Here is a 72,089-nt window from a genome sequence, read left to right as displayed (position 1 = left end):
ATTATGTAGGAAAGAATTTATTTTGAGTTCCAAAATCATATTTAGGTTAAATTTTTTGCATGCCATGTTTTTTTTACTTAAGACCTAGAGTTTTAAGAAAGAAAATTAAATAGTTAATTTTTTAAAAGGCTTTGTCTAGAAAGTGATTGTTGTTCCAATATCCAAGAAGGCATAGTATCTCGCCATAACTTGGAAGTCAATTATTGAAATAAGTATTTAATTGACTAGCTATTAAACATTTAGTTGTTATAAAAAATGCTTTTAAATAAATTATTTTGTATAAAATTTGTTAGAAATTAATTAAAATCATCACTTATCTGTAAGTTTTTTTGATGGCTAAATTAATTACAAGTTTTGAAAAAAAAAATTGTCTTAGTGTGGGAAAGATCTTATTTTTGGTAAAAAATAATTTCAACTTTATATGAAATATTTTTCTGTCTTATATACGTTAAATTTCTTTTCCAGATTTTTCGAAGCTTAAACTTTCATATTTTCTAGAGTTTTTCCCTTAGACTTCCAAGTAGCATTTTTAAAGTACCCCATTTTTAATGTGATCAAAAGAGGGAGTAGTGAAAATTAGGTCTTGGGAGAGGGTAGTTAGTACAATTTTTTTTAAAAAAATTTTACATGCAAAATTTTTTGTACTTGCAAAAATTATAACTATTATTTGTTTGTGGTTTATCCTAACTTAACTTGGTTTGTTCACATCAAAAAGGGTGAGATATCCCATGAAAATTTTGATGTGATAAACCAAGTCAAGTTAGGTCTTATTGGTATTTAACCCTTGTGTCTAAGTGTGCAAGAACTTAGGAGTATAGGAAGTCGAGCGAAAGACGCAGCTAGCAAGAAGAACGGCACAGGAGAGAGCCGATGAGCTCAGTGCGTCCAGGGGATGAGGTGCTGCAGAAGAGTATGCAGGTGGACGAGGAGGCGTATGACGTTTCTGAGGGACAAGAAGCCGGAGCGGAAGATTGCTCGAGAAGGCCAGAAAAGGGATTCGGGTGAGCCCTATTCTGGATGGTCAAAATCACTCAAACGAGTGGAGCCAGAGCAGAAGACCGGACCAATACGAGCGAAATCGAAGCAGAAGACCAGGATCAAAAGTCAACAAAATGTTGACTTTCTTAGTCCGGACACCCAGACCTAGTCAGAGGCACCCAGACTTGGTCTACGCGCCCATACCTGATATATGAAGAAAAAGAAGAAATACAAATCCAAGCCGGCTGGCTGGAAGCCATCACTCAGATAGCTGCTGAATTGGCTCCTTAGCTTAAAGCCAAGCTGATAGAATGCTTGAAGCGCAATAGTGATGTATTCTCCTCGACGCCCAAAGAAGTGATGGGTGTATCTCCCACAGTGATGGAGTATGCGCTGTTGGTGCGGAAAGCATCCGATGATCGAACCTATGTTTTGATTATGTCAAAGGGTTCAAAGTTAAGTTGTCTTGTTATCTGATGTGTTTGAATGAGCTTTGAAGGAAAGTCCTATGTGTACTTAGGCAAAAGTCTTAGCTGCGGTTAGGCAGGTGGAAAACCCTATGGGATGGTAACCATAGGTCCTAGGGGGTGGTAACCCTAGGCGGGAAGTCTTGGTGAGTCGAGGGCTTCGGACAAAAGTCCTAGAGTCGAGGACTCTAGGTGGAAACTCCTGGTGTCACGAACCAGGTGAAAGACTGGGCGGGTCGTGGAGCGAACGTCCAACAGAAAGTCCTGGAGCCTCGGGCGCTATGCAAAAGTTAGTTGGTCTGGAGGATCAACTGACAATAGGTAAACTCTCCTGAGTGGAGTAGGTGATGACGCATTTTCTGGTGAGGGAACAGTAGACGTCGGTTTGACCTAGGGCTTTCGGTCGAAAATCCGAAGTCAAAATCGGACAGTCGATGACTGTCAAATAATCATATTTATTGTGTTTAATTATGTTAACTCTATTTTGTAGGATATATTTTTGGATACTAGACTAACTTATTTTGCAGGAAGAAACCCTCTCGTAGTCAGGCGCGAGGGCACCCTCATGGAGCTTGAGGACGCCCTCGATGCTGAGCAGAGGGCGCCCTCATGGAGCTTGAGGGCGCCCTGGACACTTGCGCGAGGGCTCCCTCATAGAGCTTGAGGGCACCCTCATGGAGGTTGAGGGCGCCCTTAGGCGGATAAGCTGCGAAGTGATCAGACCTCATCCACGCTGCGGATTTGGTGCAGATGAGGGCGCCCTCCATGGTGTTGGAGGTGCCCTCCACGAGCTTTATATGCAGGATTCGACTAGCAGCTTAGTAGATCATCTGAAACGTGATCCATCTGTTGGTGCGGTTAGCACTAACGGTCTAACTCAGGTTTTGATGAATGACAAATCGGGTTAAGTTAGGTTTGTTGTGATCTAACACTCTGACCGAGTGTGCAGACGAAGTCCAGACAGGTCGACGGGCTGATCGGATGTCTGGCACGAAGTCCAAGTGGGTCGACGGGCTGACTGGACGCTTGGCGAGAAGTCCAGTTAGGTCGACGGGCTGACCGGATAGCTGGCGAGAAGTCCAAGCGGGTCGACGGGCTAACCGGACTCTTGGCGAGAAGTCCAGACGAGTCGAAGGGCTGACCGGACGTCTAGCAGGTAAGTAAGGTAAGTCACTGGAGGGGAGTGACTGTGAGGACGCGTTCCCGGGAAGGGAACATTAGGCGTCAATCCGGTTTAGATCCATTTCGGATATCTAAGTCGAGATCGTGACTAGATTCTGGTCTCGGAAAGATGGAATCTAAGTCATACTTTTTATATTAAACCTATAAACTGTGCTAACACTTTGTTTTGCAGGATATACCTTATCTATTTGCCTCGGACTAACCTTGTCTTGCAGGAAAGCTGTCTTCTGGAGAAAGGTGGTCCGGGCGCCCGGAAGGGATCCAGGCGCCCGGGAGGTGAATTTTATCTAGACCGCGCATCGCCACGTGGAGCTCGTTGGTTGGACCTGCCACGTCTCACCAGGGCGCCCGGAAGGGATCCAGGGCGCCCCGAGCCTCATAGAAAAGGAGGGTCAGAGGGGAGCTTCAAAACAACAACTGAAAGAAAGTCTTCTACTACTTGCTCTGCTGCTCTATGCTCCTGCGACGCTAACAAAGCTCCGACAACACGCTCCCTCCCTTTTTGGTTAAATTCTTGTCGGTATTTGCTTTATTTCCATTAGCATTTCTGTACTTTAATTTGTAACAATTTTTGAACTGCTAGTGATTGCCCACCGAAAGCACCCTTGTGTGCGGGCCTTGGAGTAGGAGTCGACACAGGCTCCGAACCAAGTAAAGCCAGTTTGTGTTAGCATTGTCCTTTTATTTCCGCTACGCGTAACTCTTTTCGAATGATTTTGTTTATCGATATTTCACCCCCCCCTCTATCGAATCTCATGGTCCAACAAGTGGTATCAGAGCAGGTACCGCTCTGATTTGGTGCAACCACCAATCAGACAAGAGGGGATTTGTCTTTAATTTTTTTTCCTTTCTTCGGATTTCAGTTTTTCGTAAAATTCCAAACTGGTATAATTACCTTTTTGGAAATTTCTTTCCGTCGTAAATACATCTAAATTGGTGCAACACCAATTTAGTTATTTTGTCCCGCACTACTAATCCAAGACCAAGTCTTGGAACCTCTCTACTTGTTTTTGTTGTGCAGATCAAAAAATGTCCCAATTGGAAGGCTTCAGCACAGTACGTCCTCCCCTATTCAACGGGGATGACTTCTTGTACTAGAAGAAAAGAATGGAAGTCTACCTAAAGACAGGCTACGATCAATGGTTCAGCGTCATTAAAGCCTATCGAGCACCAGTCGACAACTCCGGAAATCCACTAGACCCGGAATAGTGGACTTCGGACATGAGAAAGAAGGCATCAACAGAGAACAAGGCGATTAACACACTACACTATGGATTAACAAGGGAAGAGCTGAACCGGGTCGGACCACATCAGAATGCAAAAGAGCTGTGGGACAAATTGATCGAGCTGCACGAAGGAACCAGCGACGCCAAGGTAACGAAAAGGGATTTACTATTAAATAGAATATTTAATATAAAAATGTAGGAAGGAGAAACGACGAGTCAGCTACACGCGAGGATCAAGGGCATCCTCAACGGACTCCACGCGATAGGCCACCAGATGGAAAATAGGGATCTGATAAGGTACTCCCTAAACGCCTTTCCGCGTAATTCCTTGTGAGCATCCATCATGGATGCCTACAAAATTTCTAAAAATTTATCAAAATTAAAACTAGATGAACTCTTCTGTGAATTAGAATTGCATGAGCAAACTAACGCCGGGGTCGAGAAAGGTGTAGCCTTATTTGCAGGTTCCTCAAAAGAAAAGAAGAACAAGACTGAACCTGAAGAAGACTCTGATCAGAACTCTAATGACGAAGAACACCTGGTGAACCTGGTAAGGAAGATGTTCACCAGGAGAAAAAGGAGCTTCAGCTTTCAGAAGATCAACTCTCCAATCGATTCAAGAAGCGTGACGTGCTTCGGTTGCAACAAAAAGGGCCACTACAAGAACGAGTGCCCGAAATTGAAGAACGACAAACCAAAGCTAACCAAAAAGAAGGCGCTCAAAGCAACATGGGACGACACTTCCTCGGATGAATCGGAAGCTGAAGAACAAAAGAACCAGAGTTACCTCGCGCTGATGGCCCGCAAAGAAGAATCGGAGGATGAATCGGAAGACGGGTCTGAACCCGAATCGAGCCATGAGTCCGTACTCGTTTCCGAAGGTTCCGAAGAGGTATGCCGAAATCTAAACAGAAAATTTTTTAAAATTATTTCATGATTAAACAATAAATTAGTAAAAATAGAAAATAAAAATAAATCACTCCTTGAGGAAAATCAAGATCTCAAGGAACAAATCAAAAACTCAAGTCCAACTCAAAATCTAACACTTGAGGAGGAGAATTTAACACTAAAAATAGAAATTAATAATCTAAAGGAAATACTAGAAAAATTCACAACGAGGTCCAAAAACTTAGATTTAATTTTAAACAATCAAAAGGCAAGTTACAACAAAACTGGACTTGGTTACAAATCAAGTTCAACTAAAACCTTTAAATCATTAATAACCCAACACAAACCAACACGTAAAGCTTGGGTTCCGAAAGCGTGTCTCACCACGCAAGTAGGACTTAACCAATTCTACATACCTAAAGAAAAAATATATTATATAAATTCAAATAAACCAAAACCAAAATACAAACCTAAATCAAACAACTCAAAATCTAAAACCCACCAAAAATTAGACTATCACCAAGTTAATTATAATTATAAAAGAAATAGACATAAACCAAATAACAAAAATTAAATTAATGGTCATTAATTCAGGGGGAGGCTCCAGAATAGCTGACACCTCCAAAACTAACCTACCCGGCAGGGTAACTCCAACCAACCTACCCGACAGGGTAATTAGAACTAGTTAAAGAGGGTTCAAGTTTAACTTGAAAAATGGTACTGGTGAAGTTTTGGATGATATTACGTTAGGGAAGCTTAGTCTATGCATGTCTAGGAAGATATGGCTTTGACCTGGTGCATCTGGCTAAGTGGAACTGACCGAAGCTACCCTTAATGAATCCTAACCAGTTAGACCAAGGTTTTGTACTAAGTTCAGTGGATAGGACTATTTGGAAAATCTCGAAGGCATGGTTACTTTAATGATGTCCGAGTGACTCACCATAGCCCAGAAGTTTATCCAGAGAACGCCTATTTGTTGAACCCAAAGCTAAACCTGAATCTAACACAAGTTAAAAACAAACCCTAAAATTGAACTTAATTCATCTCACAAAATTATAGGTTTCCCTGATTGAAAACATAGATCGGGTGAGATAACTAAGAAATCAAATTAAAATTAAATTAAATTAAAATTAAATTAAATTAAATTAAATTAAATTAAATTAAATTAAACTAAATTAAATTAAATTAAATTAAATTAAATTAAATTAAAATTAAAATTAAATTAAATTAAATTAAAATTAAATTAAATTAAAATTAAAATTAAAATTAAATTAAAATCAAAATTAAAATTAAATTAAATTAAGTTAAATTAAATTAAGTTAAATTAAATTAAGTTAAATTAAATTAAAATTAAATTAAATTAAATTAAATTAAATTAAATTAAATTAAATTAAAATTAAATTAAATTAAATTAAAATTAAATTAAAATAAATTAAAATTAAATTAAAATAAATTAAAATTAAAATTAAATTAAATTAAATTAAATTAAAATAAATTAAATTACATTAATATTAAATTAAAATTAAAATTAAATTAAAATTAAAATTAAATTAAATTTAAATTTTTTTTATAACTTAAAATTTTATTTTAAAAATAAAACTTAAAAAATTTTTTACTTAAAAATTTATTTTAAAAATTAAACTTAAATTTTTTTTAACTTAAAAATTTATTTTAAAAATTAAACTTAAAATTTTTTTAATTTAAAAATATATTTTAAAAATTAAACTTAATTTTTTTTTTAAACTTAAAAATTTATTTTAAAAATTAAATTTAAATTTTTTTTAACTTAACAATTTATTTTAAAAATTAAACTTAAAATTTTTTTAACTTAAAAATTTATTTTAAAAAATAAACTTAAAATTTTTTTTACTTAAAAATTTCTTTTAAAAATTAAAAGTAAATTTTTTTAACTTAAATTTATTTTAAAAATTAAACTTAAATATTTTTTAACTTAAAATTTTATTTTAAAAATTAAAATTAATTTTTTTTTAACTTAAAAATTTATTTTAAAAAATAAATATAAATTGTTTTAACTTAAATATTTATTTTAAAAATTAAATTTAAATTTTTTTCTTAAAAAATTATTTTAAAAATTAAATTTAATTTTTTTTAAATTTCAAAATTTATTTTAAAAATTAAACTTAATTTTTTTTTAACTTAAAAATTTATTTTAAAAATTAAATTTAAATTTTTTTAACTTAACAATTTATTTTCAAAATTAAACTTAAATTTTTTTTAACTTAAAAATTTATTTTAAAAATTAAACTTAAGTTTTTTTTTAACTTAGAAATTTATTTTAAAAATTAAATTGAAATTTTTTTAACTTAAAAATTTATTTTAAAAATTAAACTTAAATTTTTTTTAACTTAAAATTTTATTTTAAAATTAAATTTAAATTTTTTTAACTTAAAAAATTATTTTATAAATTAAACTTAAATTTTTTAACATAAAAATTTATTTTAAAAATTAAACTTAATTTTTTTTAACTTAAAAATTTATTTTAAAAATTTATTTTAAAAATTAAACTTAATTTTTTTTTAACTTAAAAATTTATTTTAAAAATTAAACTTAAATTTTTTTTATTTAAAAATTTATTTTAAAAATTAAACTTAAATTTTTTTTTTAACTTAGAAATTTATTTTAAAAATTAAACTTAAATTTTTTTTAACTTAAAAATTTATTTTAAAAAATTAAACTTAAATTTTTTTAACTTAAAAATTTATTTTAAAAATTAAACTTAAATTTTTTTAACTTAAAAAATTATTTTAAAAATTAAATTTAAATTTTTTTTCTTAAAAATGTATTTTAAAAATTAAACTTAAATTTTTTTTAACTTAAAAATTTATTTTAAAAATTAAATTTAAATTTTTTTTCTTAAAAATTTATTTTAAAATTAAACTTACATTTTTTTAACTTAAAAATTTATTTTAAAAATTAAACTTAATTTTTTTAACTTGAAAATTTATTTTAAAATTAATTTTTTTTAACTTAAAAATTTATTTTAGAACCTAACCCAACCATAAAAAAACAATGCCTGTACCGGAGTCAGAAACCAGGGGCGGGCGCCCCTGGTATACGGACCCGGGGCACCCGGAGGGGACCCTGGCGCCCCGCCCCTCTTGACCCCGGGCACCGGGAACAAGTCTGGGCGCCCGGACTTCCTTATAAATAGGGGGGCAAGGGCGCCCCCTACCCTTGCACCTTCAAATTTTCGTTCAAGCTTTTTTCAAAGCTTCACTACGAAAGTATTCAAAGTTAAAATTTTCTACGGTTAATACGCAGTCGCGAATCAACCGAGGTCGTCAGTTCTAAAATTATTTTTACGATGGCTCCTCGGTAAAACTTCTGTCTTCTATTAAATTCATTTTAAGAAATATGTTGCTTGTTTATTCCTTTTAATTAGTATAATTTTCATTTAAAATTTAGGAAACGTTCTAAATCTGGTGCTGGGCCCTCCACTCCTAGCATTGACCCTAGGTTTCCCACTGATGAGCTTAGAATTAAATTTGTGTCAACCATCTACATGGCCATTAGGACTAAATGTGTAGATAGAGCGTTCTTCTTACGATCTTGCGCTCCAGCTATAGAGGCTATAACCCACTACAACCTGCGAAACCTTGTCGAATGTACTAGTCCAATAAATATAAGTTTGTGTGTCAAATTCTATAACAACCTAGTAAAAGTAGACGACTTCACCTATACCACTAGGGCAGTTGGCACTGATATTATGCTATCCCCTACTATCATCAGGGACTTTTTGGAGATACGACCATCTACCTGTCCCTTTTAGTGCTCTCCTCCCAGGGAGCTACCATTTGGGGATCCCTACTCGCATATCACTCTTGATACGATTTATTCGTATTTTTTGGGGGCGAGCGAGTACCCACTGTGACCCATTTTAGGTCAGTTACCCTTCGAGTCCAGGACTACACCCTCTATAGGGTCTTAGTCTTTTGCATTCTACCACTGAGCACTCGCGACATCGCGGTGATGCGTCCATTCCACTCTTTTCTCCTCTATGCCCTGTGTCATAGGCTAGATATAGACATCAGCCTGCATATCTTTTCCACCATTATCTACTCAGCCGGATACGTGACTAGTGGGCGAGTTCATATGCCCTACTATCACATTCTGACAATATATATGTCCACCTTGGACATTGATGTCACCAGAGGTGACATCCGCTATATGACCAAGTTTGACATTATAGGAGCTAGGAACTTTTCCCTAGCTAGTATTCATATAGATGATGAGGGGATTCTGTCCTGGCAGAGGGGGGCACAACACCAGCCTGACCCAGATGCACAGCAGGGGGAGGCAGAGCAGGATGAGTTTATGCTCGCACTATTTCCTGAGGAGGCCACTCCTGCCCCACCACCAGCTCGAGCACCACGTCCCGCTTCTCGAACTCTAGCCGATTGAGTATCCGGACTAGAGAGAGCTATGTCGAGCCTCCAGCACGAGACCTCCGAGTTTCACAGAGACATACGACGAGAGGTCTCCGATCTACGACGAGAGGTGCGACAGGAGGTCTCCGACTTACGACGAGATGTGTGGCAGGAGATCACCAATCTGCGCCGGGACCTACGAGAGGACGATCGGACTCGTCACACTGAGCTTTTGGCACTACTCCGGTCACTGGGTTCCGGACCACCTCCCTCATCATCTCAGTAGCTGTGACTGTAGCTCCATTATGACTCTAGTACAGTTTGTAGTTGCACATCTTTATATATTTTGACTATCACTTCAGACTTGACTGGTTCTGCCTTAACCGTATAGACTAGATTTTTCAAAATTCAAAACTACTTATCAAAAACAATTGCTTTAAATTCTAGGTTAAAATTGCTTTATTTAAAAAAAAAACTTCCCTATTTCTGGAATTTCAAAAACTGTTTGAGCCTTAGACTAGTTCAAAATCCTTAGAAATCATGTTCCCCTAGGACTAGCATTTGAACATCTCACCAACACCCTAGGATTACCTTGCTTGTGATTGACAAACTTAGAAAGGGGTGAGATGTATAGGCCAATTGCCTGGACTTAAGATGCTTATGTCAGTGCATCGATATAAGTCTGGGCGTTAAATACAAAACCTACATTAATCAAGTTAAGTTATTCAGCTTAGTCAACCACTAACTGATCACAATGAACTTAACTTGACTAATCAAGTGAAAATTGTCATCTTCTGATAGTCAGTAAGTAACTAATTGGTTAGACAGCTATTTTAGATGTCAGATTTAGGGGCAGAATTATTTAGTCTCATATTTGTGTTTGGTTTTGAAAATCTTACTTTTGCAAAATAATCTTTATAAAGCTTATGTTTAAAACGGTGTTTTAACTTTACAAGCTTATTTTCACAAATTACAATAATTGGATCTAGCTTTAAAGGTTGATTTGAAAATTAAACTTCACCTCATTTTGAAAATCTGGATTTTGCAAACTTAGACTTGAAAAATAAATTTTAATTAGTTCTGAAAAGTAAATTTCACAAACTTAGTGCTGAAAAATCTAAATCAGTTTTGAAAAATAAAATTAGATTTGAAATTTTTGATCTGGAAACTTATGTTTGAGATTTTTTAATCTACTTTTGAATACTAGTTTCTATAAAGTAAGTTTTTAAATTAGATTTTACAAACTAAGGTTTTGAAAACTGATTTTGAAAATTTTAAACCTTGAAAATTTGATTTTAAATAGAAACTTACTTTGAAAATTTAATCTTAAAATTATTCAAAATGTATTAAATACTAAGTTATGTTGCTAAATTAGCTATTTTCAAAACTTAGTTATTTTACAAAAGTTAAGAAACAAAAGCTAAGTTACTATTTAAACTCTCCCAAGTTAACCTAACATCATTTCCTACAGTTTTTTTATTCTGTATTGTTGAATGGTTAATTTGTCTTCCTTATTTGATGAATGCCAAAGGGGGAGGGATATGTGGTTAAGTTAGAAAAATAAAATAAAATTAAAAACTAATTAAACCTCATGCTAGAACAAAATGTTTAATCTTTTTCTCGCATATTTTTACTAACTTAACCAGGTTGTCCTTCCATCAAAAAGGGGGAGATTGTTGGTGCGGTTAGCACTAACGCTTAACTCAGGTTTTGATGAATGACAAATCGGGTTAAGTTAGGTTTGTTGTGATCTAACACTCTGACCAAGTGTGCAGACGAAGTCCAGACAGGTCGACGGGCTGACCGGATGTCTGGCATGAAGTCCAAGCAGGTCGACGGGCTGACCGGATGCTTGGCGAGAAGTCCAGCTAGGTCGACGGGCTGACCGGATAGCTGGCGAGAAGTCCAAGCGGGTCGACGGGCTGACCCGACGCTTGGCGAGAAGTCCAGACGGGTCGAAGGGCTAACCGGACGTCTGACAGGTAAGTAAGGTAAGTCACTAGAGGGGAGTGACTGTGAGGACGCGTTCCCGGGAAGGGAACATTAGGCATCGATCTGGCTTTGATCCATTTCGGATATCTAAGTCGAGATCGTGACTAGATTCCGATCTCGGAAAGACGGAATCTAAGTCATACTTTTTATATTAAACCTATAAACTGTGTTAACACTTTATTTTGCAGGATATACCTTATCTATTTGCCTCAGACTAATCTTGTCTTGCAGGAAAGCTGTCTTCTGGAGAAAGGTGGTCCGGGCACCCGGAAGGGATCCAGGCGCCCGGGAGGTGAATTTTATCCAAATCGCACGTCGCCACATGGAGCTCATTGGTTGGACCTGTCACGTCTCACCAGGGCGCCCGGAAGGGATCCAGGGCGCCCCGAGCCTCATATAAAAGGAGGGTCAGAGGAGAGCTTCAAAACAACAACTGAAAGAAAGTCTTCTACTGCTTGCTCTGTTGCTCTGCGCTCCTGCGACGCTAACAAAGCTCCGACAACACGCTCCTTCCCTTTTTGGTTAAATTATTGTCGGTATTTGCTTTATTTCCATTAGCATTCCTGTACTTTAATTTGTAACAATTTTTGAACTGCTAGTGATTGCCCACCGAAAGTACCCTTGTGTGCGGGCCTTGGAGTAGGAGTAGACACAGGCTCCGAACCAAATAAAACTAGCTTGTGTTAGCATTGTCCTTTTATTTCCACTGCGCGTAACTCTTTTCGAACGATTTTGTTTATTGATATTCATCCCCCCCCTCTATCGAATCTCACGGTCCAACACCATCTTCCGCGTGCTGCTTAAAGAATGTTCTGACAAAGCCGCAACTCGACTCCGCCGACCAGAAGCTTCAACTTCACTGTTTTTGTGTGTCGTTGGTATATTTTATTACTTTGAATTGTACTTCAAAAGTTGTAAAGATTTACGAATTGATAGTGTGCCTTGGAGTAGGAGTCACCCAATGCTCTAAACTAAGTAAATCTTGGTGTTTGCATTGTTTGTTCTTATATCCGCTGCGTTTACTCGTTAAGTTTTCCGAAATGAAAAGTGAAAGCCACGAGCACTATTCACCCCCTCCCCCTCTAGCGCTTTCGATCCAACATGTGCTTCATGTATATTCTGATGCTCATCCTGTCAAACAAAGGAAGTGAGATTTCATAGCTGACCAGAACAAAATTATCAAGGAAGAAGTAGACAAATTAATAGAGGTGGGCTATATCTGGGAGGTACAATTCCTGAGCTGGCTGGCCAATACGTTCCTGACCTCTAAACCTGGAAATAAGTGGTGGGTTTGCATCGACTTCAAAGATATCAACAAAGGCTACCTAAAAGATTATTATCCCCTGCCTCGCATTAATCAAGTGGTAGATTCTACGGTGGGCTGTGAATTTATTTGTATGCTGGATGCTTACCAAGGGTACCATCAAGTTCCAATCACTAAGGAGGATCAAGAAAATGTTAGCTTCATAACTACTGAAGGCACTTACTATTATAATGTTATGCCATTCAAATTAAAGAATGCAGGGGCTACCTACCAAAGGCTCATGAACAAGGTCTTCAAAAAGTAAATCAGCAAAATATGGAGGTTTATATGGATAATATCCTCATCAAATCTCTCAGAGACATGGACCTGTGTGCGGACATAGAAGAAACCTACAAAACCTTGAGATAGTATAGGCTTAAGCTTAACCCTTGCAAATGTTTGTTTGGGCCAAAAGTAGAAAATTTCTGGGATATGTCGTTACTGAACGGGGAATTGAAGTCAATCATAGCAACGTACAATCTCTATAGAATATGGCCCCTCCTCGCAATTTAAAGGAGATACAAAGACTGACCGATTGAATCACTGCTCTGTCTCATTTTATCTCTCGGTCAGCTGATCAAAGTCTGCCCTTCTTCAAAATACTTCGTCGAGCAACCAAATTTTAGTGGGATGTTGATTGCGACAAGGCATTCGAGGAACTAAAGAATTATTTGTCCTCTTTACTTGTATTAGCCAAACTAATAGTGGGGGAGACTTTGTGAGTTTATCTGTCAGCCAATGAGTGAGTTGTTGGTGTAGTACTAGTAAGGCAAGAGGAAAAAGTGTTGTTGCAGCGGAGACCGGCAAGAGGGGGGTAAATTGCTATAAACAAAAGTAAACTATACCCTCCTCGGATTTCAACTCAGAATTTAAATCAGCAATAAAATAACAACTAAATTAAGGAGACAGAAAAAGAAACAGAAACAGAATTTAACCTGGTTACAACCAAGGAGGTTGTTAATCCAAGGCGATGAAAAGCTCTACTAGCAGAATCTCCTTTACTGTAGGCGGAGAAGCCTTTTTACACTTAGAACGCTCACTTAGTTGCTAGGAATTGATTACAAGTTGTATGCTTGAGTTGTTGTTAAATTCCTAGCTCCAGGGGCCTTTTTATAGCTCCTGGAAATTCTATCCCGAGGGTCCAAGGTGCCTCCAACAAGGTTTAAGGCGCCTCTAGCTCGGTCAGTGGATAAAACTTTATCCGCAGCGCAAACGGTCAAAACAGACCTGTTGAAGGCGCCTTCAACAGGGTTGAAGGCGCCCTCATGATGGAGGCACCTCCAAGCCTGCTGGAGGCTCCAAGATGACAGCACAGTTTCCATCTTGGTTTTTCCAGCTTCCGACGCTCCGTTCTTTTGGGTGATTGCGGCCAACCGGAATAGGGCTCACCCGAACCCAATTCCCGGCCTTCTCCTCGAGCAGCCTTCCGTCCCGGCTTAACGTCCCTCGAACGCCGCACATGCTCTTCACGCCCACCAGAGTACTCTTCCGCAGCTCTCTCGTCCTTCGGACGCACCGAGCCCGTCAGCTCCCTTCCCGTGCCGTCCTTCTCGCTAGCTGCGTCTTCCGCTCGACTTCCTGTATTCCTAAGCTCCTGCACACTCAGACACAGGGATCAAACACAGCAGGACCTAACCAACTTGGTTGATCACATCAAAACTACCACGGGGTCCAATAATCTCCCCCTTTTTGATGTGCATCAACCCAAGTTCAAGTTAGGGTAAAAAATAGACATAAAGAGTAATTTTAAAGAAGAAATTACTAAACTAACAAGTTAATCATAATTTTTGTAATTAGTAAAATTGCAACACTTTTTTTAAAAAAATAACAGAAATTTTAAAATTTTAAATTTTTCTAACTCCCCCTAAACTTGTACTTTTCTCTCCCCCTTTGATCACAGCAAAAATGGGGACTAAAAAAATTTCAAGTAAGATTGAAGTTTTTGAAAATTTTCTAAGTTAAAAATGAATTTTTGAAAAAATTGCTATGTTAAAATGAATTTTCCAAAAAAAAATGTCTAAGTAAAAAAAAATCCTAAGTGTTCAAATGTTCCCAAAAAAAATTTTCTAAAAAAAATAATTTCAAAGTTAGAAAAAAATTTTTCAGGAATTTTCTAAGTCAAATATTTGATAAACTTTCAAAGCATTATTTAATTTTTTTTTAATGCTTTTTCAGAAAGTTAATTAAACATTTTCTTTCAATATTTTAGCTTCCAGGTCGTGGCGAGGCACTAGGCCTTCTTGGTTATTGGAGCAACAACCACTTCCTTAGACAAAGCTTCCATAAAGAATTTCAATGTTTAATTGTCTCACTGTAAGCTTTTAAATTTTTGAAAAATTAATTAAGCACAGATTTTGGAACCCAATAGAGGTTCCTTCCTACAGGATTATTTAGAAATCTAGGGAGTATATTGTTTCTTGGTATTTTCCTAAGTTGACCTTGATGCTTCCTTATATACCAATTTAATTTACCATAAATTCTTAATTTTGAATTTGGAAATTGATTTAAGCATGCAGTAGATTTCAGTTTTTCAATTTCTAATTTTAATTTATCATTTTCTGATTTTACACTATCATACATTTCAAGTAGACATGCTTTTGCTAATTTCATTTTTAATTCTTTATTTTCTTTTTCTACTTCGAATAAGTCTTTAGAAAGCGATTCAATAAATCGAAATGATTAAGACGGGGTTAGATTGCGTACCTTACTTACCTGATCTGGTGACGCTCCCCCTTCACTGCTGCTTTCTTCTTCTGATTTTCCTCCCCCTTCATCGATGCTCATCTCTGAGCTTGAGTCTTCTTCCGGTTGATGGTTCTCCAATAGCGCTAACCTTGAGAATTCTTCGATGTCCGACTCAGAGGTTGACAAATCTGACAAATTAGCCTTCAGATTCTTGTGCTTGGAGGTTTCTGGTTTCTTGTATTTTGGCTTTTTTTTTCTTTCTCCTTTCTCTTCAATTTTGGGCAGTCCTCCTTGATGTGCCCTTCTTCGTTGTAGTGGTAGCAACGAACCATCCTCTTCTTTCGATGATGCCTCTGCGATTTAAATTTATTAGAACTGAAAAACTTATTGAAGCGTCTTACCAGTAGTGCTGCTTCGGATTCATCAACGGAGGCTTCGGAGTCAGAACCGTTTACTTTTGCCTTTAGAGCTATGTTTTGACTGGTCTTCTTGACTCCATTTGGCTCTGAAACTTGAGATTCGTGAAGTTCAAATGTCGAAAATAACTGTTCTAACGTACTTACCTCGAGGTCCTTAGAGATGTAGTACGCATCTACTAAGGAGGCCCACTCTGGAGTTCTCGGGAAGGCATTGAGCGCGTATCGGATAGAATCCCGGTTGGTTACCTCTTCTCCAAGGTTCGTTAGTTGCGTTATCAGCTCCTTGATTCTCGCTTGGAGTTGCGCTACCTTCTCGCCTTGGTTCATCCGGAGGTTCGTTAACTGGTTCCGGAGGATGTCGCGCTTCGCTAGCTTCGCTTCGGAAGTACCTTCATGAAGCTCCAAGAATTTTTCCCAGAGATCTTTCGCTGAGTCGTAGCTTCTGATTCGATTTACCTCCTGCGACGGTAGAACGCTGAGTAGGTGGAACTCAACCTTTCCGTTGGCGACGAAATCTGCTTGCTCCTTTTTCGTCCAGGTATTTTCCTCCTTATCTTTTGGAATTGCATAGTATATTTCATTATTAACAGAATGTCAAATTCGGTTTTAAAAAATACCTCCATTTTGCGCTTCCATGTGGCGAAATCTCCGTCGAACTTCGGGGGATGGATGTTCGCTCCGGCCATCGTCTTGATCGTAGTGCTTCAGTTGGCGGTTAGTCCTTCTGAGGCGATCAGGCTCTGATACCACTTGTTGTTGCAGCGGAGACCGGCAAGAGGAGGGTGAATTGCTGTAAACAAAAGTAAACTATACCCTCCTCGGATTTCAACTCAGAATTTAAATCAGCAATAAAATAACAACTAAATTAAGGAGACAGAAAAAGAAAAAGAAACAGAATTTAACCTGGTTACAACCAAGGAGGTTGTTAATCCAGGGCGATGAAAAGCTCTACTAGGAAAATCTCCTTTACTGTAGGCGGAGAAGCCTTTTTACACTTAGAACGCTCACTTAGTTGCTAGGAATTGATTACAAGTTAGATGCTTGAGTTGTTGTTGAATTCCTAGCTCCAGGGGCCTTTTTATAGCTCCTGGAAATTCTATCCCGAAGGTCCAAGGCGCCTCCAACAAGATTTAAGGCGCCTCCAGCTCGGTCAGCGGATAAAACTTTATTCGCAGCGTAAACGGTCAAAACAGACCTGTTGAAGGCGCCTTCAACAGGGTTGAAGGCGCCCTTATGATGGAGGCGCCTCCAAGCCTGCTGGAGGCGCCTCCAAGATGACAGCACAGTTTCCAGCTTGGTTTTTCCAACTTCCGACGCTCCGTTCTTTTGGGTGATTGCGACCAACCGGAATAGGGCTCACCCGAACCCAATTCTCGGCCTTCTCCTCGAGCAGCTTTCCGTCCCGGCTTAACGTCCCTCGAACGCCACGCACGCTCTTCACGCTCACCGGAGTACTCTTCCGCAGCTCTCTCGTCCTTCGGACGCACCGAGCCCGTCGGCTCCCTTCCCGTGCCGTCCTTCTCGCTAGCTGCGTCTTTCGCTCGACTTCCTGTGTTCCTAAGCTCCTGCACACTCAGACACAGGGATCAAACACAGCAGGACCTAACCAACTTGGTTGATCACATCAAAACTACCACGGGGTCCAACAAAAAGAACAATAACCTATGTACTTTTTTAGTCATCTATTAAAAGGAGTCCAGTGTCATTACACCTTACTCAAAAAATTAGCTTACATATTAGTTTTAACTGCTCAAGGATTACATCCATAGTTTTTATCTCATCTGATCATCGTATTAACTAATAGTACTTTGGGTCGGTTACTTATCAACCTTGAAGCTTCTGAAACACTGATCAAGTGGACTAGAAGCTCAGTGAATATGATATACAATATCATCCTTGAGCGACCATCAAGGCTCAAGCCCTAGCAGATTTTATAACAAAAGTGCAAGGGCTTGAAATTGAGGAAACTTTAAAGATATATATTGATGGATCCTCTACTCAATAGGGTAGTGGGATAGACATTCTTGTTATATGGCTCAGGGAAGATCGCATGCTGTTATCTGTTCAGTTAAATTATTGGGATTATTGGGTCACTAATAATGACATGGAATATAAGGCCTTAATAGCGGGATTGCAAGCCGCATGACATGTAGGAGCTGCCCGGGTCTTAATCTACTCAGATTCTCAGTTGGAGGTATTAGAGTGTATACTAAAAGCCTAGCTTTTTATAAATATTTTATTTTGAAATAAAGAATCACATTGGTCAAATATCTACATTTATGCTAAGTGTAGTTGTTCAATTAATTTATATTATAGATAACATGGTATGTGGTGTCACACACAGAAGATCATGTTATCAGTTCTTTATAAATTATAAACAGTTGCTCACGACTAAGATGGATAGGAACAAACCATTGGAATAGTCGTAGTGTATTTTGGTATTAGTTTATCTTGACTATAAAATTATACTAGTACACTCAGAGTGTATTGAGCTAGACCATTTAAGGTAAGTTCTTTTTATACTAACTGAATAAAAGAACAAGACCTTTGTTATTATGGAAGTGTGTGCTTTTAATCATGATATAATAACAAACACATATACTTATTATTCATTTCTTTAATTTATCAAAGGGTGCGATTTAGTTCGATAAATCAATATGCCCGATAAGTTGGGAGATGGTATTATTTATATGGTATATTGTTGATTATAGAATGAAACTGTCCTAGTAATCTAGGTTGATAATGTCCCCAAGAGGAGCTCATAAGGATTGTCATGTAAACCCTGCAGGTGGACTTAGTCCGACATGACAATAAGATTGAGTGGTACTACTCTTGGACTTAGATAATAATTAACTGAGTTATCAGTAACTCATTTAATTAGCGGACATTCGATATCTTAAACACAGGGAGATTAATACACTCATGATAAGAAGGAACCTATATAGTAATATGGGATTGGTGCGGTAGTTAAATAATAGCTCTTTAGTGGTATGAGTTATTATTGATGAACTTGAGTTGGGTGTTCGAGGCGAACACGGGAAGCTCAAGTTCATCGGGAGACCAAAATCAATTCCTCCTCTCGGTCCCTATCGTATCCTCTTAATTATAAAGTGTTATACCCACCCATACCCACCTTCTTACCTATCCTAGGTGGCCGGCCAAGCCAAGCTTGGAGCCAAAGCAAGGGTCGGCCACATCAAGACTTGGATGGATCAAGTGGTGGTCGGCCCTAGCTTGGAGCCCAAGCTTAGGTGGTCGGCCATAATAAATTAAAAGGATTTTATTTTTTTAAAATATTTCCTTATGTGAAAGTCATGGTTTTAAAAGAGAGTTTAAAATTTAAATCTTTCCTTTTATAGTTTTCTACAAAAGATTAAGAGAAAGTTTTGAAATCTTTCCTTATTTGTAGTTAAAAGGAAGATTTTAATTTTGTATAAAACTTTCCTTTTATGTAACCATCCTCATGATTTTAAAAGAGAGTTTTAAAATTAAATCTTTCCTTTTATAGCTTTCTACAAAAGATTAAAAGAAAGATTTGATATCTTTCCTTATTTGTAGTTAAAAGGAATATTTTAATTTTAGAGAAAATTTTCCTTAATTTTAAATCATCCACATGTTTTAAAAAAGAGATTTTAATTTATAAAAATTTCCATTTATGACCAACCATGAAGGAAATTTTTTAAGAGAAATTTTTATTTTAAAAATTTTTGAAAACAAATTAGGAAGTTTTAATTTTGTGTTTAAAACTTTTCTTGTTTGGAGGGATTATGGTGGCCAACCATATATAGTTTAAAAGGGAAATTTTTATTAAATTTTCCTTTCATTGGCAAGGAGAATAAGGAAGTTTTTATTATAACTTTCCTTATTTACCAAGACCAAGGAATATAAAAGAGAGGGTAGAGGTGCCTCAGCTCATAACAATAGATCTTCTATTATTCCTCTCTTCTTTGGTTGGTGGTCGACCCCTCTCTTCCTCTCCATCTCCTATTCTTCTTCCTTGGTCGGCGGCATCTTCATCTCAAGGAGCTTGGTTGGTGGCCGGATCTTGTTAGAGGAAGAAGGAGAGATAGGAGGCTTTGTTTCTTAGCATCCCTTGGAGCTTGGTTGGTGGCCGAAGTTCTTCATCTCAAGGAGGTTGTTGTTGGCCGAAACTTGCAAGGAGAAGAAGGAAGCTTGGGTGGATTCTCGTCTTGGTAGATCGTCGCCCACACGACGTCTGAGATAAGAAGAGGAATATGACAGAAGATCGTGAGGTATATAAGCTATAAAAGGTATAACTAGTTATTAGTTCCCGCATCATAAGTAGTTCATCCTTTTATTTAGATCTTGAAATACCAAACACAAGAGGTTAATGAATCTAGGTAATCGAATTTATGTTTCCGATTTTGTGTTTCTTTTGTTTTTCAAACTTGTGATTCGATTGTTCTTTTTGGTTAAACCTAGGGTTGCTATAAGGAAATTAAATATTAAATTTCGTTGAAAGACTTTGTCTAGGAAGTGGTGGATACTCTCATACCCAAGAAGGCCTAGTGCCTCACCATGTTTAACCTGGAAGTCGATCTCTGAAATTAATATTTAATTGAATTTGTAACATGGGTGGATTTGGATCAATAATGTTAAGTATCGTTTGCGATCCAAGTCTAACCCACTAAGAACAGATAAGTTGAATTTGGAATCAATAATGTTAAGTTCCGTTTGTGATTCCAAATTTAATTTCTAAAGAACACAATAGGTTGTTAGGAAAGATTCATGACTTGTACAAAATTTTTGTACAAGAGAAACGGTACGATATTCTGAGTAGCAACCAACAGGAGGCTCAACAACTATCTGATAATTTTGAAATCAATAATGACCGACTCAAGTTACATGCATAAGCATTTGATAAATTAAAAGTTGAATTCCAAGAAATGACTATACAAAAGATTTCTCATTTAGATAATCAAACAGTGGATGAGCTAGCTAAATTAGCCTTCGTAATAATACCCTGGAATTTAGAAAAATATATTGAACGAACAGTATTAGTGGCTTGTATTGAGCAACAAGCTGACTTGGAAATACAAAGCGATTAGAGGGCGTCGATCATTTTATTCTTGTAGCAGGGCATTCTACCAACTAAGGGTGAGCAAGCGTGTATACTTAAGAAAAGGGTTGGCCGGTTCACTATGATTGGAGATCATCTTTACAAAAGAGCCTTCTCCTATCCATTACTCAAGTGCATTAGGTCAGATGACATTCAATACCTTTTACAAGAAGCACATCAGGGTAATTATGCAGGGGGTTGATCTCTTTCTCATAAAATATTATTGACAGAGTATTTTTGACCTACTTTACAGTCTGATGTAGCTCAATTAGTAAGGACATGTATATCTTGTCAGAAGCATCAGAATATCTCACATCATCCTACAGAATTGTTGAAAACCTCTATTGTCTCTTGTCCATTTGATCAATGGGGTATGGATATAGTAGAACATTTTCCCTTATCGTCCACTCAGAGAAGATTTTTTCTGGCAGCAGTGGATTATTTCTCAAAATGGGTAGAGCCTGAGCCATTAGCTAAAATAACTGAGCAGATGATTATTAAATTTTTATGGTAAAATATTATCTACAGATTTGGTATTCCATATAAGCTGGTTTCTGATAATAAAAGGTAATTCTAAGGTAGGAGGATCAAAGAAGGATGTTTGGGATATGGTATCACACAGGTCTTCACCTCTGTGCCTTACCCACAAAGTAATGGACAATCCGAGCTAACCAATAGAGAAATTATTAGAGCACTTAAAACTAAATTAGATCATGTTGGGGGTAGTTGGCTGAATGAATTACCCAGCGTATTGTCGGCATATCGAACTGCTCCCTGAGAATCGACTGGTATATCTTCTTTTTGTCTAGTTTATAGTGGTGAAGCAATGGTCCTAGTCGAGATTGGCATGGAATCCTATCAGAGACTCCTATATGATAAGGATAATGCAGACCGACGTCTTATGGAGCTTGATTTGATAAAGGAAGTCTGGGACAAGGCGGCAGCTCGGCTTATATCGTATCGCTAGAGGATGAGACAGAATTATAACAAAAGGGTTAATCCTAGATTTTTTCGATTAGGTGATCTGGTTTGGAAGTGCATCAAGCCAGTTGGAGACGTTAACAAACTAGAGCCACAATGGGGAGGACCATACAAGGTGATATAAAAGCTCGCCTCAGACTTCTATTATCTTCAAGATGTAGACAGAAGAAATCTTGAGCAGGCCTGGAGTGCAAACCATCTTCAGCCCTCACTACAACAAAAACCTTCATAGACATCGATTTTCCACCGGTGTCTATTTCATTTTCGACCGATGTCTATGAAGCCGATGTTAAAAGTCTGCTATTTTAGACATCGGGTTAAAACCGGTGTAGTATCACTTTACGACACCGGTCTTCGAATCGGTTATTAACCGGTGTAGTATCACTTAACGACACTGTTTCATCAACGGTGTAAAACCGATGTAATATTGTATGTTAATAACACCAGTTTTGGCAGCGGTAAATGACCGATGTAATATTAGTTTATAACACCGGTTTTACAGCGGTGGAAAACCGATGTAATATGTATATTTTTTAACAACACAAATTTGATTTTAAAACCGACAATAACAAAAAAAATACACAAATATTCACAAATTATACAAATATTCTTCATTCAATAATATCCATAAAATACACAAATATTCACAAATTATATAAATAATCTTCTTACAGCAATATCCATAAAATACTCAAACATTCTTTTTACATCAAAAGCTAGCTAATAGATATCAAAATCAAAGTATAACATTCTTTTAACACATCAAGGTACAACTGTCTCAAATGTAATCTAGCATGCATTCAGCCCACACTTCATCAATTTCAACTCTGGAGTACTTGAGATTTGTAAACTGTAAAAACACATAAATCCACCATATGTCAAATAACTAAAACAAATGTGTACATGTATCAAATAAAATAGAATACTGAGTTTTTAAAGGCTGCTGTGGAAGATAACGAATATAACAGTGAAGGAAGCATAGAAGAACAAAGAAAATGTTCATAGTTAACAAGCAAATGAAGAGATATACTATTTATTGTACTACCTCTGATTCCATCTTCCAAATCTCATAAGCAAGAATGCAACTGTGCCCTTTGTATACACATGGCTAATAGACATAATACAATAAGGAGCAAAAGCTATAAAATTCACCATCACCACGCAATCAATGAAGCAGGCGCAAACACAAAGTGGGTTGATATGCAGTGAAAGTGTTAATTAAGTGGAACTGCAGCAAATTACCTGTTTCTATGTTGCATCATCAGTACAGTTAGCCATGTGCATGAAGATGGGGGGTCTAAAAGTGTATATCTGGTTAAGTAGTTTCTATTACTGACTTTTACTGTAACAGATCAACTGAAAAGTGTATATCTGGTTAATTTACAAGTAATGAAGTATTCACAATCAGGAAGCTATTTAATGGTCTTCTTTCTTATCAAGAGCAGGGAATTTTCTTGATGCAAACTAGCCAATTACTGTAATCATAGGGCACTAGGTCACAAAACTCAGAAACATCGATTATGATAGGACGCTGAGATCCTAAGCAGCAATTTTACTTCAGAAAAACCTTGGAAACGATCCCAAATTCAAGAACATAAAGATCCTAACATATCTCACTTACATCCGTCAACTCTGCCTTACAGCACAGCGGACAACAAGAGTGGTGCATGGCCGCCAATTGCACTAGTGAAGGTTCTCCTCTCTTTTTCTCTCAAATTTGATTGGCTGACTATTTATCCTAAAAGCTAAGTTGTTAGGAAAGAGAGAAAGAGACTAATATATACATTGATATCCTTAATAATCTCCATCTCTTTCTCCAATTCTAATTCCCTCTTTTCGGCCACTCTAGTTACTTTTGAGGGCATTTTTACTAGACTTTGGTTGGCTATTATGTAACACCCCGCCCTCCTCACTACTGGACTGTGAGGACGGTGCGCTACTGGACTACTAACTTATCTTAACTAACATTGTACACATGTTGATAGTAATTCCTAAAACTCTCGGAGAACTCAAAACTTACAATTAACTAACAGCGGAAGACTAAATGACTCGTCTAATACATTCTACTCAACTCTTTGTTAATAAATTCTTATGCTAAATCCCAAGGCTTCTATAGTCCAGGCATCACACATCCATCCGCACCTCCTTGTCGCCTTCCTTTGCTATAACTTTTCCTTTCCTTTATCTGCAGTAAGAGGAAAATGCATCTATAAGCAAAATTGCTTAGTAAGCGCTATCTAACTCACAAAACTCGAATATGCATGTGAATATACTGAAATCTAAAAGCTGAATGCTCAAAACGAAAACTACTCATGCTCATCTACAAGCAAAAGAAACATACTGAAATGCTAAACGTGTATAACAAATCTATACAATCATGCTAGCATAATCTTGCTGAATTTTAAACACTTTCTGAATCTTATTTCACTTGTTTAAAAACTTATACTTTAATACTTCAAAATAATAATCAACTTTCTTCTTGGGCCCAGGCGTAGTACCATCTTATGCGCGTTCCCTAATAGGTTGGGGTAGCGAGCCACCAATCCTAAAAGAGCAGACCTCGGTCTACCAGGGCCAAGACCTCGGAATTGGACACCTGGATTTGTTTAACGACAACCTCGGAAGTCGGGTACTAGCCTCTTAAATAAAGTAAAATACTTGTTTTCTTTTATTACTTCTAATATATAATGTCTCGGCATTTTCTTTAAGCACCTTGTGTGCCAAAATCCCTAAAGTCTTGACTTTGGGATCTACTTAAGGCCTTGGCCTTTTTCTTTCTTTTCTTTATCTTTCTTATACTTGTTAATACCTTTAATAAAAGAATGATTCTTTAAAAACTGAAATGTTTAAACAAATTCTAACTTTGAAATGCATAAACAAAAATCTGCATACTATGCTAATCAAAATTCTGCATACTATTCTAATCAAGATTTTGCATTCTATGCTACACTATTTCTACATACTATGCAAACATAAAATCTGCACTATAAGCTTAATTAAAATCTACAATATAAGCTCTACATAAAAATCTACATTATAAGCTTAATTAAAATCTGCACTATAGGCTTAATTAAAAATCTGCACTATAAGCGCTTAATTAAAATCTGCAATATAAGCTCTACATAAAAATCTACATTATAAGCTTAATTAAAAATCTGCACTATAGGCTTAATTAAAAATCTGCACTATAAGCGCTTCTTATGCTTCGAATTCAAGAAGAACAAAGGTCCGAAACTACTCCTACTGCAGGTGAGAAGCACTTACCTTGCTTCTTGGACTCACAACCGAACAAAAAGGGCTTCTAGGACCTTAGTCGTCCGCCGAAGATGATGCCCTAACTCCCTTTCGTTTTCTGCCCGAGCTCCGCCATCGTACGCAGAAGAGAAGGAGAGAATGGTTTAAGTCATGGGAAAACAGAGCATCAACTTATCCCTTTTTATAACTTAATATTTCTATTAACTCCTTAAATAAATTCGCTATCTTTTCTAAACAGACAAATCCAACATCAACTTATCCCTTTTATAATCCAATATTCTGTTAATTATTTTAAATAAATTCACTACTTTTTCTAAACAAACAAATCCAACATCAACCTATCCCTTTTATAATATTCTGTTAACTATCTTAAATAAATTCGCTACCTTTTCTAAACAAACAAATCCAAGATCATCTTATCCCTTTTATAATATTCTGTTAACTATCTTAAATAAATTCGCTACCTTTTCTAAATAGAAAAATCTGTTTGCCCACCTGGTCAGCTTGGTTTTGACCGAGTCAAAGGTCGTGGGTTCAATTCTCGGCTTGGACATTTTTTTGTCGAAACTTCCTTCGTTTAGTAAAAATACCAAACGACCTTCAAAAATTACATAAAAATACTCTAAATATTTCTAAAAATCCCTAGAATATTTCTATAGCATTTTTAAATATTTTTAAATTACTTTTAGGACTCTAATATAGGAAATTTGGGTCGTTACATATTACTGATCTTATTCTTAAGCCAAACCAGCTGATTAGATTGACAAATATTCATTTATGAATCTCTAGTAGCACAATCGAAATCTGATTAAAGACAACCTTAACAGATTGTCCACACTCCAGATTCTGCGAACCACCAGATTGTCAATTGAAGCAAAAAAAGAAACATGATAGCATCTAATAAAGTAGGGTCATACTTGATGGTAGATGTACAAAAAAAAATTGGTTCTCAAAATTCAGAAAATACACTTAAACAATAAAAAAAAAACTTAGTTTAGAGTCACAAAATGAACCTTTTGCTATGAAATAGGAGCCCAACATTTAAACAATCAAATTAAGATTAGTATTGATTACCCATTTATCTTAATAGGTTAGGTTAAATTCGAGTATCAATGTGTTAGATATTTAGAGGAAGTTGAGCAGGTTCAAAAAATGTAATCAATCCTTTAATCCTAAGGTTACCATTTAAGATAGCTTATCCAGCCACTCTACTCACTGCAGCTCCTAATCTCTAATTCCTTTCTTCTTAGGCAATCATTTAGTCTCCAACTAGTATCTGGTTTGTAACAAAATCATAGCATCCGGTTTGTATAAAAAAAAATCATTGTAACAAAAGCATAGCATCCGGTTTGTATCAAAAAAATCATAGCAAGCACCAGGAGAAAAGCATAGAAATTATCAAAATCACCAGGGGTAAATATTGTATTATTACCATTGCTGGAAGTGAATCCTTGTGGTCAACTCCAAAATTTTCAATTATATCTTTCATATATCGCATGATATAAAAACCACATTGCTCCGCATCCGGTTGTTGAGGAGCCTATGTTAGAAAAGAAATATTGGAATAACTCCTTCAAGGATAGTGAAACAGTTGCTAATCAAAAGGACATACCTTAACAGCTACCCATGTTGGTTGTTTTTTCCCTTTCCTTCCAGCCTCCGCATTATACATTTTCAAGGCCCTACATGCATATAACCCGTGGGAATTGTATTCCCACATCAAAATACTTACATGTTTCAACAAAGGTAAGAAAAGAAGCCAAAAAACGTACATGTTGACAACATATTTCCAATCTTGATCACGAATGCGGTGACTAATAGGATCCAACAAAAAAATAATCTCCTTCTCAACATTGATGATAGTCAAAATCCAGTGAAAATTACACAAAGAAATATAATTAGTGTATATATGCATCTTGCAAGTTCTCAAAATATGCAAGTGAGAGTGATATATAATGTTATTCTTACTCACCCAACGTTGCATGGCACAACAACCAATTGACCAGATGAGGTACCAATTAGCCTACTGCTTAAGTAACAAGCCCTTTTATTCAACTGTTCTTGGATGAAATCTCTATTCTGATTTCTTGATGGTACATATTCCACAGGCACTGGATCCACCAATCTGAAATCCTGCAGCAACATCTTTTCCTGCATCTTTCTATATAGATGCCTACAATTGGAAAATATCCCAAAAAATGATGAAATCTAAATTAATGAAACACATAAATAAAGTCCAATTCAATTGAAAGCTTACCACATATACACAACTATGCAAGTGTCTGTGATTGGCTTCAATTCACAAAAGGGAAATATGTCATCGCAATTAACATGGACTGTGCGCTCCATGCCAAATACATCAGGAACTAATTCGAAAATCACATTCTCTGTTTCATCAAGACGCTGAAAATAACTATATAAGATGTGTAAGGGTCTTGGCACATTGGACGATTGTAACTTTTTCTCTTGTCTGTTGTCAACTTGTTTCTTCCTGGTCTTCTACATATGTAGATGCAACCATATATATATTAGATATGTGACATACTTTAAATGTACACAAAATTTCGACAACACTTTATCACATTTACCTCATCCCGCATGCTGATTAAGTGCACAGGCCAAGCCACATGGCCACCTATAGCATCCCCAATACTCTGACATGCAGACGGGATTGCAACAGGCAGTGGTGTTGATTGATCAATTGCTTTATCAATGGAAATCCTCATGCAATTCACGGGTAATGGAACATCATCAATAAAGTTGCCAGGTCCATTAACAGAGACAATTGTCCCATATGCAACAGTCTTGTCGTTAGGCTGCAATAACAACATCACTGCTTTTCCCTATAAGACAAACAATTTATGAATCTTCAACAGATAGTGCTTTACAAGATTCATTAGATACTAACGATGGGATAATAATATCAACATGAAATATATATTTATTAACCTGTAAAGCCGAATCCTTCTCAATAACTTTCACATCATCATCATCATGTTCTTCTAGGCCTTCATTTGAGAGGCGCCAATGACGTTCAACTTCAGGTTTTATATCGAGGAGGCATTGTGGTTTAACTGAGCAGCTACCCTTCTCCTCACTCTCAAATTCTCGACCAGAAAGTTTCAACACCATTGCTTCCAATTTTTCTATTCTGTCACCTTGATCAGAAAGCATAGCTTTTGCCTCCTTAAACTCTTTCTGTTGCCTTTCATAGGCAGCCTTATCAATTTGCACCTTCCCTCTAGCAAGCTTGAAGAAGGATGATGGAGTGACATTTGCTCCTATGCCTCTCACACGTCCACCATGTTCGTTAGAATTCAAGGCCTTCGTGAGAATATCCTCAAATGGTTTGGTAAAGGGCATCTTACCATCCTTCTTTTGGACAATATAATCATCCTGTCATGCATCCAAATACAATAACTTTAAATATATACATATATCATATATGTACAAAATAAGCAATTTATGTATACTTTTGCTTACAATCTTATTCACTGTTTGCTTCAACTCATCGCCAACAAATTCCCTAGCTTTGTTGAGCCGCCCTTTCTTCCAGAGGATGGCTCTGTTTATCTCTTCGTCATCACATAAAACATTGGACTGATACCAAAAACCACATGAAGTCAACGTACTCAACACCAACTATGACAACCATAAGTAGGAATTTATTAATGTTAACTAAATACTTACTATTTCTTCAGACAAACCCGCATATCCTTTTCGAGAAAGACGATGAGGGTATAAGTTTGCCTTGCTTCTTTGACTTTGTAGTTCACTTTTCCTCTACATAGTGATAGATGAATTATAACTACATATATCAACTAGAATTTAAAAAGACCACCTTAAACAACTTACTATAAAGTCTTCAAACATCCGATTAATCACAAAACTACTCCAATCTTCACGTGAAATGCAATGCCCTTGAGGTACCTTATTGAGAAGCTTCGGATTATTTCTATTTGGCTGGATGAATGTCCTGGTGAGGTGAGTTTTATACTGACGCCACTTGGTGTTTGCAGAGATCAAACACCCATTCCTCCATGTTGGGTCCAGTTGGTATGTCAACTACACAAACAAATATCTTAAGTATATAAATAAAAGAACAGAAAAAAATGCTTCATATAAGAAAGTTTCATGTTACTTACATTGACAGATTCCCATATCATGTTCTTAACTTCATTCGGCACTTGCTTCCAAGAGTTGTAATTAATATTAACTTTTTCCCGAGCAAGCACACCAATAAAACTTTGCAATTCAGAAGCCTTTTGGCCAACTGGCTGTCCATACTCATTAAATTTGACACTTTGTTTGACTCCCTGAATCCTTTGAACAACAAGCTTATTCATTTGTGTACGACCTCTTTTTGATCTTGTTGTTTGGGTCGTCCCATCTGATCCTATGTCCTGGCTATCCTTAGCACCATCTTTTTGATCTTGTTCTTTGTCTTTTGCATTTGTGTGTGAATACTTATCATCATGTGCTAAATTAACCTTTTTTCTAGTGTTCATTGTGTCGAAAACCTAATCATAACAGTGAGAATTTGAAATAGAGCAGAGCATATCATTCAAAATCACAACAAAATAAACATTCGTATATTTTAAAAAAAAAAACTACTACCAAACAATTAACCAAAGTTACCAAAATAAAGTAAATAGTCACATATATAAACCATAAATAAAGTTACCAAACTAAAAATTCTCATTGTCAACCCAAATCTCATCACAATCTCCACGAATACAGGATGGTTCATTGTCATCAGTTTCGTCAATATCCATTGATGGCATCCCTTTTGTGAAGCATTGGTAGTGGATTGAAGGATCTCCCAACTTATCATCAGTGATGTTCAAAATACTCTCTATTTGTAGTTGAAAGTACAATAGACCATGTGGGATCTTGAGGGTCTTCTACATAAAATACTTGCTTCGCTTGAGTGCCCAAGATAAATGGGTCGGATTTGAATCCCATTCTCTTAAGATTTACCAAGGTGAAATCATTATCATCTACTCTAATACCAGTGTTATTCTCTACCCAATCACACTTAAACATTGGAACTCGAAAATCATGGTAATTAAGTTCCCATATTTCTTGTATCACACCATAATACATCATGTCTGATATAATTGGATTCTTATCCTTTGAACTTGCAACTTGCATTGTTTGTGCGAGCAAGCTTACACTCAATTTTTGAACAACTGTAACATTATCACGTTCTTTCGTGTAATAAGTGACCCCATCGATCATATAACTAGAGTATTTTAGCACTTGCTTGCTAGGTCCATTTGCCAACAGCTTCACTTTTTCTGATAATTGATTGGAGGAAGATGATGTTGTATTTGTAACCTACAATTCATCATAAGAGGATTTAATTATTAAAAGTCTTAAAGTTCTTGTGTTCAATAATAAACATGCTAATATTTATGGTACTTACATGTTCATGGAACCAAGAAATAAAACTTCTGTGGTGTTTATCTTGTAACCACTTTGCACCTTTAATAGGAAATTTTTGCTTCAAGTATGTCATATGTTCCCTAATCAAAAAATTTTGAAGAGATTAATCAGATATTTTTTAAACAATTTCAGGAGATTATTACTGAATTAGAGGGCTTACACAACGTAAGGATCAACCTCAGCTTCATTTTCCAATACATACCGATGTGCTTGTTCCCACTCATCGTGACAACAGAAATGCACCTTGGCACCTGACAAGGACTTAGTGAGTATTGTTTCACGATGCTTTGATGGAATCCCTATCGTGTTCATATTAGATAGAAATTCTGAGCAAAACTCTACAGCTTCTTCAACAATATAACATTCAGCCATGCATCCTTCTGGTCGATTTCTATTCCGCACATAACCTTTCAATGTTTTCATATATCTTTCAAATGGAAACATCCATCTATACCAAACTGGTCCACACAACTTGACCTCACGCACGAGATGAACTGTTAAGTGAACCATTATATCAAAAAATGAAGGTGGAAAATACTTTTCAAACAGACACAACGTCGTCACAATTTCTATTTGTACATTATCCAACTTTGAGGCATCTATTACTTTGTTACATAACACATTGAATAAGAAACAAAACCTTGTGATAGCATTTCTGACATGCTTGGGTAGAACACCACGGATGGCAATTGGAAGCAAATGTTGCATTAAGGTGTGGCAGTCATGTGATTTAAGACCAACCAGTTTTAGGTCCTTCATTGAGACAAAGTTTTTGATGTTGGAGGAGTAACCCGTGGGAACCTTAATTCCGAACAATGAATTACAAAGTCTTCTTTTCTCATCCTTGCTTAATGTATAACATGCTGGGGGCAAAAATGTCCTTTTCTCCCCTTTTTGTGGTGCTAATTCTCCCCTAATTTTCATATCCACTAGGTCGTTTCTTGCTGCAATTCCATCTTTTGTCTTTCCTGGCATATCAAGTAATGTACCAATCAAACTTTCGCAAACATTTTTCTCTATGTGCATCACATCAAGAACATGTCGAACATGCAGATCTTTCCAATACTCAAGTTCAAAGAATATCGATTTTTTTTTCCAGCATGACTTACCATCATTTTCCTTTGATTGAAAATTTGCTCTAATTTTTCCCCATCGGCATGTAATTCCTTCTACTTTTTTTAAAACTTCATCACCGCTTAGTGGTTTTGGGGCCATAGTAAAGTCTTGCGTCCCATCAAATGCCTTCTTCTTCCTTCGATAAGGATGATCTCTACGAAGAAACCGTCTATGACCTGTAAATGACATTTTTTTACTATGCTTCAACCTTTTTGCACAAGTTTCCTCACCACAGATAGGGCATGCTTGATATCCTTTTACAGTGCATCCTGCCAGGTTTCCATATGCCGGAAAATCATTAATTGTCCACAATAGGACAGCTCTAAGAAAGAATCTTTCTTCTCGGTGTGCATCATATGCTTCAACACCAACTTCCCATAATTCTTTTAAATCGTCAATCAAAGGCACCAAGTACACATCAATGTCATTTCCCGGCTGTTTAGGACCAGAAATCAACAACGTGAGCATCATATATTTTCTCTTCATACACAACCATGGAGGAAGGTTATAGGTGATCATTATAACTGACCAACAACTATATGTAGAACTCATCAAACTATGAGGATTGATCCCATCAGCTGCTATGGCCAACCTTAGATTTCTTGTCTCAGAAGCAAAATTTGGCCAATTATGATCCACAAGTCTCCAACAAGGTGCATCAGCTGGATGTCGCATATAGGCATCACATACTCTTTTATTAGCATGCCAAATTAACTCCTTAGATATTTCCTTGCTCCGAAACATTCTTTGAAATCTAGGAATAGGAGGAAAGTATCATAAAATTTTTGCAGGGACTTCTTTTATTATCCTAGAATTCTTGGCCAACTTCCACCTTGACAACCCACAAGTAGGACAATCGGTAAAATCCTCATACTCCTTCAAGTATAAGACACAATCATTAGGGCAAGCATGTATTTTCTTATAAGTCATCCCCATTGCACATAAGCTTTTCTTTGCATCATATAAAGATAAAGACAATTCATTGTCAACGGGAAGCATTTCTCCAAACAAGACAAGTAGTTCAGTAAAACTATTATCACTCCAGCTGTATTTCACTTTCAAGTTATATAATTGCACAATTGCAGATAACTTTGTAAATTTAGTACACCCAACATACAGGGGTTTCTCAGCATCCTCAAATAATTTTATAAATTGATCTGGATTCTCTGAACTTTCATATGCAGCGTGTACCATATCTATAGGTTTATCAGCAAAATAGTTTTCACTTTCTCCAGCTGCATCATTCTCTTTCTTTAAATCTCCTAATACAGATTCTTCCCCATGCCATATCCATTTTTTGTATGTTAAGTCTATACCATTACAGTACACATGTGCCCTTATGCTGTTAATATTAGTGTTCCATAGATTGCCACATTTCGTACAAGGACAAGGTATACTAGTAGGATTAGTAGCATGTTGCAGCGCAAATTGCAAGAAAGATTCTAGTCCAAGTTCAAACTCATGTGATAATCTATCCTTTGCCATCCATGTCTTGTCCATTTTGTTGTACTAATGAATCTAAAATCAATCAAAAATATCAAGACAATTACAACAATGAGCCAAAATTCTTAATCCATCATTATACAAATAAATTAACTATGCGAGTCCTCCAAGAAACCAACTACGCTTACCAAGAAAAGGATACGAATAAATTTCATAAACCAGAAACCAACTACTTCATCATTATACCAATAAATTTTAAACCAGAAACCAACTACTTCATCATTATACCAATAAATTTTAAACCAGAAACCAACTACTTCATCATTATACCAATAAATTTCTAAACCAGAAACCATGACATTTCAGTGAAAATAATTAGCCTAGACATAAAAGAAACTTGATAGTTCAAGGATTACATAAAACCAACTTAGCAACAGGAACTAACAACTCCTCAATCTATCAAACAAAAATGATAAAATCAACTCAAGGTAGTGTTTGAGGAAATTCATCAAACACATTGCATGCATCAATCAATTAATACTTGCAAACAAGAGATCAAGAAGATGCAACTGTCGAAGATGAGGAAGAAATTCAGTAGTGATGATGTATAAAGGAAAAATTACCGGAATGTGAAGAAGGACTCAAGCGGTGGCAGTGAATGCTGGACCGGAGATGGATGAAGCAAAAACTACTGGAATGCGAAGAAGGCCTCCTCTTCTCAACCAAATGGAGGAGTTGGAGGAGATGCGGTGTGGTTGGATGGAGAAGCAAGTTCGTCGTGTCTTGATCCTGATCGGGAGAGGATCTAGGAAGGGGGAAGAGGGAGATGAGGTTGAGAGAGATGGTCGGAGGTTTAGGTTTAGGCTGAGAGAGATGGTCGGATGGTCGGAGGTTTAGGTTTAGGCTGAGAGAGATGTCTTGGTTTAGGTTTACGCGAGAGATGTCACGCGGAGGAAGGGGCGGGATAAAGATTTAGGTTTGGAGGGAACTTCACAGTGTGCAGATTTTGGCTTGTGGGGAAATTAAAATATTTTATTTTGGTTCATTAACATCAGATTTTAAAAACCGATGTTAAAATCGGTGTCTATTAACGAAAAAAGGGCGCTCATAGACATCGCCTAAAAAACCGATGTCTATGAGCGAAAATCTACGCTCATAGACACCGGTTTTTAGAAAAACTGGCGTAAAATACTCAAAGACATCGGTTTTAGCCTAAAACCGTTGTTGTTCCACTGATGTCTATGAGGGATTTTGTTGTAGTGCCTATAGAACTTAACAAGTACGCTTGTAATTTACCTTTGTATTTTGTTTAATTTTGATATCTTTAATAGAAAGTGTAGGTGGATTAATCTCAGTCAGACTCAACTTTAAACTATATACAATCGAACTCGACTTTAAACTCTCTATACAGTCGAACTTGACTTTAAACTCTCTATCCAGTCGAACTCGACTTTAAACTTTATAGAGACGAATGTTGGGACTTTCGAACCACAAAAACCGCTTTTTGCATTGCGGAAACCTCGAAGTCTTGCCACGGATACGTGCGAAGATATATAAAATAAATCATGTACATGTTTCTAACCTAGATCTACCTTAGATCTACATGAATAAGAAGTGTTACCCTTGTTGCGAAACCCTTCGCTTATCTCGCTCATCCAAAAGGTTGCCGGATCTCGAGAGTGTCAAGCGTACACTCCTCTATACGTATCCACACGGACAATAGGTAGAGAGAAACCACTTAGAGTGTGCTAACACTCTTGGGTGGCTCGGTAATGGAGGAGAGGGAGAGAACTAGAAGAGAGGAAGAATAATGATGATTCATAGTAAAAAATAAGAGTAAAATTGGCTTAAGTATTTTCATCTACTTAATGCTCATTAACTCCATTAATGAGCCTCATTAATAAGTCTTAATGAGTATTTAATGAATATTCATTTTTCATTAAATGACCATTTTGAAACTCCTCTTCTCTTCATAATTTGAGTCGAAATTTGAATCTAATATTCAAATTGAATTCATAATTCAATGAATGTCACCATTTATCATTGAATTCAAAATTCAATGAAGATCATCATTAAGCCTCACTTGAGTCTAACTCAAGTCTAGCCTCACTTGAGTCTAACTCAAGTCTAACTCAATCGAGTCTTACTCAATTAATCTAATTTGGATTACTCTTAATCCAATTTGGTTCATCATATGAACCTAATGTTGGATCGAAAGCGCTAGAAGGGGGGGGGGGGTGAATAGCGCTCGTGGCTTTCACAATCGATTTCGGAATCGTAAAAGTAAATGCAGCGGAAAAGAAATAACACAAACACAGAAGACACGAGAAGTTACTTCGTTTGGAGCCTATCTCGATTCCTACTCGAAGGCCCGCGGTCGTTGACCGTTTTCGGTGGGCAACAACTATATAGCGCAAATCTTTACAAGTAGATGAGTACAAGTATAAGCTTAAAAAGAAAGATTATACCGACAAAATACAATATATTAAGAGTGGTCGCTGATTTTCGGAGCAGGGCGTTGTTGAAGTGTACGGAGCAGCACACTAGAGCACAAGAGATCTTCTGTTCGAGAGTTGTGTCTAAGCTGCACCTCGAGGCCTCCTTTTATAGCTCTACAAAGTCTGATCCAGATCCCCAAGCTTCGAGATCAAGTTTGACCCGACGCGGATCGGTCGACCGATCCCAAGGTTCGGACGACCGATCAGGCGATCCCTCCTATCTGATCCGCCCGATCTTCTCGCTCCACTTCGATCCGGTCAAACTCCATCCGAGGTTCGGTCGACCGATAAAAGGTTCGGTCGACCGATAAGCTCTTCTGACTCAGCCTAGTCAGTCTGATCCAGTCGACACCCAATCTAGGTTTGGTCGACCGATCCCAAGGTTCGGTCGATCGATCCCCTGGTCGAGCTCGGTCCAACCTCTGGAGATCTAATCTGCTGGCTTGGAGGTTCGGTCGACCGATCCCAAGGTTCGGTCGACCAATCCCGGTCACTTCTAACTCTGCACAAAAATGTTAGTCTCCTGTAACACAGAGTTAGAACATAATAGATAATATATAAGCAAATAAACTGACATCCTTCGGACTGTCCGGGTCTGACTTTGGGTTTCTGACCGGAAATCCTAGGTCGACCCGACGCCTACTGTTTCCTCTACGGGGAGCGCATCCTCACCTACTCCACTCAGGAGATTTACCTGTTGCCAGTGCGATCCTCCAGATCGACTGGACTTTTGCTTGGCGCTCGTTGCCTCCGAACTTTCTGCTGGATACCCGCTTCCCGACCCGTCCAGTTTTCCACCTGGTTCACGACACCAGGACTTTCCACCTAGGGTTACCACCCCCTAGGACTTTTGCCTGAAGAACTCGACCTGCCAAGACTTTCCGCATAGGGTTACCACTCCCTATGACCTAGGGTTACTACCCCTAGGGGTTTTCCCTTGCCTAACCGTAGCTAGGACTTTCCTGAGACACTCAATCATACACATTAGATAACAATTAAACTTAACTTTGAATCCCTTTGCCATTATCAAAACTTGAGTTCGATCGTCGGATACTTCCCGCACCAACAATCACCCCCTTTTTGATTATGGCAACCGAAATTCAAAGTTAAGAAAAAAATGCAATAAGGATACGCATAAATAAAACGTAAGTACATTAAAGCTCCCCCTTAATTGATCCTCCCCCTTAACAAAAATTTTCTTTGCTTTGAATTTTCCTATTCTCCCCTTTTGCCATTTATCAAAAATATGTTTAAGAAAATACCAACTTTTCACAAAGATATGATAATCAGAGAGATAATTTGGGGATAAAAATGTTTGGAAAACACTTGGCTTTTCATAATTAATAGAGTTTAATTTGGGGATAATTTTTGCTAAGTGAAAAATAGAGTTTAATAGAGTTTACTTAGCTCAATTTTGAAAGATTATTTTTGCTTTGAAAGTTTGAAAATTTTGATATATTTGAAAAAATTTCTCAAAAATTGACTAAGTTTAAAAGTATTTGCTAAAATATTTGTAGACAACTATAGAGAGCTAAGTATTTTGCAAATACTTTAGTTGAAAATATTGAATTTTGAAGGATCCTAAAAGGATATTATAAATTTGATAAGATGTTTTAATATAAAAATATAGCTAAAGTTGAAAAAGGAGGGAGTAGTTTGACTTATAAAAATTTAAGTAAGGTTATTCATTCAAATTCAGTTGGTCCTTAAGTCCAAGCATGAGTCAAGTTAAGTATGTTTCAAATTTACTTTAGAGAGGTATCAGAGCCCTAAAGATCATGCCTGAGTAAACTCAAAACAGTTTAAATATCAAGCACGTTGTTTTGCGGCCACATGTCTAACCATTTAGCTACTAGCTGATTACTTAGAGGGCAACAACTTTCACTTGGTTAGTCAAGTTAAGTCAATAGATCCAGTTAGATTTGACTAGTGCTGGAAGACTTAACTTGATTACTGTTGACTTGGTGTTTAACGCCCAAACTCATATTGATGCACAGATATAAGAATTCTTGAGTCCAGGTTGTACCCTATGCATCTCACACCGTTCTATGTTTTTCAAACACAAGCAAGGTAAGCCTAGGTGTTTGTGAGATGCTCTGGCTGAAACTTAGGGGAGTAAGTTTTCTAAGGTAGAGCCTAAGCTAATTCCATATTTTGAAAATCTAGTAAAATTGGAATTTTAAAAAGCAATATTTTCCTAGAATGTTTAAAACCTTATTTTGAAAACAAGTAGAACAGTGAAGCTAGGAAACTGATTTGAAACTCACTACCTACTCTACCCAACACATTCCTATTTATCTTCTAAGTGAGCTGAACTCAAGTTCAGGTAAGGGCTTTGTGAAGATGTCAGCTAGGTTTGATTTTGACTCAACATAGTTGAGTTCAATATCGCCCTTAGCTACGTGATCCCTTACAAAATGGTGCTTTACTTCTATATGTTTAGTCCTTGAGTGATGAATAGGGTTTTTTGTTAGATTTATTAAGCTTATATTATCAATTGAGATTTTTGTTTTATGATATTCTAGTTGATAGTCTTTAAGGGTATGCATCATCCATAGCAACTGAGATGTGCATTCACCTAAGGCTATATATTCAACTTCAGTGGTAGATAAAGCAACACAGTGTTTCTTTCTACTTGACCAGCTTACTAGGCATTGTCCTAGAAATTGACAGCTACCACTTGTGCTTTTTCTATCTAGCTTGCATCCGGCATAGTCTGAGTCAGAGTAGCCGGTTAGGTCAAGGGTGCCAGATCTAGGGTACCATAGTCCTACATTTAGGGTTCCCTTAACATACCTAAGGATTCTTTTGACAAGGGTTAAGTGAGACTCTTTTGCACAAGATTGGTATCGTGCACACATACCTACTGCAAAAATAATGTATGGTCGACTCGCAGTTAGGTACAGTAGACTTCCTATCGCACTTCGATAGTATTTCAAATCTACTGGTTTACCTTCTAAGTCTGAGTCAATTTTAGCATTTGTAGCCATTGGTGTATTAATTGTTTTTGAGTTCTCCATGCCAAATTTTCTAACTAATTCCTTAGCATATTTAGTTTGATAAATATAAATTCCATCTTTAGTTTGCTTAATCTGTAAATCTAAGAAGAAATTAAGTTCTCCTACCAGACTCATTTCGAATTTATTTTCCATTAGTTTGGTGAATTCTTTTAGAAATTTAGAGTTTGATGAACCGAAAATAATATTGTCGACGTAAATTTGGGCTATGAAAATGTCATTTTCTAAGGTTTTTACGAAAAGGGTTGGATCTATTTGACCTTGTTTAAACCCTTTTGATGTTAGATAATTGGACAGACGTTCATACCAAGCCCTAGGTGCTTGTTTTAGTCCGTATAGGGCCTTTTTTTAGTCTGAAGACATAATTTGGTTGTTCTATGTCCTCAAATCATGGGGGTTGACCTACATATACTTCTTCTTTAATAAATCCATTTAAAAATGTAGATTTTATGTCCATTTGAAATAGCTTGAATCCCTTGTGTGCTACATAGGCCAGCAACATCCTAATGGATTCAAGTCTTGCTACAGGGGCATATGTCTCATCATAGTCTAACCATTCTACTTGACTGAATCCTTTAGCTACTAACCTACCTTTGTTTCTAACTATTTCGCCTTAATCATTTAATTTGTTTCTAAAAATCCATTTAGTGTCAATCATGGATTTATTAACGGGTTTAGGCACTAATTCCCAGACCTGATTTCTTTCAAATTGGGTCAATTCTTTTTGCATTGCTAGAGTCCAATCTGGGTCTGGTAGGGCTTCTTCTATGGTTTTGGGTTCGATTTTTGAAATCAGGGCTATTTGGCTCTGGTTTCTATAAGATGACCTAGTTTTGACTCCTAAAGTTGGGTCACCCAAAATTTGGTCAGATGGATGATTTGTGCTTGTTCTTGTTGGTCGTATACCATTTGAGTTAGTGATTTGTTCTTCAGATTCGATAGGTTCAGGTTCGATTTCAACATCTTCTTTGTTTCTTGGGTTAATGTCAACATTTTGATCTATATTAGGTAGATTATTTTCTTCATCAAATATTACATTAGTTGTTTCTTCAACTTTTAGGGTATTTTGATTATAGACTCTATAGGCCCTACTGGTTGTAGAGTACCCTAAAAAAATTCCTTGGTTTGATTTGGGTGTAAATTTTCCTAAGTAGTCTTTAGTGTTTAAAATGTGAACTTTACATCCAAATACTTTTAAATAGTTTAAGTTGGGAATTTTATTATAATATATCTCATATGGGGTTTTATTATGAAGTTTGTTAATTAGAATTCGATTTTGAATATAGTTTGCCGTATTTATTGCTTCAGCCCAAAATTGATGGTTTAGATTATATTCGTTTAGCATGGTTCTAGCGGCTTCTTGTAGGGTTCTATTTTTTCGTTCCACTAGACCGTTCTGTTGAGGGGTTCTAGGGCATGAGTATTCATGTTTATACCCATTGATTTTACAGAATTGGGTGAATTTATGATTTTCAAATTCCCCTCCATGATCACTTCTTATTCTTTTAATTTTAGTGTCTTTTTAATTTTCTGTTAATTTGCAAAAATTACTAAATACTTCAAAGGTTTCATCTTTTATTTTTAGAAATTTTACCCAGGTGAACCTGGAGAAGTCATCAATTATAACTAAGCAATACTGGTTCTTGCTTAGTGACTTGGCTCCATGTGAATCAAATAAGTCAAGGTGAAGGAGCTCAAGTAAACAAGTAGTTCTAACTAGATTGGTTGACTTGTGGGTTGACTTGGTTTGTTTTCCTTGTTGACAAGCATTACATATTGAGTTTTCAATAACTTTTAATTTGGGCAACCCTCTAACTAGTCTATTTTGACTCATTTTTGAAATGAGTCTAGTGTGAGTGCGACCCAATCTCCTGTGCCACAACTCAGTTTTCTCTTGTTGTGTTAGAAAACACTTTATTGAGGGTGTTGGTAGATAAATGGTGTAGACATTATCTTTCCTAGTGCCCTAAAGTATGATTTTTGGATTATCAATATGTTTGACTATACATTCGGACTTGGTGAAATTAACTGAGTAACCAGTATCGCATAATTGGCTTATACTTAATAAATTAAAATTTAAATTTTTAACTAATAAAACTTTTTGAATAATAAAATCGGAGTTAAGTTCGATATTACCTTTTCTAACTACCTTAAGTTTACCGTCGTTGCCGAATGCAACCGACCCTAGGTTCTTTAGTTTGAGTTTAGTAAATTTTAACCTATCTCCAGTCATATGTCTGGAGCATCCACTGTCCAATATCCATTGATCTAATTCCTACACATAAAGTAGTTGAATTAGATTTTTTCTCTTTGATCAAAAGACAGTTTAATTGAGGTAAACTCACTAATTTTCAATCTCACCCAATCTAGGTTAATTATGAGTTAATCCTATGGGGGATTGTTAGACGGTTTGAATAATTAAGACATTAATATTAAAGGTTTTAAGTTAATTAAGTTTTGAAGGATATTTTAATTTTAAAAAAAAATTAAGTTAATTAAAAATTTGAAAAATATTTTAAGTTAATTGAATTTCGAAAAAATATTTTAAGTTAATTGAATTTTGAAAGTTAATTGAATTTTAAAAGTTAATTAAATTTTGAAAAAAAATTTAATTTAATTGAATTTTAAAAGTTAATTGAATTTTGAAAAATATTTTAAGTTAATTGAATTTTAAAAGTTATTAATTGAATTTAATTACTAATTTACTTTGAAATTGAATTAATTTTAATTATGAATTTGAATTAGTTATGAGTTTGAATTAATTTTTAATTCCTTAGTCATATCACCCGATCTAAATTTTTAATCAGGGAATCCTATAATTTTTATGAGATGAATTAGATTCAAATTTAGGGTTTTGGTTTAACTTTGTGTTAGATTCAGGTTTAACTTTGGGTTCAACAAATAGACATTCTTTGGATAAACTTCTGCGCTATGGTGAGTCACAAGGACATCATTAAAGTAACCATGCCTTCGAGGTTTTCTAACTAGTCCTACCCATTGAACTTAATACAAAACCTTGGTCTAACTAGTTAGGATCCATAGAGGGTAGCTTCGGTTAGTTTCACTTAGCCAAACGCACCAGGTCAAAGCCATATCTTCCTAGACATGCGATGACTAAGCTTCCCCAACGTACTATCATCGAATACTTCACCAGTACCATGGGTCAAGTTAAACCTTGCCCATTTTACTCTAATCTTAATTACCCTGCCGGGTAGTCTACTCTTGGTTACCCTTATCGGGTGAATTAAGTCAGGAGGTACCAGCTATTGTGGAGCCTTCCTTTGGATTTTAATTTGAATTTGATTTAAATTGGATCTTAGTTTAATTTGATTTAATTTGAATTTTAATTTAATTTGAATTTTAATCTTATTTAATTTGAATTTTAATTCAATTTTATTTTTATTGTTTTTCTTCTAGCTCCCCCTAGATCATAGCCTCGATATAGTCTATCAAGGTAATGTATTTGATCCTTAGGGACCTAATATTGACCAAGTCCAACTTGATTAATCAGGTTGGACTTGGGTACCCATGCTTGGACTGATTTATTATTTTGTCTATTTATAATTGACAAATATGATTTATATTTCTTTTTTAGTTTGAATCCTAGTCCAGTTCTATTGTAGATTGCCCTTTGTGTCCCAAGAATCAGATCAAGGTTCTTGAAACCCAAAGAGAATCGTTCTAATGTTTTCTCCAGATCCTTGACCTGAGTTTTCAGGCTGGAATTCTCTTCCTCAAGTTTTTGGACTTGAGTCGAGTTTCCAGTCTGAACTAGTTCTTCTTCTGACTCTGGTTCGGTTCTGCGCTTTATCTTTGATTCACGCATTCTCCCTGTTCCTGCAACCAAAGCCAACCCTTTCTCGGTCGGGCGTGCATTAATATGTTCATGAAGTTCGAATTCTGCAAAAAATTCATCTAATTTAATGGTAGATAGGTCCCTAGAAACCTTGTAGGCATCTACCATGGATGCCCACAAGGTGTTTCTCGGAAAGGCGTTTAAGGAGTACCTTATGATGTCCTGGTTAACTACCTTCTGTCCAATTGCATGAAGACCGTTGAGCAGATCTTGAATCCGGGCGTGGAGTTGGGCAGCTGTCTCACCTTCCTGCAGTTTGATATTAAATAATTTATTGAAGATTAGGTCTCTTTTACTTACTTTCGTGTCGGACGTTCCTTCGTGAAGCTCAATGAGCTTCTCCCACAGCTCCTTGGCAGTGTTGAAGGGGCCAACCCGGTTAAGTTCTTCTATTGATAGGCCACACTGGAGGGTGCAGATCGCCTTGGCATTAGCTTCCACCTTCTTAATCAGAGATGCATCCCAGTCCTCGTATGGTAGTGGCTTGCCGGCGCTATCAGTTGGTAGTTGGAGTCCGGTTTTGACGATTATCCAGACTTCAAAATGAGTCTGGAGATATGCCTCCATCCGACCCTTCCAGTACCCGAAGTCGTCTCCGGTGAATAGCGGGGGGTGAGCTGTACTGTAGCCTTCTTGAAGGGTCATTTTAGATCAACTATGAAGAAAATAAACAACAATAAAATTCCAAGACTTGGTCCTCGATTAGTAGTGTGGGAAGAAAAAATAGAACACGAACTCAGGTGGTGTTGCACTAACCTCGAGCAAGAAATCTAATTACGAAAAATAAATTGGAAAATGGTAAGAGTACCGATTCCAATCGACTCCTAAAACCAAAAAAAAATGCCACGAAAGATGCTTGATTGGTGGTTGCACCAGATCAAAGCTACCCCGCTCTAATACCAATTATTGGATCGAAAGCGCTAGAGGGGGGTGAATAGCGCTTGTGGCTTTCACAATCGATTTCGGAATCGTAAAAGTAAATGCAGCTGAAAAGAAATAACACAAGCACAGAAGACATGAGAAGTTACTTCGTTCGGAGCCTATCTCGACTCCTACTCGAAGGCCCGCAGTCGTTGACCGCTTTCGGTGGGCAACAACTATATAGCGCAAATCTTTACAAGTAGATGAGTACAAGTATGAGCTTAAAAAGAAAGATTATACCGACAAAATACAATATATTAAGAGTGGTCACTGATTGTCGGAGCAGGGCGTTGTTGAAGCATATGGAGCAGCACACTAGAGCACAAGAGATCTTCTGTTCGAGAGTTGTGTCTAAGCTGCACCTCGAGGCCTCCTTTTATAGCTCTACAAAGTCTGATCCAGATCCCCAAGCTTCGGGATCAAGTTTGACCCGACGCGGATCGGTCGACCGATCCAAAGGTTCGGTCGACCGATCAGGCGATCCCTCCTATCTGATTCGCCCGATCTTCTCACTCCGCTTCGATCTGGTCAAACTCCATCCGAGGTTCGGTCGACCGATAAAAGGTCAGATCGACCGATAAGCTCTTCTGACTCAGCCCAGTCAGCCTGATCCAGTCGACACCCAACCTAGGTTCGGTCGACCGATCCCCTGGTCGAGCCCGGTCCAACCTCTAGAGATCTGATCTGCTGGCTTGGAGGTTCGGTCGACCGATCCCAAGGTTCGGTCGACCAATCTCGGTCACTTCTAACTCTGCACAAAAATGTTAGTCTCCTGTAACACAGAGTTAGAACATAATAGATAATATATAAGCAAATAAACTAACAGCCTTCGGACTGTCCGGGTCTAACTTTGGGTTTCCGACCGGAAATCCTAGGTTGACCTGACGCCTACAGTTCCCTCTACGGGGAGCACATCCTCACCTACTCCACTCAGGAGATTTACCTGTTGCCAGTGCGATCCTCCAGATCGACTGGACTTTTGCTTGGCGCTCGTTGCCTCCGGACTTTCTGCTGGACGCCCGCTTCCCGACCCGTCCAGTCTTCCACCTGGTTCGCGACACCAGGACTTTCTACCTAGGGTTACTACCCCCTAGGACTTTTGCCTGAAGCACTCGACCTGCCAAGACTTTCCGCATAGGGTTACCACTCCCTATGACCTAGGGTTACCACCCCCTAGGGTTTTTTCCTTGCCTAACCGCAGCTAGGACTTTCCTGAGACACTCAATCATACACATTAGATAATAATTAAACTTAACTTTGAATCCCTTTGCCATTATCAAAACTTAAGTTCGATCGTCGGATGCTTCCCGCACCAACACCTAATACTCTTGGTTCATCATATGAACCTAATCTCCATCTAATTGTCCTTTGTGTGTGACCCTATAGGTTCTTGTAACGTTAGCAATGCTCCTAAACCCATTTAGAAGCATAAGTAATGAGCGGTATCTAGCAACACATCATTACTACACAAGTTACAAGAATGTTGAGATCCAACATCACCTTTGTGATTACTAATTGTGACTCTCACAATATGTGACAATGTCCTTCTATCCTTAACATCTAGATTGATCAATTGAGGCATAGACCGTATCATCCTCTAATCAATCTATGTCTTGAACTCCAAGTAGACTCACTCTAAACAAATGAGCTCAATATCTCATATTGACTCATTTGGGCATGATCATGCACTTAGTGGTCTCACTCTATCAAGAATCATGATGTCACTCTCGTCATATAGGAGGGATAGATCCCATCTACATCACTCACATCCCTCCGCATAATTTGTTACATACCTAATAATCGCCTTTATAGTCCACCCAGTTATGGGTAACATTTGACGAAGTTAAAGTATGCAACTCCTTATGTAGAGAATCATGGTGACTTCAGGTCCAAGGACTGATAGTCATACTAATTGTCACATGAGAAAGTTGTTGGAACCCCAAGGTTATTTTGGTGTGATCAACATGTTAAGTTAGGTCCTGTGTGTTTCTAACCTTGTGTCTAAGTATGCAGGAGCTTAGGAACACAGGTAGTCGAGCGGAAGACGCAGCTAGCGAGAAGGACGGCAGTCCGAGGGACGAGGTGCTGCGGAAGAGTACACCGGCGGACGAGAAGGAAGCGCGCGGTGGTTCCGAGGGACGAAAGCCGGAGCGGAAGATTGCTCGGAGAGCAAGAGACGCAGCTAGCGAGAAGGTCGACGACCGAGGAACGAAGACTGCGGATGAGTACGCTGGCGGACGAGAAGGAAACACGCGGCAATTCCGAGGGACGAGAAGCCGGAGGGAAGCCCGCTTGAGAAGACCGGAAGTTGGGTTCGGGTGAGCCCTTTTCCGGATGGCAGAGATCACCCAAGTGAGCGGATCCGGAGGAGAAGAACCGGACCGAGGCGAGACTGAACCAGAGAAGAGGTCCCGGACGAAAAAGTCAACGGCTATTGACTTTGGGCTCCGGGGTGTCCGGAATAGTCTGGGGCGCCCGGACCCAGTATTTTCACCAGATCGAGTCAAAACTCGATCTGAACGTTGGGGGATAAAATTTATCCCCCCCAGGGCGCCCGGAACCCTTCCAGGCACCCCGACCAAGGCTATAAATATAGCCTTGGTCCAGAAGCTTTTCATCAATTCAGAACTCACGCTTTTCTTTCAAACACTTGTACGCTTTCTGTAGTTAGCTTCTATTGTGCGCTTCAACTTTGTAAGAGGCTTCTCCGCCTGAAGGAGAAATTCTAGTGCGATCATCTTTCTTGGATTAACAACCTCCCCGGTTGTAACCAAGTCAAAACCTGGTGCCTCATTTTCTGTTCTGATCTTAGTTTATTGCTTTGATTATTTTACAAGTGTCAGTTTAAGAGTTCGAGAAGGGTTGGTTTGTGTTTTGATTTCTACAGGGCTATTCAACCCCCCCCTTCTAGCCGGCCTAACGGTCCTACAAGTGGTATCAGAGCCGAGACGCTTCAGGAGGACTAACCGCCGAACGAAGCAATGCGATGGCCGGACCAAGCATCCACCCGCCGAAATATGAAGGGGACTTTGCTACCTGGAAAAAACTGATGCAGGTATTTCTTACTACAGATATTGAATTATTTTTAACAATGAAATTTGGCTTTGAAGCTCCAGAGGACAAGGAAATAGATAAATGGACAAAAAAGGAGCAGGCCGACTTCGTGGCAAACGGCAGAGCAGAGTACAATCTGCTAAGTGTCCTTCCACCTCAAGAAGTCAACAGGATCGGTAAATATAACTCCGCAAAGGAACTTTGAGAAGTTCCTCGAGCTGCATGAAGGTACGTCCGAAGCCAAGCTCGCTAGACGAGATCTGCTTCGCAATCAGCTCACCAGCCTGCGACTTGGGGAAGACGAGACAGTCGTACATCTGCACTCCAGAATAAAAGAAATCATCACCGGACTCACGAATCTCGGAGAAGAGGTAAGTAACCGAGATTCGCTCAGGTACGCTTTAAATTCCTTCCCTAGAAATTCAAAATGGGCATCACTAGTAGATGCATTTTACATTTCTAAAGATTTAGAAAAGACTTCATTAGAAGAATTCTTTTCAACATTTGAAGTGCATGAGTCAAGATGTGCAGGAATGAAGGAGCCTAAAAACAACGTCGCCCTCAAAGCCTCGAGAGACGAACCAGAATCTGAATCCTCTCTCGACGACGAGGAAATGGTAATGATGGTAAGAAGATTCAAGAAACTTTGTAAATCCAGATCTACTAACCATCCGCAGGGAAAGAAGAGAAGAACGATCCGCTGCTACCACTGCGACGAAGAAGGGCACGTCAAGGACAACTGCCCCAAGCTGAAGAACAAGGACAAGGAGAAGGGTAAGAAGCCTATCCAAAAGCGAAAGGCCCTAAAGGCGACGTGGGACGATACATCGTCCGAATCGGAAGTCGAAGCTTTCTCCGGACTCGCACTGATGGTGACTCATCAAGACGATGACTGCGATTCAAGCTCTTCCGAAATGAGCATCGAGAGCATCGATGAAGGGGGAGACACGTCAGAAGGAAGCAGCAGCTCAGGGGGAGAAACGGACAACGAGATCGACAAGGTAAGTCAGGTACGATCTCTTCCTCCCGATAAAATGTTTAAATTCGTTAAACTTTTAACAAAATATTGTTGCAAGTTAGAAAGTGAAAATAAAAATTTAAAAGTAATTCTAGCTAAATCTTGTCCCTTAGAAGAATTAGATAAATTAAAACTAGCAAATGAACAATTGAAACTTGAAAATGATGATTTGAAAATTCAAGTAGATAACTTGAAAAACTATGCATGTTCATCTAAAACTAATTTTAGAAGATTTAATAATTTAAATTGGTACTTTAAATATCACCCGGGACAAATTAAAAATATTTCAAGAAAATATGTCCCTAAAATTTTTTTGGTTAATCCAGTAGGTTGGAACCTATATTGGGTTCCGAAGTCATGCTTAAATTAATTTTAAAATTAAAATTCGCGCTTTAAGTGAGAAAATTAAACAAAGAATTTCTTTATGAGGTTTTGTCAAGGAAGTGGTTGTTGCTCCAATAACCAAGAAGGCCTAGTGCCTCGCCACGACCTGGAAGCCAAAATATTGAAATAAATGTTTAATTAACTTACTAATAAAGCATTAATACAAGAATTAATTAGTGCTTTAAAAAGGTTATTCAAAACATTTTATTTCAATTTAGAAATTTACTTAGAATTTTTTTTGACTTAGTCATTTGTTTTTTAAAAAAAAAATGTGCTTAAAAATTCTCAAAAATCATTCCTTCTTAAGTTAAAAGATTTTCTGAAATTATAAATTTATGCTCAAATTACTTAGAAATTTTTTTTTCCTAAGTCAAAAACTTAGAAATTTTTTTTAAGTTAGAAATATTTTTCAAAATAATTCTTGCAAAAACTTAAAATTATTTTTATGAATTTATTTTAAATATTTTTTCAAATTTAATAAATCTTTAATCCTTAGATTGTTTTTCTTGGAACCCCATTTTTTGTGATCAAAGGGGGAGAAAGGAAAGTATAAGTCTAGGGGGAGGTAGATAGATTTAATTTTTTTTTCTATCTTTTTGTACTTAAATTGCAAATTAAGTTAAGTTACTTAATTTTATTTAAAGTCTATTTTACCCTATCTTAACTTGGGTTGATCACACCAAAAAGGGGGAGATTGTTGGAACCCCAAGGTTGTTTTGGTGTGATCAACATGTTAAGTTAGGTCCTGTGTGTTTCTAACCTTGTGTCTAAGTATGCAGGAGCTTAGGAACACAAGTAGTCGAGCGGAAGACGCAGCTAGCGAGAAGGACGGCAGTCCGAGGGACGAGGTGCTGCGGAAGAGTACACCGGCGGACGAGAAGGAAGCGCGCGGTGGTTCCGAGGGACGAAAGCCGGAGCGGAAGATTGCTCGGAGAGCAAGAGACACAGCTAGCGAGAAGGTCGACGACCGAGGAACGAAGACTGCGGATGAGTACGCTGGCGGACGAGAAGGAAACACGCGGCAATTCCGAGGGACGAGAAGCCGGAGGGAAGCCCGCTCGAGAAGACCGGAAGTTGGGTTCGGGTGAGCCCTTTTCCGGATGGCAGAGATCACCCAAGTGAGCGGATCCGGAGGAGAAGAACCGGATCGAGGCGGGACTGAACCAGAGAAGAGGTCCCGGACGAAAAAGTCAACGGCTGTTGACTTTGGGCTCCGGGGCGCCCGGAACAGTCCGGGGCGCCCGGAACCCAGTATTTTCACCAGATCGAGTCAAAACTCGATCTGAACGTTGGGGGATAAAATTTATCCCCCCCAGGGTGCCCGGAACCCTTCCAGGCACCCCGACCAAGGCTATAAATATAGCCTTGGTCCAGAAGCTTTTCATCAATTCAGAACTCACGCTTTTCTTTCAAACACTTGTACACTTTCTGTAGTTAGCTTCTATTGTGCGCTTCAACTTTGTAAGAGGCTTCTCCGCCTGAAGGAGAAATTCTAGTGCGATCATCTTTCTTGGATTAACAACCTCCCCGGTTGTAACCAAGTCAAAACCTGGTGCCTCGTTTTCTGTTCTGATCTTAGTTTATTGCTTTGATTATTTTACAAGTGTCAGTTTAAGAGTTCGAGAAGGGTTGGTTTGTGTTTTTATTTCTGCAGGGCTATTCAACCCCCCCTTCTAGCCGGCCCAACGGTCCTACAAAAGTATATGACACTCATATAACGATCCATGATACTTTCTCATGGCGGGTCATTCAGTATACATTCTCCAATGCATGCCCATGTGTCAACTTGATATCTCTATATCTATGACTTGTGAGATCAAGTCATCGAGTTGACCTACATGCTAGTCTCATCACATTAACATTGTCCCTGAATGTTAATACTTGACTAGGAATGATTAAGAGTAGTGTTCTCTATATCATCTCACTATCAATTCAACCAATTGATTGATATAGATAAAAACCTTCTACTCAAGGACGCTATTATACTTAGTTATTTGGCACCAATACAAGTAAGTATAATAACTATAAAGAAATGTCTTTATTAATATATAGGAATATGATACATCGAGTCCATACAACAATCATCATATGATTAGCTCTAGGGCTCTAACTAACAATCTCCCACTAGCACTAGTGTCAATCAGTGTAGGCTCTAAGGCCCAATGACCTAGTGTGACCATCATGCTTTCTCTGTACCAAAGCCTTGGTCAAGGGATCAGCGACGTTAGCCTCTGTGGGTACTCTGCAAATCTTCACATCTCCTCTATCGATGATCTCTCGAATGAGATGGAAGCATCGTAGTATGTGTTTGGTCTGCTGATGTGAGCAAGGTTCCTTAGCTTGTGCAATTGCTCCATTGTTGTCACAATAGAGCTCTATAGGATCGACTATGCTAGGAACCACCCCAAGCTCAGTAATGAACTTGTGGATCTAAACTGCCTCCTTTGCTGCTTCTGATGCAGCAATATACTTGGCCTCTATTGTAGAATCAGCAACTGTGTCATGCTTTGAACTCTTCCAGCTCACAGCACCACCATTCAAGCAAAACACGAACCCAGATTATGATCTATAATCATCTTGGTCAGTTTGGAAGCTGACATCACTGTAACCCTTTACAGCTAGCTTGCTCTCGCCTCCAAATATCAAGAAATATTCTTTAGTCCTTCTCAAATACTTAAGAATATTCTTGACCGCTATCCAGTGACGTTCACTTCAATCTGACTGGTATCTGCTCGTCATGCTCAAAGCATATGAAACATCAGGATGAGTACATAGCATGGCGTACATGATAGATTCTATGGCTGAAACATAAGGGATCTTATCCACGCGGTCTCTCTCCTCTCTAGAAGAGGGACTTTGAGTCTTCGAAAGATTCACACCATGTGACATCGACAGAAATCCTTTCTTGGAATTCTGCATGGTAAACCGTAGTAATACCTTGTCAATATATGTACTTTAACTTAGGCCAAGCAATCTCTTAGATCTATCTCTATAAATCTTCACTACAACAAAATCGCTCATAGACATCAGTGGAACAACAACGGTTTTAGGCTAAAACCGATGTCTTTGAGTATTTTACATCGGTTTTTCTAAAAATCGGTGTCTATGAGCGCAGATTTTAGCTCATAGACATCGGTTTTTTAGGCGATGTCTATGAGCGCCCTTTTTTTCGTTAATAGACATCGATTTTAACATCAGTTTTTAAAATCCGATGTTAATGAACCCAAATAAAATATTTTAATTTTCCCCACAAGCCAAAATCTACCTAAGTGTTTTCCCTCCAAACCTAAATCTTTATCCCGCCCCTTCCTCCGCACGACCATCTCTCTCGCGATAACCTAAACCGAAACCTAAACCTCCGACCATCCGACCATCCGACCATCTCTCTCAGCCTAAACCTAAACCTCCGACCATCTCTCTCAGCCTAAACCTAAACCTCCAACCATCTCTCTCAGCCTCATCTCCCTCTTCCCCTTCTTGAATCTCTTCCCCTTCTTAATCGTCTGATTGCTAAAGGTTGAGGATGGGGTTTGGGGTTAACCTCTCTATATAGCGCCGAAGCCTTTTCTTTTCCCCCGACTTTCTCCCGAGTGCTGCCAAGTACGAGGCCGCCGGCGAGCTCGAACACGTCAAGGGCATCATCAAGTGGGGCACCGACTACCTCCTCAAGACCTTCAACTCCTCTGCCGACACCATTGACAGCATCGTCGCACAGGTAATTAAATCCTTAAAATTATCTCCGTCGCTCTAAATTCAGATCTAGATTTGATGCTCGAGTAAAAAATTAACAGGTCGGCGAAGGAGACACGTCGAAGGGGCCAGATGCTAACGACCACTACTGCAGGATGAGGCCGGAGGACATCGACTACACTCGGCCGGTGTACGAGTGCCACAGCTGCTCCGACCTCGCCAGCAAAATGGCGGCGTCGTTGGCTGCTGCTTCGATCGTGTTTAAGGACAGCAAGACCTACTCCGACAAGCTCGTCCATGGCGCCAAGACTCTGTTCCAGTACGGAAGGCTATAGAGGGGCAGATACAGCCCTGGAGGCACTGATCCCGCCATCTTCTACAACTCCACCGGTTACTGGGATGAGTTTCTGTGGGGCGGCTCATGGCTCTACTTTGCAACTGGAAATTCCTCCTACCTCCAGCTCGCCACTGCTCCAGCCCTGGCCAAGCATGCCGGTGCCTTCTGGGGAGGACCGGATTATGGAGTCTTCAGCTGGGACAACAAGCTCACTGGATCTCAGGTTCTTCTCAGCAGACTCAGACTGTTCTTGAGTCCTGGTTATCCCTACGAAGAAATTCTGAGCACATTCCACAACCAGACGGGCAACATTATGTGCTCATACTTGCCATTTTTCAAGTCATTTAATCGAACCAAAGGTTTGATGGCCCTAAATCTAAGTGTCCCGCTAGATCTTGTTGTTCAAAATCTGATCATATATATCTGAAACTGAAACCATGCAGGTGGCTTGATCCAACTAAACCATGGACATGTTTTGAGAGAGGAGAAAATGGCATCGTCTGCTAATAGTTTGTGCAGGGCAGAACTGGAGAGTAGGGGGTTGAAATGGCGGTCAATGAGGACTTTTGTCGATGACATGTTTTGATGGAGCAAGGAGGGCTTGCTAGGTTTGTCGCTGTGGAGATATTCCATACCTATGTAAGAATCAAACAAATTAGGATTCCTCAAGGCAAAGTGCAAATGTAGGTAAATGACAAGATGAAATTCCATCTTAAATGATCAATGTTTGTTGCTGTTGTTGTTACAGTAGTATATTCATTATGATAGCTATCTGAGAAGGAAAATAAATAGTCATATAGGTCAAGTAGAATACCTTTAGCAATGCCTTTGATGATACAAACTCTTACAGACCAATCAAGGACCTTGTGAATCTCATCGCATTTGACATCTAGATATTCCAACAAACTCCCATTTGCAACAAAATCATAAATGAGGAAACACTCTCCTCTTGCTCTTGAATAACAAAAGCCCCTTAATCCAACTAGGTTCTCATGCCTTAGCAATGTCAATGCCTTCAAACCCATGAGAAACTCAGCTTCCTCTGACTTGCAACTAGTCTTGTTGATCCTCTTCACTGCAACCTCCGTTCCATCGCGTAGTATCCCCTTGTATGTTGCCGCAAAGCTGCTTTTCTTGCTAAGTAAATTCACCTCCGAAAAGTACTGAGTAGCACATTCTATCTCCTCCAAGTTAAACCTATAGATCTGAGGAGCCTCTTGAGATGACCCGATACTGCTCCTCTCATCGGTCATTGGATCCCAGCGGTTGGAGTACTCAAGGCTAATGAGTGGAGAAGCAGTTTGATATGAGCACTTAGCAGTTGGATCAGTGCTATTGAGGCCAACAGCTTATTTTCTGCATAAACCTTTAACATAGTGTTGTAGTAGGTTTCTAAATTAAAACTGTCTATAATTTCTAAATTACTTATAAAGCTATATCCTTTTATGTCGACTTATAATTTATTTTATTAAGATTTTTGAACTTACGCATCACCTTCAGATTTAAGTTAGTTACTTTATTTTCATTGTCTTTGAAGGACTACTGTTATTATATATTTTCCTAATTTCTTGTCATGGTTATTCCTTATCCTCTATCCTTTATGTACTTTCTTTTGCTTTAGATGCTAGAACAAAAAGCAAACTAATGTAACCCAGTGTGTTGATGTAGTTGCTTCAAAAATAAAGCATGGTTAAAGATCCCCAGTAGATGATGCAGTGCTCATTCCTTGCATAAACAAATCCAAACACCAAGCAAGGTATATACAAAAAATACAATGAAGGTCATCTGTAGACACGTTGGAAGGTTTCATACCAAAACATTGTAGTCGTCACCAAAACCTCCAAGGGTCCTTAAATGGGGGAACATAATTTTCCGTAGGAGGGAGGAGACGAAAAGATTCTACCGTCTTTTGAAGTACAGGGCCCAACTGCAGAAAAAACCCAACCGTTCAGAATGTTACGGATTTGAAAGAATTTTAGTTCTGAAACTGGAATCATATGATCCTGAAATCAGGGAGATAATAACAAGTTGTTTTTTTCCTTGTTAATAACTTCATTTTAATAATTTTTCCCAAGTCATGCTTTGCTTTACAACCTAACCATCCACAAGCATTGTCAAGCCTTGGCAACATATATATACATGGATTGGTAAGCTTTAGAAATGTTTGATGACAACTGTGCGGATAGTTTATTTTTGTTCCTTAATGAAACTTCTCTTCATGCAGTAATATGATGAGTGTTGTTGCATCATTCTATAAGGCAATTTTAGCAGTTACAATAGGGATATCTGTGCCCTTCAACAACTTGGCTATTATATACAAGCAACAGGTAGAGTACTATATCTGCCTTTTTCATTGCTAGTTTGAGAGTTACTGCATATTGCCTCATTTAATAGAAGAAAGTCATATAATTTGTCTATCATCTTCTTTGTTGTCTTTGCCCCTAGTTGGAAATTGATAGTTCTCTTGTATTACAATAGGGAAATTATGCAGAAGCGATAGCCTGTAAATTTGATTGGATTATAGTTTTATATTGATTGGATTATAGTTTTAAATTTGATGGAATGCTTGCCTTTATGCACAGAGACTATGCTTTTATCCCTATAAAGATTCATTTGTGTGCTCTTAACAGATCTATTCCTACAACGGTGTTATCTAGGATTAGCATTTATTTTGTTAAATGTGATTTATGCACCTATAATTATTCTGGTGAAGTTAGCATTCTATTAAACTAGATTATGACCTTTGCAGAGAACTTATTGGTAACCAAGGACTTTGTGAAGATAGCAAATTTTGGCCTTGCTCGTGAAGTTCATTCGAAGCCACCATTCACAGAATAGGTTTCAACACACTGGTAAGCATGTTTATGACAAGCACTTGTGATCTTATATTTTTTATTTGATACATGTACACATTTGTTTTAGTTATTTGACATAGGGTGGATTTATGTGTTTTTACAGTTTACAAATCTCAAGTACTCCAGAGTTGAAATTGATGAAGTGCGGTTCGAGTGGGTTGAATGCATGCTAGATTACATTTGAAGTGCGGTTCTACCTTGATGTGTTAAAAGAATGTTCTACCTTGATTTTGATATTTATTAGCTAGCTTTTGATGTAAAAAGAATGTTTGGGTATTTTATGGATATTGTTGTAAGAAGATTATTTATATAATTTGTGAATATTTGTGTATTTTATGGATATTATTGAATGAAGAATATTTGTACAATTTGTGAATATTTGTGTATTTTTTTTTTGTTATTGTCGGTTTTAAAATCAAATCTGTGCTGTTAAAAAAAATACATATTACATCGGTTTTCCACCGATGTAAAACCGGTGTTATAAAGTAATATTACATCGGTCATTTACCGCTGCCAAAACTGGTGTTATTAACATACAATATTACATCGTTTTACACCGTGTATGAAACGGTGTCGTTAAGTGATACTACACCGGTTAATAACCGATTCGAAAACCGGTGTCGTTAAGTGATACTACACCGGTTTTAACCCGATGTCTAAAATGGCAGACTTTTAACATCGGCTTCATAGACATCGGTCGAAAATCAAATAGACACCGGTGGAAAACCGATGTCTATGAGCGATTTTGTTGTAGTGCTTTATGCCTAGAATACAACCTTCTTCACCTAAGTCCTTCATTGAGAAACAATTCCCTAGCCAAGTCTTTATAGACTGCAGCAAAGGGATGTCATTCCCAATGAGTAGTATGTCATCCACATACATTACAAGGAAGACAACTGTGATCCCAACAACCTTCTTGTAGACACAGGGTTCATCTTCATTCTTGATGAAACCAAACTATTTGATCGCATCATCGAATCGAAGATTCCAGCTCCGAGAAGCTTGCTTTAGTCCATAAATGGACTTATGCAGCTTGCATGCTCTACCAGTATGCAATGGATCTACAAAACACTCAGGTTGTGTCATGTACACATCCTCGAGCAAGTTTCCATTCAGAAACGTGGTTTTGGCATCCATCTGCCAGATCTCATAATCGTGGTATGTTGCAATAGCAAGCATGATCCGAATGGACTTAAACATCACTACTGGAGAAAAGGTTTCCTCATAGTCAATACCATGAATTTGCTTGAAACCTTTAGCTACCAAGCAACCCTTATAGGTAATATATCCATCCATGTCAGTCTTTCTCTTAAAGACCCACTTACACCCAATGGGTTTGACGCCTTCAGGTGGATCAACCAAAGTCCATACTTGGTTGGTGTATATGGATTCCATCTCGGATCTCATGGCCTCTAGCCATGACTCAGAATCTAGTCTCATCACAGCTTCCTGATAGGAGGTAGGCTCATTCTCAACGAGCATAATATCGTCATGGTCAGGCAAGAGAAATGAGTATCTCTCAGGCTGACGACGTATCTTGTCAGATCTGTGAAGAGGTAGGTCTACTTGAACTGGTTGTTGTTCCTCAACTCCTTATGGAACAATCTCATCATCCACAATATTTTGTGGTTCCAGTTCAACTTCCATCAAGGCTTCAGTGCTATGGTTCATATCTTGAACTTCTTCAAGATTGAACGTACTCCCACTAGTTTTTCTAGAAACAAAGTCCCTTTCTAGAAATACCCCAGTCTTAGCCACAAAAACTTTGTGTTGACTGGGAATGTAGAAGTAATATCCCTTCGTTTCCTTGGGATATCCTATAAAATAACACTTCTCGGATTTGGGTCCCAGTTTGTCTGAGACTTGATGTCGAACGTAAGCCTCACAACCCCAAATCCTCACAAAAGACACTTGGGCATCTCTCCCAGTCCATATCCTATATGGTGTCTTTATCACAACCTTGGATGGAACACGGTTAAGTGTGAAGGCTACTGTGTCTAGAGCATATCCCCAAAAGGATATAGGAAGATCTGTGTAACTCATTATAGACCAAACCATATCTAATGGGGTACGGTTCCTCCTTTCGGATACACCATTCCACTGTGGTGTTCCAGGAGGAGTGAGTTGGGACAAAATCCCACACTCAGCTAGATAGTCACGAGACTCATGGCTAAGGTATTCACCACTTTGATCTGATCGAAGTATTTTAATACACTTGCCTAGCTGGTTTTGTACTTCATTCTTGAATTCTTTGAACTTTTCAAAGAATTGTGATTTATGTGTCATGAGATACACATAACTATATCTACTGAAGTCATCAGTAAATGTAATAAAGCACTTATAACCACCTCTGGCAGCGACATTAAAAGGGCCACATACATCACTATGTATAAGTCCTAACAAGTCAGTCGCTCTTTCGCTGTGTCCACTAAAAGGAGTCTTGGTCATCTTACCCAGTAGGCATGACTCACATTTCTCATATGATTCAAAATCAAATGAGTTCAGCAAACCATCTTTATGGAGCTGGGATAATCGATTCTCATTTATATGACCTAAGCGACAATGCAGAGATAGGTTTGGTTCATTTCATTTGACTTGAACCTTTTGGTACTTATGTTATAGATGGGGTTCTCTAAGTCTAGAATGTAGAGTCCGTTTATCAGAGGTGCACTACAATAGAACATATCGTTTAAATAAACGGAACAATATTTATTCTTTATTATAAACGAAAAGCCTTTCTTGTCTAAAAAAGAAACTGAAATGATGTTTTTGGTGAGAGCAGGCACATAACAACATTCATCTAATTCTAGTACAAGCCCAGAGGGCAGAGATAGATAGTAAGTTCCTACAGTAACATCAGCAACCCGTGCTCCATTGCCTACTCGTAGGTCCACCTCGCCCTTCGTCAATGCCCTGCTATTTCTCAGCGCCTGTACATTAGTACAAATGTGAGAAGCACATCCAGTATCTAATACCCACGATGAAGAAATAGAGAGATTGACTTCTATAACTTGTATACCTGAAGTAGAAATCTTATTTCTCTTCTTCTTAAGATCTTCCAGGTATCCTTTGCAGTTCCTCTTCCAGTGTCCGGTCTGACCGCAGTGAAAGCAAGTAGTATCCTTGGAAACCCCTCCTTTAGGTTTCATTACCTTGCCTTTGCCCTTGGCTTGCCCTTGATATAGTTGACGAAGATGTTCAACCATATCATAAGCAGTCATCAACTCGTGTTGCTTCTGAAGCTTAGAGTTCATGGTTGCAAGCATGAGGCATGACACATCTAATGCATCATCATGATGCTTCTTATAAGCATCTCGGTCTGCTCGCGTGGCAGTGGTAGGAGGTGTCTCCGGAATGGGTTGTTCCAGGACGTACAGTTTTCTTTCTGGTGTGAGAACGATTCTTAGATTCCTGTACTAGTCTAGGAAATTAGCTCCATTGAGCTTGTTCTTGTCAAGGACAGAACGCAGGGAGAAGGTGTTCGTGTTTGTCGACATGGCAATCTGCAACATAAATAATGCAGAAAGTAAATATCATATTCCATTTATCATTTAATTAGGCCTTTAACTAAATGATGCTACCACTGAATTATAGAGCCTTTGTAGAATCAAGTTATGGATGTGGTTAAACCACACTACTAGATTCTTACCAATTAGCTATAATCCTTGCGGGACAAGATCCACATCATACTACACCTTGAGTTAGCTTTGGCTAAATCGCCCAAGACTTAGTATGATCAGTAGATAACGAATTATCAATTACATCTCTATGCAACTCTTGTTTATAGGATCAAAAATCTCATTTATATTAAAACTTGAGTTAGCTTTGGCTAAATCACCCAAGATTTAGTATAAATGTGATTTTTATCATATCGTCCAACCGTTGGAAAAATGCTTATAGTTTTACCTGTTAGGATGTATACTAAAAGTCTAGCTTTTGGTATAAACATTTATCTAGAAATAAGAATCACATTGGTCAAATGTCTACATTTATGATAAATATAGCTGTTCAATTAATTTATATTGTAGATAACATGGTGTGTGGTGTCACACACAGAGGATCATGTTATCAGTACCTTATAAATTATAAACAGTAGCTCACGACCAAAATGGAAAGGAACAAATCATTGGAAGGTCGTAGTGTAATTAGGTATTAGTTTATCTTAACTATATAATTACACTAGTACACTTAGAGTGTATTGAGTAGGACCATTAGAGATCATTTCTTTTATACTGACTTTATAAAGGAACAAAGACCTCAGTTATTATGGAAGTGTGTGCTCTTAATCCTAATATAATAACAAGCACATATATTTGATATTTATTTTCTTTAATTTATCAATGGGTGAGATTTAGTTCGATAAATCAATAAGCCCAATAAGTTGGAAAATGATATCGCTTATAGTGTGTGTTGTTGATTATAGAAGGAAACTGTGTCCTAGTAATCTAAGTTGAGAATGCCCCCAAGAGGAGCTCATAAGGATTGTCATGTTAAACCCTGCAGGTGGACTTAGTCCGACATGACGATAAGGTTGAGTGGTACTACTCTTGGAGCTAGATATTAATTAAGTGAGTTGTCAGTAACTTACTTAATTAGTGGACATTTGTTATCTTAAACACAGGGAGACTAACACACTCATAATAAGAAGGAGCCCAAAATGTAATTTGGGATTGGTGCGGTAGTTCAATAATAGTTCTCTAGTAGAATGAATTATTATTGATAAAATTAAGTTGTGTGTTCAGGGCGAACACGGGATGCTTAATTTTATCGGGAGACCAAAACCAATTCTTCCTCTCGGTCCCTATCGTAGCCTCTTGTATATAGAGATTTATACTCACCACATACCCACCTTCTTACCCATCCAATGGGGTCGGCCAAGCTAGCTTGGAACCCAAGCTAGGGCCGGCCAAGACTAAGTGGATGAGCCAAGTTGGTGGCCGGCCAAAGCTTGGGTCTCAAGCTTAGGTGGCCGGCCACTAGAATATTAAAAGGGTTTTTTATTAAAATTATTTCTTATGTGGATATCAAGGTTTTAAAAAGAGAGTTTAAAAATTAAAATTTTCCTTTTATAGCTTTCTACAAAAGATTAAGAGAAGAGATTAATCTTTTTCCTTATTTGTAGATTAAAAGGATGGTTTTAATTTTTGGTAAAAACTTTCCTTATTTGTAAATCATCTACATGTTTAAAAGAGAGTTTAAAATTTGAAATCTTTCCTTATTTGTTAATTAAAAGGTGGATTTTAAATTTTAAGAAAACTTTCCTTTTTAACCATGTTCATGATTTAAAAGAGAGTTTAAAAATTAAATATTCTCTTTTATAAGTTTCTACAAAAGATTAAGAAAAGATTTGATATCTTTCCTTATTTGTAGATTAAAAGAGATTTTAATTTTTAGAGATAACTTTCTTTTTATCCACATGTTTAAAAGAAAGATTTTAATTTATTAAATTTCCTTTTTATAAACCAATCATGAAGGGATAACCAAATATTTTTGTGATTCTTAGGATTTAGAATGTTTGTCAATCCCCTAGTTGTTATACTATAGAAAAGACTTAGTAGTCCCAATTGTAATGATTGGAAATAGGACTTGGACATTAAGGTAGACTGTCTTCTTAGAACTAAGAACAATATAGGTGTTTTTAATTCATTAGTTGAAACATGTTTAGTGGTGTTATTTACCAGAATCTGGAGTGTAGATACAGATGCCATTAATCATGTCCGCAATTCATTGCAGGGTTCCAGGAAACCTGACAACTAAATGAAGATAAATCACCGTTCACATGAGCATTGCTGTAAAAGTAGCAGCTGTTGCAGTGGGAGATGTTTATCCTTTGATAGGAATAAAACATGGATTTTAAGAAATTACTTTTAAGTACCAAGTTTAGAAAGAAATTTATTTCAGTTTCTAAAGAATAAATATTGTGTCTATTTTGATAACAAAGTTGTTATCGAGAAAATAGGAAAAATATCTATTCTAGTACGTTGGTTGACAATTTATAAATCCAATAACTCCCACGATGCAAGAAATGGAAATTAGTAACACATCTTCTAATTTTAAGAGAAAGCAACTTTCGGAAATGAACCATTTATATCTTTGGCATCTAAGGCTAGGTTATATTAACTTGAGTAGGATTCATTGGTAGCTGATGAACTTTTGGGTTCATTAGTAGAGGAAATTTTTCCAACCTGCGAGTCTTACTTGGAAGGAAAAATAACCAAGAAGCTTTTAAGTCTAAGGGGTACGGAGCCAAAGATATGTTGGAATTGGTTCATTCTGATTTGTGTGATCCTATGACTATCCAGACAAGAGGTAGTATCGAATATTTCGTCTATTTTATAGACAACTATTCAAGATACAAATACATTTACTTAATGTGCCGCAAGACTAAGTGCTTTGATTAGTTCAAAGAGTACAAGGCTGATGCGGAGAAACGTTAAAGTAAAAGTATCAAGTCACTATGGTAAGATCGTAGTGGCAAGTACCTCTTGGGACAATTTAGGAGTTACTTAACAAAAGTAGGGATTCAATCCCAACTAACTGCACCTGGTACACCCCAACTGAATGGTGTAGTAGAAAGAAGGTATATGACTCTTATAGAAATAATTAGATTGATGATGAGTTATTCAGAAAATTACCAAGTTCGTTTTAAGGATATACTCTGAAAAAGAAAGTGAATATAGTACCTTCCAAAGTCAGAACTCTACTCATATAGAATTGCTGAATAGGCGTAAGCCTATTTTGAAGCATATTCGGATTCGGGTAATCCAGCACATATGCTGAAGAGAGACAATGATAAGTTGGATAGTAATTCACTTGTTTGTGGGTTATCCTAGAGAAACGAAAGTAGGTTTATAGTCTTAAAAATCAAAAGGTCATTATTAGCATCAATGACCGATTTTTAGAAAAGGATTATGTAATAAATCACGTGCCCATAAGTAAATTTGTTCTTAAGGAAATAATAAAGGATATGTCTAATCTAGTACCAACTGTACAAGATGAAATATCACAAGAAACTACAACACGTATCATAAATGATACACAATTACAGACAGTGTCTCATCGTAATGGGAGGGTTGTCAAGCAACCTAAGAGATTCATGTTTTGGGAGAGTCTTTGGACTTGATCCTAAATGAACATGAGCCTGATCCCGGACATATGATGAAGCACTTCAAGATAAAGATGCAGCATCTTGGCAAAGAGTAATGAATAACAGAATTAGAATATATGTATTCTAATAAAATCTGGAAGCTTGTAGAACCACCAGATGGTGTAAAAGCCATTGGGTGTTAAATAGGTCTACAATAGAAAAGGAAGGACAGACGGGAAAGTGTATACTTTCAAAGCAAGGCTTGTTGAAAAAGGGGAAACCTTTTATCGGTAGTCATGCTAAAGTCTATCCAGTTTCTTTTGGCAAGTGGATGTCAAGACAGCTTTCCTTAATGGAAGTCTTGAAGAAAGCATCCATATAAAGCAACCAGAAGGGTTCATTACAAAGGGCAAAGAGCATCTTGTGTGCAAGCTCAATCAGTCTATGGACTGAGGCAAAGCTTCAAGGTCTTGGAACATCCGGTTTATCAAAGTAATCCAAACCTATGGATTTATTTAGTAACCGGATAAGTCTTGTGTATACAAAAAATGTGATAGAAACGTGGTGATATTTCTTGTACTATACGTAGATAACATTTTTGGTAGTTGGAAACAATATCAAAATGTTGTCAGAAGTAAGGGTATGGTTGTCCAAACAATTCGATATGAATGACTTAGGAGAATGTATATATTCTTGGGATCAAAGTAATAAGGGATCGCAAGAAAAGAATATTTTACTTATCCCAAGCTTCATATATCGAAAAAGTCCTTGCTCGTTTTAAGCATGCAAAACTCCAAAAAAGGTTTCTTAACTTTTTAGCATGGAGTAACTTTATCTAAAGAAATGTCTCCGTAGACATCAGAGGAGATAGAGGAAATGAAGGCAGTTCTTTATGCTTCGGCTGTCGGAAGCCTAAAGTATGCTATGCACGAGATCAGAAATCTATTTTGCCAAGGGCATAGTTAGCAGATATCAAAGTAACCCTGGACAAGGACAGTGGACTGCAGTAAAGCATATATTGAAGTACCTTAGAGGCACTAGAGATTATATGTTAGTTTATAAGGCAGTTAATTTGGTCCCTGTGGGTTGCACGGATTTTGACTTCCAATCGGATAGGGACAATAGTAAGTTGACCTTGGGGTTTTGTGTTTACTTTAGGAGGTAAGGTCATAACTATGGAAGAGTGATAAGCATAGGTGCTTTTCGGACTCCACCATAGAAGCTGAGTATATGGCAAACCTCTGAGGTAGTCATAAAAGCTGAATGACTCAATAACCTCAAGATAGATTTAGATATGATTTCTAGTTTGTCCAAAGATTATTACAATTTATTGTAATAATAGTGGTGCAGTAGCAAACTCGAAGAAACCATGAGTCTATAAGGCAAGTAAACACAATAGAGCGCAAGTACCACTCAATACGAGAAATCGTATAAACGAGGAGAAGTTGTTGCTGCCTAGATTGCATCAGATGATGACCTATAGATCTTTTCACTAAGGCCCTTAAGGCAAGAGCTTTTGATGGGCATGTTGAAGGGTTGGGAATCAGATGTATGGCAGCAGATATAGCAGCTTAGTCTTTTAGTATAAGTGGGAGATTGTTAGGATGTATACTAAAAGTCTAGCTTTTGGTATAAACATTTATCTAGAAATAAGAATCACATTGGTCAAATATCTACATTTATGATAAATGTAGTTGTTCAATTAATTTATATTGTAGATAACATGGTGTGTGGTGTCACACACAGAAGATCATGTTATCAGTACCTTATAAATTATAAACAGTAGCTCACGACCAAAATGAAAAGGAACAAACCATTGGAAGGTCGTAGTGTAATTAGGTATTAGTTTATCTTAACTATATAATTACACTAGTACACTTAGAGTGTATTGAGTAGGACCATTAGAGGTCGTTTCTTTTATACTGACTTTATAAAGGAACAAAGACCTCAGTTATTATGGAAGTGTGTGCTCTTAATCCTAATATAATAACAAGCACATATATTTGATATTTATTTCTTTAATTTATCAATGGGTGAGATTTAGTTCGATAAATCAAGAAGTCCGATAAGTTGAGAAATAATATTATTTATAGTGTGTGTTGTTGATTATAGAAAGAAATTGTGTTATAGTAATCTAGGTTTATAATGTCCCCAAGAGGAGCTCATAAGGATTGTCATGTAAACCCTGCAGGTGGACTTAGTCAGACATGACGATAAGATTAAGTGGTACTACTCTTGGAGCTAGATATTAATTAAGTGAGTTGTCAGTAACTCATTTAATTAGTGGACATTCGATATCTTAAACACAGGGAGACTTACACACTCATGATAAGGAGGAGCCCAAAATATAATTTGGGATTGGTGCGGTAGTTCAATAATAGTTCTCTAGTGGAATGAATTATTATTGATAAAATTAAGTTGTGTGTTCGAGGCGAACATGATGAATTTTATCGGGAGACCAAAACCAATTCCTCCTCTCGGTCCCTATCGTAGCCTCTTGTATATAGAGATTTATACCCACCACATACCCACCTTCTTACCCATCCAATGGGACCTGCCAAGCTAGCTTGGAACCCAAGCTAGGCCGCCAAGACCAAGTGGATGAGTTGGTGGCGGCCAAAGCTTGGGTCCCAAGCTTAGGTGGCCGCCACTAGAATATTAAAAGGGTTTTATTAAAATTATTTCTTATGTGGATATCAAGGTTTTAAAAAGAGAGTTTAAAAATTAAAATTTTCCTTTTATAGCTTTCTACAAAAGATTAAGAGAAGAGATTAATCTCTTTCCTTATTTGTAGATTAAAAGGATGGTTTTAATTTTTGGTAAAAACTTTCCTTATTTGTAAATCATCTACATGTTTAAAAGAGAGTTTAAAATTTGAAATCTTTCCTTATTTGTTGATTAAAAGGTGGATTTTAAATTTTAAGAAAACTTTCCTTTTTAACCATGTTCATGATTTAAAAGACAGTTTAAAAATTAAATATTCTCTTTTATAAGTTTCTACAAAAGATTAAGAAAAGATATGATATCTTTCCTTATTTGTAGATTAAAAGAGATTTTAATTTTTAAAGATAACTTTCTTTTTATCCACATGTTTAAAAGAAAGATTTTAATTTATTAAATTTCCTTTTTATAAACCAATCATGAAGGGATAAAAATTATTAGAGAAATTTTATTTTTAAAATTTCCGGAAACAAATTAGGAAGGTTTTAATTCTTGATTGAATTAAATTTCCTTTGCTTAGATTATTGTGGCCGGCCATGTTGATTAATAAAAGAGAAATTGATTTTATATCAATTAAATTTATTTTTCATGGCAAAGGAATTAAGGAAGTTTTTATTAAAATTTCCTTATTTGCTAAGACCAAGGATTATAAAAGAGGGGGTAGAGGTGCCTTCATGACAATAACTCTATTCTATTTTCTCCCTCTTTTTCTTCCTTGGTGTGGCCAGCCATCCTCTCCTCCTCTCTTCTCTTTGATGGCCAAACCTCATCCTTCTTGTGGAGATTCATATGGTGGTTGGATCAAGTTTAGAGAAGAAGAAGAAGAAGGAGAGAAAGAAAGCTTTGTTTCTAGCATCCCTTGGAGCATGGTGGTGGTGGCCGAACCTCTTCATCCTAGGAGAAGTTTTGATGGCCGAAACTTGCAAGGAAGAAGAAGGTGCTTGGTGGTTCTCATCTTGGAAGATCATTGCCCACACAACGTCCGAGGTTAGAAGAGGAATACGATAGAAGATCAAGAGGTCGTTAAAGTCTACAAAGAAAGGTATAACTAGTAATTATTTTCCGCATCATACTAGTTTTATTTCTTTGTAAAAATACCAAATACAAGAGGCATGTGATTCTAGATTTTCGAAATAGTTTTCGATGTTGTGTTCTTTTATTTTTCTTTTCCTTGTGAGTCGATTGTTCCTTTTGGTTGACCTAAAGTTATTTAAGGAAATTAAATATTAGCTTTCCTTAAAAGGCTTTGTCTAGGCGGTGGTGGTTGTTCCCATATCCAAGAAGGTCATGTGCCTCGCCATGCAGTCCTGGAAGCCAATTTTGGAAATTAATATTTAATGGAATTAATAACCTAGGTGATTTGGATCGAACGTGTTAAGTTCCGCAGGAGATCCAAGTCTAAACCTAAAAGAACAAATAAATTAAACTTAGGATTAAACGTGTTAAGTTCCGCAAGCGATCCGAGTTTAATTTAAAAGAACACATGGTAGCTAGGAAAAGGTTCAGACCTTTGTAAAAAAAATTTTGTACAGTGGAACCATTAGGTTTTCCGAGTAACAACCAACATTTCCCGATCTAATTGAGTTAACTAGTTTTACTCAATCTAATTGAGTTTGTACTCACCCAAGCTTTGATAGGCAAGACCAAGGTTGTCCCTCCGCACCCTACCCAGATAATATGCGTTGCACTGCTTTGGCAGATTCAACAACAATAAATGATCGAGGTAGTGATGGGTATCAAAACTTGGTAGGCATATCGAGTTGACTTGATTAAGATCTAATCTAATCGTGGATTCGTATCTTATACGCATCAAGACACTAATTATCCTACATTATCATGCATAACATACACAAGCAATGATAGATAACTAATTATTTTGTGATGAGATCATGGCCCTATTACGATCCTTTCAAGCTATTGAAAAGATCGGATGGTCAACCTAGGATCAACGACTTCTTCAAGCGCCTCCCTTTGACCGCCATGTGTTGAAATCACCCTCCTTGTAACTCCTTCTTGAGTGGACCTTCCACCGCTTCATTTTGTACATTACAAATGTGAAACTCGAGTTACATTCGAGTCTAAATTCTATTTACAACAAGAATATAAAAGAGAAGGTACGACGCGCAGCTCGCATATCAATACAACACGCACAACACAAAAATGGCACACAGACCATATTATGAATTACAACACATTTTAACCAATCATATTAGGGTTTTGGGCCATGACCATCACAAAATCACACATAATTCTAAATTATGTATTTTATATAAATTTCTATAATTTTACTACTGATTTTATCGATTTTATGAGTCACAACTTCTCGGCGGTCCCGTTTAGCGGTTTTCAGGCGCGATTGCGGGACAATGCCCCTTACGGGGTTAGGGGCAGCACCCCTTCTCGCGAAATAAATATCGCAAGTGACCCATCTTGATCTAACAGCGCCTTAAGCCGCTGTCCCAAAACAATTCGGGCGAGACCTTGCCATTTCAAAAGATTTTTCTCGGTAGTCGAAGCCTACAAGTGTCCAAGCACTTGTTGTTTCGCTTCTACAAGAAAAATACTCACAAAATCTATAAAAATAGCAAACTTACAGAAATTTACAGAAACTTTGTTGCTCTTCTCTACGAGTGACATAAGCTGAGAATGCTCGTAATTCTGAGGATTCTATGAGTGTTAATTGGTCCCATAGTTCTGACAACAGAATAAAAATCTTGGATCCTCATATCTTGCTACCGAAGTGCACGTATATCTACTTCTAATTAATATTGTTTGGCAAAGTTAGATTGTGTGTATAATCTTACCAGATGATCTCAAACCTTTTTGGTTGTCTCGTACTTGGCTAACTGAGCACCAATGGAGTGTGAAATAGAATTATTGACTCATGTAATAATTTTCGCATTATCGATCTCCCAAACATCCAACAACTTTGCATAATCATCAACATTAATGTTCGTAGGTTAAACTCGCACACCTGAAACATATCCCCACATAAATTTTCCTCACAAAATTTTTTTCATAACATATCCCCAATACGAATAATTCTTTCCATCCAATATGTTTTTAACATTGGTTGTGACTAACCTACAAAATCCTAAGAAGTTAATAGATGCTTATATGTAACCACTGATTGTAGAGCTGAAACAATTATGGGATGAATGTTTTCCTATATACGATGTTCATACTAATGAGATATTTGTAATGAAGACAACTCTTACTTGGACTGTAAATGACTTTCCGACTTATGGTATGCTATTGGGTTGGAGTACCATTGGAATCTTAGAATGCCCAATATATATGGAGAGATCAAAGTTAATTAGATTGAAACACAGGAAGAAGCCGAGTTATTTTGATTGTTATAGATAATTTTTACCACTAAATCATAATTTCATAAAGAATAAAGATAAATTCATTAATAATAGAATTGAAAGAATACCTCTGCCATTGAGATTAATAGGTGAACAGATTTTGTTTAGTGTTTAACTTTCCATCTGTTATTGAAGAGCTACATGGTACAATATATGAATATGAAAGTACACATAAATGAGCTAAATGGAGTATATGTTGAGTATTATCATATTGGTTTAGTCATTTGATTCATCATAATCTCAATGTAATGCATATTGAGAAGAATACTTTTGATAATTTAATAAATACAGTAATGGATATCAACAGAAAAATCAAAGATAATTTGAATGTAAGAAAAGAGATGTGACTTCTTTGTAAAAGATTCACTCTTGATATCGATGATAGTAGTAGGGGACCAAAGCCAAAGACAATTTATATATTAAATAAAAATAAGAGATGTATTATTTGTAAATGGTTAAAATTATTGAAATTTTCAGATGGTTATGTCTCTAATCTCGAAAGATGTGTCAATATGAAGGAATGTCAATTGATTGGTTCGAAAAGTCATAACTGTTATATAATCATGCAAAGACTCATTCCAATTGCTTTTAAGGATCTCTTAGCAAACTTTGTATGGGGTGCCATTATGGAGTGAAGCATTTTCCTACATAATATTTGCTCAATAGTTTTGAGACATTCATACATGAAGACGTTAGAGAGAGACATGCAAATAATTTTGTGTAATTTGAAAAGGATATTTCCATCCTTATTTTTTGATTACATGGAACATCTTTTGGTTCACTTGCTATACGAGGCCAAAGATAGAAACCTTTCCATTTTTTATGAATGTATCTGTAAGTATCGTGGGAGATTTGTGATGGGATCAACCAAATTAAGTTAGGTCGTGTTGTGTTTGATCCTTGTATCAAAGTGTGTAGGAACTTAGGAACACAAGAAGTCGAACGGAAGATACAGCTACCGAGAAGGATGACATGGGAAGCGAGTTACTGGCTCGATGCATCTGAGGGACAAGGCACATTAGAAAAGTACACTAGCAGACGGGAATGACGCACGCAGCACATCCGAAGGACAAGAAGCCAGAGCGCAAGACTGTTCGAGGAGAAGGTCGGAGTTGGGTTCGAGTGAGCTCAACTCTAGATGGTAAGAGAATCACCCAAGCGATCAGAGCAGCAGTCGAACAAGTCAACACAAAGTTAACTTGTCCAAGCGCCCAGACTAGGGGTGTAATCGAGCTAAGTCGAGCCAAGCTCTTGAATATTTGAGTTTGGCTCATTTATAATCGAGCCGAGCTCGAGCTTTATTTAACAAATATATTCATGGCTCACGAGCTTATTCGAACTTTTATCAATCCTAAACGAGCTTAATAAATATAAATTATAAATTTAAATATTCATTAAAAATTAAATTATATATTTAAAGAAAATTAGAATATTCTTATTAAAATTTATAATTTTATTCTAATAAATAAATTTAATATATTTGTCTATATGTTTCATATGTAGAGTGTAAAAATCTATAAATTCAATATCAAAATTATTATTTTTTTATTTAAAAGTTGATTCATGAGCTTAACGAATATGTTTACGAGCTAACGAGCCGAATATTGTGAAGCTTGAGCTTGGTTTGTTTATCTTAATGAGCCTCATTAAACAAGCTCAAACAAGCTTTTATCGAATCGAACTTCAAATAGCTCATAAACGACTTGGTTCATTTACACCCCTAGCCCTCGGACCAGTCCAAGCCACCAGACCAGTCCAAGCCCCCAGACCAGCTTGGGCCAACAGAGGCTCCTTTTCGGAGATGTTGCAATGGAGATAGAATTTGGATCCATGTCAGTAACATTCCAGGCTCCCAGACCGGTCCAGGTGCCCGGACATGGATAAGAGACTTATCACGAAGCCATTGTGGAGTCGTTGCAGAGCGAATAAATGCCATAGTAGAGGTGCCTGGACCTGGTCTAGGTGCTCGGAACCCGCCACATCATCAATAGCTATATTTTGACCAGTGAGCTATAAATAGAGCTATGATCCTCTTCATTCAACACGACACTAGTTTACGAACTATGTACTTTCAATTCTTTCATTATGCTTTGTAATTCTATGCTATTATCGTTTGTAAGAGGCTACTCCGCCTTCATCGAAGAAGAACTTATAGTGAGCTGATATTTGTCTTGGATTAATAACCTCCCCAGTTGTAAATAAATAAAAGTTTTGTGTCTCTTCTTTATTTTATATTATGTTTAACTATTACTTGTTCAACTAACTTGTGTTTGTCTTTGTTGACAAAAATAGCAAAAGAAATTGTTACTTGTGACTTGTAGGGCTATTCACTCCCCTAGTCGGCCATCAAGGTGTTAGGATCCTTCGTACGGCTAGAGAGGGGGGGTGTGAATAGCCGACCCCAATCTTTCTCGTTTCTTCCTACGATTAGGTTAGCGCAGCGGAAAATAAAACAAAGAAACGAAAGCGGAAAGATCAAACCTCAAACTCGTCGATGTAACGAGGTTCGGAGATGAAACTCCTACTCCTCGGCGTGTCCGTAAGGTGGACGAAGCCTATCAATCCGTCGGTGGATGAGTCCCCGGAAAACCGGCTAAATCAAACTCCTTCTGGGTGGAGAAACCTCGCCACAATGTCTTGCAACAGCAAGATAAACAGAAGTACAAGAATACAGCAAGAAAACTAAGTACAATACAAGAATGTAATAACCCTAGCTTGCCTTCTTGTCGACTGGATGAAGCAACAGCTCCAAGCGCCTACAACAGCAGGTGACCCAGCCGAAAGCTCACGCGAAGCTTTGGACGAGCTCAACAAAGCTCAAGCACAGCAGCACTTAGCAATCGGAAGGAGGAAGAAGAAGAAGAAGTAGTAGGCTCGCAGCAGCAGCCCTCCTTTTATAACCTGCGAAGAAAGCGAAGAAAACACAGAAGAAATCTAGCCGTTGTGTCGCAACGGCTAGTGCCTGGATCGGTCTGTGGACCGATCAGGCTCCATGTGGATCGGTCCACAGACCGATCCATTCCCTAACTTCGCTTCTGTTCCGTCTCTGATCGGTCCATGGACCGATCAGAAACGGATCGGACGCATGACACAACCGAAACTCTGATCGGTCCGTAGACCGATCAGCTTCTCTCCCGAACTTTGCGCCTCGATCGTTGTCCGATCGGTGCGGCGCATCGATCAGAACTAATCGATCGGTCACCGATCGATCAAGAATCGAGAGCTTGGTATCTGATCGGTCACCAGACCGATCAGAGCAAACAGAGTATCACTGGATCGGTCTGGTGACCGATCCAGAGCTTGGTTTTTGCCCAAACCAAGTCCCAAGACTTCCAAACCAATATCCGGTCAACCTTGACCTATTGGTACTTCATCCCTAGCATCTGGTCACTCCCTTGACCTGCTAGAACTCCCTGCCAAGTGTCCGGTCAATCCCTTTGACCTACTTGGACTTTCCAACACCAGAAGTCCGATCATCCCTGATCCATCTGGATTTTCCCTTGCCTGGCTTCACTCACCAGGACTTTCACCTGGCTTCACTCACCAGGATTTCCACACTGCCTAACATCCCAGTTAGGACTTTCTCACTGCCTGGCTTCACTCACCAGGACTTTCCACACTGCCTAACATCCCAGTTAGGACTTTCCACTGCCTGGCTTCACTCACCAGGACTTTCCAACTGCCTAACATCCCAGTTAGGACTTTCCCAGTGCCAAGTCTCCATACTTGGACTTTTCCAGTGCCAAGTCTCCATACTTGGACTTTTCGCGTGCCAAGCTCCCTGCTTGGACTTTTCCGTGCCAAGTCTCCATACTTGGACTTTTCCAGTGCCAAGTCTCCATACTTGGACTTTTCCCGAATCAGGTCAACCAGGTCAACCTTGACCTACGGTTGCACCAATAATCTCCCAAACATCTATTCTTGTCCCACATCAAGAATAGAACTCTCTCACGAGTGTCAAACATCAACATGCAACACAACTAGGTCAACCTTGACCTAAGGTTGCACCGACAATCTTCCCAAGTCAAACATCAAAATACAACTCGAGTCACGTCAACTCGAGTCGGGTCAACCAGGTCAACCTTGACCTAAGGTTGCACCAACAATCTCCCCCTTTTTGATGTTTGACAAAACCATAATCAAGTTAGGTTAACCCGATAACCTAACTTAGGTTTTCAATCATCTTCCAATGTCCAATGTTCTTTCCTTGAACATTCTCTGGACATTCTCCCCTTAGGTTAACCCGATAACCTAACTTGGGTTCTCCAATAATTCTCCCCCTTTTTGACACACATCAAAAAGAATTCCAATGTTCTTCCTTGAACATTCCTTGACATTCTTCCCCTAGCTTAGGTTAACCCGATAACCTAACTTGGGTTCTCCAATAATTCTCCAATGAACACTCTCCCCTTTTTGACACACATCAAAAAGA

General features: G+C 37.7%; 2 protein-coding genes across 2 annotated transcripts; one reads left to right on the top strand and one right to left on the bottom strand.

Moving 5' to 3' along the window:
• The first annotated feature begins 43,017 nt into the window (after positions 1 to 43,017).
• Positions 43,018 to 51,923, top strand: LOC122054750 (endoglucanase 10-like). Its single transcript, XM_042616188.1, has 3 exons — positions 43,018 to 43,026; positions 51,153 to 51,314; positions 51,391 to 51,923. Exons 1-3 carry the CDS (start codon positions 43,018 to 43,020, stop codon positions 51,622 to 51,624), a joined length of 405 nt encoding a protein of 134 aa, XP_042472122.1. The 3' UTR covers positions 51,625 to 51,923.
• Positions 51,709 to 52,957, bottom strand: LOC122054749 (probable serine/threonine-protein kinase At1g01540). The gene is made up of 3 exons (XM_042616187.1): positions 52,441 to 52,957; positions 52,063 to 52,261; positions 51,709 to 51,883 (listed from the first exon to the last, which is right to left on the bottom strand). The coding sequence occupies exons 1-3, from the start codon at positions 52,877 to 52,879 to the stop codon at positions 51,709 to 51,711; spliced, it is 813 nt and encodes a 270-aa protein (XP_042472121.1). The 5' UTR covers positions 52,880 to 52,957.
• Positions 52,958 to 72,089: the final 19,132 nt, after the last annotated feature.

The sequence above is a fragment of the Zingiber officinale genome, chromosome 3B (assembly GCF_018446385.1).
Source record: "Zingiber officinale cultivar Zhangliang chromosome 3B, Zo_v1.1, whole genome shotgun sequence".
Lineage (NCBI taxonomy): Eukaryota > Viridiplantae > Streptophyta > Magnoliopsida > Zingiberales > Zingiberaceae > Zingiber > Zingiber officinale.
Note: the sequence above shows the minus strand (reverse complement) of the source record. Positions and strands in the feature narration are given on the sequence as shown.

Coding starts and splice junctions, on each gene's coding strand:
- LOC122054750 (XM_042616188.1), top strand. Junction 51,315..51,390: donor TTGACAGCATCGTCGCACAG/GTAATTAAATCC, acceptor AAAAATTAACAG/GTCGGCGAAGGAGACACGTC.
- LOC122054749 (XM_042616187.1), bottom strand. CDS start 52,879: ATGACCGATGAGAGGAGCAGTATCGGGTCATCTCAAGAGGCTCCTCAG. Junction 52,262..52,440: donor CATCAAAGGCATTGCTAAAG/GTATTCTACTTG, acceptor ATTCTTACATAG/GTATGGAATATCTCCACAGC. Junction 51,884..52,062: donor TGGATCAAGCCACCTGCATG/GTTTCAGTTTCA, acceptor AGGGATAACCAG/GACTCAAGAACAGTCTGAGT.